This window comes from Strix aluco, chromosome 2 (genome assembly GCF_031877795.1).
Source record: "Strix aluco isolate bStrAlu1 chromosome 2, bStrAlu1.hap1, whole genome shotgun sequence".
Lineage (NCBI taxonomy): Eukaryota > Metazoa > Chordata > Aves > Strigiformes > Strigidae > Strix > Strix aluco.
In genome coordinates this window covers 79,447,402-79,519,490 of record NC_133932.1, presented here as the reverse complement: position 1 = coordinate 79,519,490, position 72,089 = coordinate 79,447,402, and the positions used below count along the sequence as shown (strand labels likewise).

General features: G+C 41.9%; 1 protein-coding gene across 1 annotated transcript; it reads left to right on the top strand.

Moving 5' to 3' along the window:
* Positions 1-18,189: 18,189 nt before the first annotated feature.
* RAP2A (RAP2A, member of RAS oncogene family) lies at positions 18,190-50,119 on the top strand. Its single transcript, XM_074815424.1, has 2 exons — positions 18,190-18,587; positions 46,082-50,119. Exons 1-2 carry the CDS (start codon positions 18,274-18,276, stop codon positions 46,317-46,319), a joined length of 552 nt encoding a protein of 183 aa, XP_074671525.1. The 5' UTR covers positions 18,190-18,273; the 3' UTR covers positions 46,320-50,119.
* The last annotated feature ends 21,970 nt before the right edge of the window (positions 50,120-72,089 follow it).

Below are 72,089 nucleotides of genomic sequence, written 5' to 3'. Positions count from 1 at the left end.
GATTCTGCCCCTCTACTCCCCTCTGGTGAGACCCCACCTGGAGTACTGTGTCCAGCTCTGGGGCCCCCAACATAAGAAGGACATGGACCTGTTGGAGTAGGTCCAGAGAAGGGCCACAAAAATGATCAGTGGGCTGGAACACTAAGGAAAGGTTGAGAGAGTTAGGGTTGTTCAGCCTGGAGAAGAGAAGGCTCCAGGGAGACTTTATTGTGGCCTTTCAGTACTTAAAGGGGGTTTATAAGAAAGATGGGGACAGACTTTTTAGTAGGGCCTGTTGTGATAGGACAAGGCGTAATGGTTTTAAACTAAAAGAGGGTAGATACAGACTAGATATAAGGAAGAAAGTTTTTACAATGAGGGTGGTGAAACACTGGAACAGGTTGCCCAGAGAAGTTGTGGACACACCATCCCTGGAAACATTGAAGGTCAGGTTGGACGGGGCTTTGAGTGACCTGATTTAATTGAAGATGTCCCTGCATGTTGCAGGGAGGTTGGACTAGATGACCATTAAAGGTCCCTTTCAACCCAAACCATTCTATGATTCTATATAGAAAGCCTATAAGGCAAATGAAACTGAATTACATCAAATTGTCAGCCAACTCTGCACTTCCTTGCTTGCAGCCACTCTATTTGCCAGATGTAGCACAGTATTTATATGGATTGCCTAAACAGTAGCAATAGTTTTCTTCTGAGCATCCTTTTCTGTGTGCACACATAACAGAAGTTTGCTTTTACCACACAAAATTCAGGCCTTTTGCATTCAGCCCCAAGCTTCCTGTGTAAGCAAATGGAGAGAGTGACTGAGGCTTTGCCAGAGGGCAACAAAATTCAACTTCTAGGCAGGATTGTCTTTTCTGGAGCCTTCCCAGCCTGGCTGCCTACAGAGATACCTAGGGTGACCCCCTCCTCTGTCGAGCTGGAACACACAGTGAGGTGCTGTGCATCCCCATTCCTGTCCCCAGAGAGCCAGGTCCTTCCTCCTCTGGCTTTCACCTGAGCTTCTCTTCTGAGCATATGTGCATGATGGAAACTCCATGCCACCTGTCAGCTCTATTTTTGTCTGAGAGTGGTTAGTCTTTTAAACCATCTTGTTCCTCTTTTCTTCCTTTCATTCTACAAAGGACTTAGGCTTTTTTACCATCACGTGGTTGAGGAGCACCTTTCAGTCCTTGCACCATTACAGTGCTTTAACAGGTCATTTAGGCCCATTAGTTGCAATGAATTGATTTCTCTTGCCAGCACAGATTGAGCATGCTGTCTGAAAGGTGAGGAGACGATTTGTAAGTGACCTGTTCTGCAGTAATCAAATACCTTTCCCCACCACTACACATGCACATTAATATGAATCCTGTACTGCTTAGAGAAATTTTGGGGGGAAATGACCTCTTGCTACTTGTGAGAAGTATTAGCCAATCCTGTTTTAATCTGTGCGCAGAGACTTTTATCGTCACCCACTTGATTCTGCTGGCCTTCCTTAGGAGACCCTTGGATCCAAATTAAGAGCCACACTGCTCTTGACCACGCAGAGAAGTTCCTTGCAAGCTTACAAAAGCTTCCATGAATCAATTTCCATGGGACTGACCAGATGGACTTCATTTTCATAACTAAAGTGGGAAACCACAACAGTCTGAGTGTTTAAAGTGTCATTTAATTATGGCTTGGCTTTGCACAGAAGGTAGAGTGGTCTAAATCTTCCTGCAAAGGATTCGACTTCCATGCAGGCAGTGCCTCACCTGCTCTGTCCAACGTTTTAAGGTCAGGGAGAAGAAGGTGGAGAGAGCAGGCTGCAATCCAGGCCGACTGCAAACAAACCCTGCTTCAGCAGCAGAAGCAGCTCTCTGATTACAATTATTTGGCCAGAGAAATTTGCCAGTCTTTCACAGTGAATGCTGTCCGTTGGAAAGGTTTTGATAAGAGCTCACATGTATGGTGGAAACCCAATGGAAAGCAGAAGGTGTAGAGCAGTAAGGGGACATCATATGGAGAGAAGCCAGTAGGGATTCCTTTTCAAGTGGAAATGAAGTGCGGCATAATTATTCTCTTATTTGCCTCTCACCTCCGCCTACATCAGATGTTCACTCTAAAAGACATTTCACCACTTCTTGGTGGAAAGAACTTTTTTTTTTGACCTGGCATTTTGGAATTTTATGTCCTTTTTTGTTTGTTTCCTCTCGCTTTGCTTTAATTTTAGCCATAATGCAGATGACCCTCTGTGATACAAGGCCAGCCTTCAGGCATTGGTGAAAGCAGCAGATACATTCCTCTTCAGGAGTAATTATCAGAGGAACTGCTTTCAAATCCAAGTTTCCTGTGCAATATAATTATTCCTATTTAAATAAAGGACTCCGGCAGTGCTACTCAGCAGCACCTCTCTATACAAAGTGAGGGTTTTTTCCTCTTCACACAGCTTTCTTTCTGCTCTTCTCACAAAATGACTCCGTTATAATCAAACGTTAGTGCATCAAAGTGTCTAAAATCAATGATCATTTTATATTCAATTGAATCCTTACTTCTTAAAAAAAATCACAATGAAACTGCTCTATTTTACTTCCCCTTATTGTTACTATTATTACCTCATGAATACTGCAGAGAGAAACAGCTGCCTCTCCTTTATTTTTGAGCTTCCTTCTAAGATGTAGCTGGATGTGGCTTCGTGCTCCAGGAGTCCGTACACTTGAGCCAATTTGCAATAAAACTGATGGCCCTGATAAGATGTGGTATTTGTAGAACTTGGATTTAGTTTGCTCAGTAATGCAAATATGTCCCAATGTGAATTTTATCTAGAAATCTGTGCTTCAGCATCGTGGTGTCAGGAACTCCCATTAACAGGGCTGGTGCCCATTGAACCAGCCAAAGTTTGTTGTAGAGCTCCTCAGCAGCAAGACCTGCAGCAGCTGGGCTTTGCTGGGATTAGAAATTTATTACTGGAGCTGGATGCACAGCTGAAAGGACTAAACTTGGGCAGGGTTACTTGAGCAGGGTATTAGGATAAGCTAGGGCATGAATTTATGAAGACTGCCTGTGTGCTCATGCTCTACAGGGGTTGTGGGTAGCTGCTTCTGCTGTGAAAAGTGTCCTGGTTGTTGCAAATGGAAGCAAGCATCTCATCTTTTTAAGCATAATGATTTCTTTCAGGATCCCAAGGTGTCTGTGGCAGTCAGCACACAGATAACCAGGCTGGCTGTGAACAAGCCACAGAAGGTCTCCTCAGGTGCCTGAGTAAAAGAAAGCAGCTTTGTCCACCAGCCAGATTAGTAGACCTACTATAGGAACATCCTACAGCCTCCTGGCAGAGCTGGAAGCAATGGGAGGGCCCAGAGGAGAGAACTCAGGGGCACAGCATAGGGGATGTCTTCATCCTGAGCAGTTCAACACATCCTTGTAGCAGAATCCTAACGGCCTCACCAGCTATCCTGTTCCTGCACATGCAAAATAATATCACTCTTCAAAACAAAACCCAAGTCCTCTAAACTTTGGTGTCAGCAGTAGCAGGACGCCTCTGAAAAGCTTGTAAGTATGAAGAAGGAAAGTCTGTGGCCTCTGCAGTAAGTCCTGTTGGCTTCTCCTTGTTGGGATTTCTTCTGCCAAATCTCTGGCGGGTGCAAGCCCTGGCTGCCCTGGAGCCATCCCCTTCTGCCATGTTTCCTTCTTGCAAAACAAAGGGGAATTGGAGAACATGCAAAGACAGAAACATAGAAATGTCTATTTCTACTACACTTGGAAACTGCCTTTGTGGGGGACCCAGAGGACCAGGTGGGTTTTACAGGGCCTGTTCAGCCAACAGCATTGAGAGGGAACCTCCTCAGCTGCAGCCCCTTGAGGAGCCCGAGGCTATTTTTACATCAGTAAAATTAAGAAGGTCAGGGGCCTGGGAGGTTGATTAGCTCCCATGGGGCACCTACAGGTGCTGGAGGTAGTTGGACATAGCTGAGGCTTGCCTGCAACATGACTGCCTGTTTCTGCCCTGAACTTCCCTGGGCTATTGATGGCATCTGCTCCGCTACTGGCAGCCAAGGTGCTGCTGAAGCTCCTGCCCTTTCAGAAGAAAGACCTGGCTGGATTTGCGTGCCTTAGGCCTTAAACCCTGCAACCGTCCCACTTACTTAATGCTAGTGACACAGGCTCACGTCTTCAGCAGTTCACCCAGCTCCAACCAACCCCCCCCAGCAAAAGCTCCTCAGCCCTTCCTGGCAAGCCTCCACACGCCTTCTCCACGCAGGCACGAGACACAGGGCTTGGCTTGCTGCATCCTTCCTGTGTTAGGAAAAGCCCAAGACCCTTTTAGAGCATTTTGTACCTGTTTAGGGGTGAACTTTGCATTTGTTTAGATGAAATGAAAATAGCTGGAGGTTTAGGATGATAGCAGCCTGCAGCTATGCCTGCTGGTACAGCAAATCTGCCGCGGGGAGGAATTGTTCTGTGCTCCGCTGCCAGGAGCATCCCTGGCACCTCACAGACCGCTGCCTTCTTCCTCTGGATAAAGATTGGAGTGGCACCTCACAGACCGCTGCCTTCTTCCTCTGGATAAAGCTTGGAGTGGCACCTTTTGCCAGTCCTCAGCTCCCAAGGTTTGGGTTCATCACTGCCTCTTTTATCTCAGGGGAAAAAATAAAATAGTTTAAAAATCCCATTCCTCAGGCATTTACACTCCTAACAAATTAGCTTGCTGCTTTTGTCCCTGTGCATCCATATACCCACTCACTGCAGATGGGCACAATTGCACAGGTAGAGCTGGTGGGGACCCACCCTTTAATTTGTTTTGCCCTCACAGGAATGAAGCATCTGTGTGGGTGCAAGGGGCTGCCGCAGTGCAAGAGCAGCATCTCGCTCCTTCAGTTTTAGCTTCTGGAGGACATGAATGTTGTTGCTGTCATCCCTCTTTTCTTCACCTACTTCCATGTCACTCCAGTGGCAAGTGAGGGGCTTGGAGGAACAAAGTTTTCTTGCCCTGATAGAGGTTTTCCAGGAGAAGGCTTTGCCTCTCACTTAGTAGTGGAAAGCTCTGCCACTGCCTCTTTTGGCTACAAAAAAAGTGCATTTTTTAGCATTGCAGTGAGGAGACAGCTTATCTTTTCATCAGTTTCCTCATCTGCAAGATGAAAATGGCAACAGCCTGGTGGGGGTTTTGCTGGGGAGAACTGCAGAGCTGCTGAAGGCTCCCTTCTCCCCTCTGCTGCTTCACGTGATGCTGCTTAAATCAAGGAGTAACACATAAGCATGGAGCCAAGACTGGACCAAAAGCATTATTTATTTTGACCCTGGCAGGTTAAAGCTCTGGTATTTATACAGTGGTTCCACAAATCCCAGAGGTCATCTTGGGTCACATAAACCAATGCAGCTTTAAGATATTGGCGTTTATGCCAATGTATAGCAGCTGAGACTCTGGATGAAGGTTTTCATGGCCATGGAAAATACTGCAGCTAAGATTGTTCTTGCCCTTTAACTTCCTTTATGTGTTGTTACATAGATGTTTCTTCCTCTAATCAAATGGCTCTGTGTAATAATATATCAGCATTAGAGACAATCCATTTCTTAGGCATTAGCTAAAATACCAAAATAAAGGAAATAAAGTACAGAGAGAGTTGTAAACAGTCTGCTTAACCAAAGCACGCTGCTTTGTCTTTTCTTTATAAATAAGGTTTTTTTCTGTGTGTGTGTGTGTGTGTGCTAACTATATTATCACCATTTTTATCTGGACAGCTATCTATAAAATTTAGAACATGAAAAAATATCATTTCCTGCTCAAACAGGCAAGAATTAACCACTCTAAAAAATTCTTGATCATGGCTGGGTTTGAGCCTGTTTACGTACACACGCATATAGGGAGAAAATACACTTACATGTAAACACACAAGTACTTAGATAATATATGCAAATTGAATTACCACTTTTTAAAATACACCACCATTTTTTTTTCCAGCACTGTTTTAATAATTTCAAAACTTTGTTTGCAAGAGTGTTTTACGAAAAGCTAGTCCTTAACTAGACATGTGGTGGCTGATTTGTACGGTTAAGACAACATTTCAGGGCCACAGTGACCAGTGACTTTTGCTGTTCATATCTCCCTCTGTGCCAAGAAAAACATAAGGTTAACTCATAGAAATGTATTTTCTCTAAAACAGGCATTGGGCATGCCAGCACAATGGTTACACGTATAACCACAGCTAACATAGATACGCACCCACCTCACCTTCAGATGAGATGGAGCTCCAGTACCCACTGAGTACCACCCTGTAGGGAGCATGGGGGACACGTTTATTCCCCCCAGACACACACATACATGCCAGGCTGCATCGCCACAGTCCCCACATGTGCAGTTAGCCCTAGTATGAACTGCAGCCATACCTACACCACAGTGCAGACATACAGGTATAGTGCTGCTCTGGATATTATCACCATCTGACACACAGCACATTTGTTTGTGTTTGATCTGGAGCTACTACTGGCTTGGTTTCTCTTCCTCCCATGTTAAACTGAAGCTATTTCTTCTTGTAAAGAATTATTTTAGAGATCTAAATGGTTATTTTCTGGTTTTTGTTCCAAACAACTTTTAAATTACTTCAGGGACACAAATTCCCTGCTGTATCCTATTAGGGACTGCAGCCGAAAAGCTATATAGAGTAACGTTTTTCAAACACCTGAATGACTTAGGGGCTCTTAAACCACCTTTGCAGGTGATCTAGGCACAAAGGCCAAGCCATGGGGTGGTACTGCAGGAGACCCCTCCACACCAGGGCTGCGTAGAAAGGAATGTCCCTTACCCTGTGCTCTCCCAGCTCAAATTTTCATTGATTTACTACCAGCTCTCATCCAATAAGCAGATCTCACTTGCTGCATGCTACACGTGTGATGATGTCTCTCCGGACCAAGGCTTTCCACGATTCCTCCCTGGATACTTACGTAGTCTCCAGGTTATCTGTCTCCTTCATATTATCTGATGCCTTCCCAGCTGACACTACTGAGAATGGCCCACTAAAATTTTTTTAACTTAAATGAATGACTGATATAAAGCAACAGATCAGCTGAGCAGCCTCCAGCAGATACTGCCTGCAGACTTGCCCCTGCTTTCAGGCATCCTTGTGTCCCATGGGGGCGAGGAGCACTGACGGGCACCTGGACCAGCAGGAAGCCCAACTGAAGAGCACCGTGCCCATGTGGCACTGGACCTCCACAAACCCACTGACTCCCTCAGCATGCCACAAGCACCACTGCATGGCTCCAGGCCCCAAAACAGCATATCTGGAGTGAGCGCAGAGTCTAAATACCATAGCCCCAGCTCTTCAGACTCTGGGTGGGTCTCCCATAGGTCTCTGTGGCCTCTGTGTATTTACACTGGAGTCTTGCATCTTTATCCAAAGACAGCGGTGAACACAATCCTGGACTTTTTCAGGATTTTCTTCTTTCCTTTGCATGGATGCAAATCAAGAATTTGATTTGTAAGCAATTGGTACCTTTGATGCAAGAGTACATTTGATGACAGAGCGATGCAAATTTTAGGAAGCAAAAGTAAATATAAGGAAGTTTTATGGCGACATGTATTATTAATTAGGCTTTTCTATTAAACAATTAGATTTTACTAACAGCTGCCTGAATGGAATGTGGCTTTTGAGGTGAATTATGTCCCACCCCATGGAAAAGCTGAGCAATCACAATTTTTACCTAAATGATGATTTTTTTTTTTCAGTTGGGGACATGATCAATGGTACAGCCAAACCTAAACAGGCAGCAAGTTTTTGCAGATATAAGCTTCTCAGAGGAAAAAAAGAAACCACTACCTAGAGAATTAGATGGAGCAGTGCAAATTATGCTACTAATTACTATTTCAAGTTTAGTGAGTATTTATGTGCCATCTATGCTAGCTGGCTCAGGTCTCTGTACTCTGCATTGCCATCACTTTTGTGATCACAGAGCAGATGCCTCTAAGTTGTATCTGACAGACACTGCTGCTGAACTTGCTAAAATCTAGTTTCTTATGTAATAACAGTAAAAATAATAAATACTTATTGGATTAGGGAACAATCCAGCAACCAGTCACTTATTGGTGTATTACATCTGTTGGAACAGATGATGCTTATTAGATCTGAGGATGATACAAAGCTGAGAAGGACCTGCAAGTACATTGAAGGACAAAATTAGAATTAAAAATTGTCTTGACAAATTGGGAAAAAATAGTATGAAAAACATGATGTAATTCAGTGAAGACAAGTGCAAGGTACTGCACTTAGGTAAGAATAACCAGCTTCACAAAATCAGGATGAGATGCAACTAGCTGAGCAAAAGTTCTTCATGAAGGAACTGGGTGGGAGAGGTTAATTACAGATCACAAGCTTAACATGAATTAACTCTACCATGGTTTTGTTGTAAAGAGAAGTTCCAGATAACACCAGTAGATACACACAGAAGCCTACCCTGCCAAGTAGCTAAGTGAGTCCTCCCTAGTTAGCTCTGGGAAGGCCTGAGCTGAGGTACTGTGTCCAGTCTGGAATGCTCTGCTTCACGAAAAGGATGCTCTAGTTAGAAAAACTCCAGTAAAGATGCAAATTCAATCAGATATCTAGACAGCATTGCCCATAGCACTTTTATCCTGGAGAAGACCAAGGGGAAAATCTGATTTTATTAAGGTTCCTAAAACTCTGCTGAAAAGGGAACATGCGGCTTTACGACCTGAGTGAACTGGACAAGGTATAACAGGGTTAAATTACAGGAAAGGAGATTCATGTTGAACCTCAAACTAACACAGTGCAGACAGCAACATGTGGGAATAGGTTGCTTAGGGCTGTCATGGCACCTCCATCGCATGAGGTTTTCAGGAAGCATCTGTGCAGACATCCATCAGGACTGACCCTGATGCACTCAAACTGCCTCACAGGACAGTGTGACCTCTGTGATCTCCTGAAACCCACCCATTAGCCTATTTTTCCTGTGGCTTTAAAGAAATTCCAGTATGTTTCAGTTGTAGCTGCTCATGGCAGTGATTTTGACATTTCTGAGTAAGATGCTTCAGTGCTGTCCCTCTGTAGGGGTGGAAGCAACCCCCTTCATGGGTGATTTCAGAAACTGAGAGCTATACCAACCAGTGAATGTTTACAGGGCTGGGATATCAGGATGTGATACAGCTGAAGAATTTGCAAATGCTGAACTTCTAATCAAAGTGTTGGTGGGGTTTTTGTACCAAGAGGTAGAAAATACCAATCACATAAATGCAATCACAATTTTAAACCAGAATAGTGCTGATTTCCTTCCTACAGTGCCTCAAACTGCAGCAATAGCCTTGCTGGCAGTGACTGAAAAAGGAAGAGCAATGGTGTGTTGGAGCCCAAAGGCTCTGTGCTAACTGAATGAGAGACTACCGGGGGATGATATGGTGAGTAGCTAGGGGGGAGAGTAGGAATTTGGTCATCTGGTTTCCCCGTCAGAGCTAACATACCACAAAAGCACAGCCTTGGGGAAGAGGCGTTTTAATGTAGTGAGGACACCACATTAAAAAGAGAAGGAAGCCAAGAAGAAGCCACATGAGGAAGAGAGATTTGCAGCAAATGTAGAACCAAGAATTATGACACCATGAAAAAAAAGACCAAGAGATAAGCCCCTTGCTGCAGTGCTGCATCAAACTCTTTCCTGAATACAAAATGTTATGCATTTTTCCTTCCATTGCTGAGTAACTGGAAAAGAGATCCAAGTGTGAGAAAAACATTGACTTGGAAGATGACAGGAGAACCAGAAAGAAGAGAGAAACTAGCAGACACTGAGCACCTTGAGAAGACTGTCATGGAGCAGTTCTGGCATTCATCAGTCATCTAATATGTCCACTATGTTCATCCCAAACCCATGAGGAAATCTTGGAATCTGTCCCAGAAAAGCTATCCTGATAAAGTTCAGCTCTGTGCAGTGGGACCAGATCTATATGAAAGCTCCTGAATAAATCTGGAAAATCTAATCTTACGGATTTGTTTGGTGTGTTCTGAGTTGCTCCCAAATCATTTTGCAAGAATCCACCTGCAATCATATTGGCCCTCACTGAAGTTTAAAGAGGAAATGCAAAGAGAAGATGGAGCTAACTCTGTATTATTTTCCTCAAACAAATGAGCTGTGGTTCTTTTTTAAAGTAGCATATGCATGCATATCTCGCTCTTGTAGGATAGGCCTCTCACTGTAACACAGCCCTGAAAGTTTGCTCAAAAGCAGTAGTCACAGGGTTGCATTCACATACAGCACTGAAGACCTAAAGAAGAGTATGGGAGTTTCGTACACCTCACAAACTCAGTTCCTTTTCGGTTTTCCCTTGCATGAATCTTTCCTCCGGGCTCAGAATGATTGCTGAGCTATTTTTACTCCATCCATGGTCACTATTGCCAAAACTTCTGATTTTATTATGAATTTATGATATTGGATATTCTTAAAGCACCAGCTACTGGAATCAAGAACATGAGACTCCTGGCTTCTGTTAAAAAAACCCAAATGTTTAATGTATGTAATGTAATTTAATGTAATGAAGCAGAAAAAAGAAGCAACAATATCTAAAGACTAAAAGGCAAATCTAATAGTAGTATAGGAACACAGATTTTTTCAGGCCTTTAATGCCTATCTTTGAAGGCCAGTGGTTAGCAACTCCTGTGTTGATAAAGATCATATATAAAACTCACAATTCTGAAGCATTTAGTTAAAACTTCCTGTTGCACTAATTAGAGGTTGGGCTCAACAAGCTCCCAGAATTGGCAACTCCAGAAGGCGGCCTTCAGGTAGAAAGAGACAAGTTACTCTACAGGTGAGACCTGCCTCCCCACACCCATGTCCCCAAATTACCTCCTATCTACTGCTGTGCATTCACTGAGGAGGGAGTGTGGGCCCATGATTTTGCTGGGCACACTTGTCCAGCTATCTGTGTATGAAGACAGGGTCAGCGTTCGCTGACAAGTTGGCTGCTGAGTCTTTATCGGGGGATCTCACATCCCCCAGGCAGTGGCCAGCCCCCTTAAAACCTACGTCTCTGTGGTCTGTGATTAAAACCTGCCTCTCTTCAGGGGCCTTTCAGGACTCTTTTGCTGTTTGATCTGGATACTCTGTGGAGCAACCAGCTTCACTGCCCAGAACAGATGATGTAAATCCAAACATCCAGAACAAATGCGTCTATGCGGACATGTACCAAAATGACCTACTCAGTTTAGGGCTTGTACTGAATTGAACTGATATAAGTTATGATTTCGTTACATGAGATGAAGATTAAATGCTGCCTCTTTTAAGAAAATGTATCTATAAGAAATAAATATGTGAAGAGTGCATTGGAAATCTTATTTTAATTTACAGTGTAACACACAGCAATTAAGGCATCTTACGATTTGATTCAGTTCTGAATATTTTGCTCAAAATAACCATGTAAAAAGAAAGTATTACTGTAACAGTAATATTAAATTTTTATTGACGCCTACGAAATCTAACACTTGTGAGATACAAGTCCCCGATGCTTATACTCTGGTTATTAAAAAGGAGGAGTTAAACTTATTTCCTTTCAAGTCTGACTCAGAAAAAAAATGGCTATGTGACTTGTGACAGATACTGCAAGACTTTTGTACCTTAATAAGAAGAGACTATCATTATCTTCACTTTCTCTTAAGTCTTGTGATTGAATTGATTTATTTTTGAACATCATAAGGAGAAAGAAACAGTCAAATGGAATAATAAATTAGCTGGTTTTAGTTTATTTTACTGTGGTTTTTTTACATCCTGAAACTGACTTCCCCTGTTTTGAACCTACATCTGAATGATAGCTATTTAACTGTATTGGCAGGTAAGTATTTCTTACAAAACTTAGATATGCCATGGAAGCTTTTCATTAAAATTAATAACACCACCAAGGTTTCCTGTTTGCTTTTATGAGAAGCAAAGAAAACCTTCTTGTGAAATGTCGTAATACATCAGCAGAAGTCCACCAAAACTCCACCAAAACCAGTAAAAATCAGGTGACGAGCTAAACCATTTCTTGGTGCTTTGGGGAATGGCTTGATCAAATTTTTCACTCTTAATAAAAGAGGGGCCAGGAGCAATTATTCGTTTTAAATTTAACCACCATCTTCAATTAAACACGATGACCTTATTACGTGACAGGGATAGCTATCTGACTGCGTAAGTAGTTAAAAAAAGTCAGCCCTACCCCTCGACAAGTGATCCCCTTCCTTTGAACGGTTAATCTGCAATGTCAGTAAAAAACATTAATGAGATGATAACAACAGAAAGCTGCCCCGATGTGCAAAACTACCAAACTGGCCATCCTCTGAAATGAACCCATGGGACCGAAGTCTTAATGCTTCTTTCTGGTTTTATCACATTAAATTATGACTGAGCAAAGACTTTGGTATGCTTATTCCTATCGTCTCCATCTCTTTCAAACTGTAAAAAACAAAAAAATCCCCAAACCCTGGGGACTGGAGCACACAATTGAAAGTGGCAGGTACAGAAATTTAATGACTATCTATTGGTGGAGCCACAGTAATTGTGTTCACATGTCTTGTCCTCTCTAGTTACAAGGTAAAACATATTAATTGAATCTCGTTCGGCTGGAATGTAATGTAGTTTGTTTTCTGTCACAACACAAAACAGTCTCTTGGGAAGCAATAGGTGGGGGTTTAGGCGTTAACTCTGTTCCTCTTTCATGGTTAAGTCCCTGGCAGCTAGCAATTATAAAACAATTTGCATTTCTAGTCTGGATTCGCTTTCTACAAATTCAGTGAGCTGGAATGGCTCAGCACAGGTGTAAGAAGGAGAAAGGTGGTGTGGGTCTGGGCATGGTTGGGGAACTAACACAGCAAGCAGGCAGGGCCTGCTTACACCCCTATGGAGTCGCAGAAAGTGCAAGAGACTATTTCTCTAAATATGCTTAAATGAATCTCTTAAATATGCTTAAATGAAGGCTATAAGCAATTTAAACTGAGGAGAAAAGACCTGCCCGTGCAACATTTCAATCAGCTGGTTTAAGATCTCCCCACTCAGCATGTTTGACTGCTGAAAATCCAAGTGCTAAATTCTCAATTTTGCCACAAATTTCCTAGCACTTACCTCAGATTTGTAAACTATTTTCCCAAAACCACTTACCAGAACTAAAGCACAGCAATGGACAATGCTGATCACCATCGCACTTACTACACTCAGTGGATCAGCTAAGCTTCAGTCCCCACGCACTCTAGTTTACCACCTTAGGGCACTAAGCCCAGGATGGTACATGGGCAATTCCCTGCGCTCAGAGAACTGCTAACCCCAACCAATGCAAACACTGATGACTGCATTTCATCACTGCAAATTTCAACTCCGACCTTATAATGAGGTCTCTGGAGAGCTGCTATCTCACCTTTGCACAGAGCACCCCTGACTGCAGTAAGGCTTAACACAGACACAAAAGTCATCTCACTCAAAGCTCACACTCGGTTTCACCACTACAAAAGAAAAGCACACCCACTATACCTTCAAAAACAAGTGCTTAGATTTCCTTAAGAACAAAACAAAAAACCCCAGCAAACCCAAACTGGCCTGCAAGCAGTGAAGTTAATGAAACCTAGCTTCCAAAACATGCTCTTCCAGTGCAGTAAATTAAATCCCACTCCACGCCCTCCACCAGGCTGCAGACAGCGCTTGCTGTCACTGGTAGGGCTCTTGGGCGATCAGAGCTGCCACCCGACCGCTGCCAAACAGGACAGAGGAGGAGGTCCAACCTCTTTTACCTTTACAGGTATGCTCAGGTGGTTCCTGCTCTCCTCTAGAAAGCTGCTGCTTTCATGAACAAAGATGCCAAACACCTACAATTTTGCAGTCAGTAAAAAAAGGGACAATATTACTGCTGGGATGAAAGAGAAATTAACAGTGTGATCACCTAAAAATGACAAGGATAGGGTAAGAAAAGTTTTTGGAGTGAAAGAAAACCTTTCACTCCAGTTAACTGCATCCTGAATTTGGTAACAACTTTATGGACAGTTCTAATAAGATAATTAATTTAGCAAGAAATATTAAAGACTAAACATAATCTCAATCTTTAACACTGGCTACACTTCCTAAAATACTGTAATGACACATGGTCAGGAGCAATCCACGTGATGACAGAACTGCACTGACAGCCTGAATGTAAAAATATGACAGTAAGCAAGGACAGGAAATCACTGTTGTTCTACTAACATGCACTTAAAAGACCACGGAAAACAAATATACACTAGAACAGTTTGTAGAGTAGACAGGCTCTATTTCACACATTCTCTTGTGCTTTGGTGTCAGGAGACCATCATCAGCTCTCAGAGGGAGGGAGCTATAGATTTCCCCATTTTTCATATTGCTCCAGTTTGCATCTTGCCACTGATGCTGTTACTACTGAAGAATTACCGCCTTTGGAATGAAAATAGATGTTAGAGGCCTTCTTCCCCTTTCATACACATAACTTAACGTGTAGTCAGAGGCTACAATAGCTAGCAAAAAAATTATGAAACAGTATGGTGGTTTCTGCATAAGATAAAAATTCAATATTTATTGAGAAACTCCAGCCTATCATAAAACAGTGTGGTTAGCCGCAGGCTGCTGAAGTTTGAAATATGATAGTTCAATATAAGACATAAAAAGACTTGAGAAGTGAGCAATAAAACTGAAGTTTCTAAATCTTAGGAAGTCGGCAAAAACCCAGCTGTACAGCACAGAGGGACGAGACGACTCCTGAGTCTCCTGTGAGAAGCTGCAAAGGAAGTCACGCTGAGAAAACATGCTGTGGCCTGAGATATTTGCCTGGCAAGCCTTGCCCAGTTCAGTCTTTTGTGGCAGGAAGTTTCTCTTCCCCCGAAATTTACTTCTTTTTTTCCCCCCTACTCTTTGGTAAAGAATAGCAAAAGCATAAGCAATGTGCATAAAAGATTGGCAGCACCTACACGGCCCCATGTTCTCCACCTCACTATAAATAACTTCACATAACTGATACTGCATTTGTTTTCAGGGCTGAGCCTCTGGCGCTTATTAGCTGAATTTTCAATGTTGTCGTTCTCTCCAGATAAACCAAAATCAGCCAAGGTTGAAGGCTAGAATAACAGGGCAATGAGAAGGTGTTCAGCCTCACAAGTGAAGTGGCTGAGAGCCTTAGGAACAGTCATCTGTTCAAGGCATCCGGCATCTCCTCCAGTTGACCATCCTGCCTTTTCTTTTCCATCCTCCACACTACACATACTGTCCTTCTATATTTCAGTTTTGTACGTGTTTCTTTAGTCCCTGCACATGTCACCCCACTATCATTATTAAGTGAAAAAGCACTTTGCTGCTCATCAAACTCAGTAATCTGTGAGACCAAACACCTGGTGTAAATCTTTCCAGTGGGAGCATTCCTGTAACCTCTTTCTGAACCGCTGTCCTCTCACTCTAATCATCATCCTCATCATGAACCAGCAGCTGACAGCTTCTTTCTGAGAAGTACTGAACATCAGGAGATTGTTCCAGTCTCAGGATGAGTAAGAAGGGAGGCCCAAATCTCCTCCCTTCAACACAGATCACTTAAACCTATTTTGTATGATTGCACATCATCTTCCTGTCCTGAACCACAACACATTTTAAAGCCTGTTAGACATGTTCATCTTTCACTGTTCTTAACAGAAGGCAAAACCTTCAGTCCTCTGAGACAGAAAACTGTGAGTTATCTAGATTATAATCAGTTTAGATCCATGCTCTTCTATCAGTATTGTTCATTAGCTTAAATGCCTATTCGCTTGAGCTTGACTCTACCTTGCCTTATTGGTTACCCACAACCCTTCTCCGCATTTGCTTTTCCTAGGTTAATATTCCCAGTGTACTCTTGTAGATAAGATTTGTTCTTTTCTGGTAACCCTCCCCTGTGTATTTCTGAACATCTTTTCCTGGACATGGTTTATCAGAACTGGACACAGTAACGTCTCACTAGTCACCCAGAAGCTTGACTGTGTGCATGCCACAGTCACTTGTTTCTTCACAACTACATTAAATTGGCAGCTTCCTTTCATTGCTGACTAATAAACCCAGGTATTTTCCCATTACTCTGCTGGAGGGCTCCCAGATTTATGCTACAAATACTTATTAATCCATACATGCAGTATCTTGCATTTTGTGCTATTACATGTTCTTGTAGGATCATTTCTATTATTTGAAGGTCTCAAGTCACCAACAGAAATGAGATTATTCATTGAAATTATTACTCAGTTGTGACTAGACTGACAAGGCTCTGTAACATTTACAAATGGATTCTAACAGTCCTGTAAAAAATTCCATGTATCTCTTTGGTATTGAATATATTTACATCACACAGATGTGTAGGGTTTTGGTTTTGCTTTGGTGGTTTTTGACTACATGGGCACTGTGAGAAGCCAGCGAATAATTTTCTTTCTTCTAGACAGACCAAAGCTATGGGCATCCTACTAAGATAAATTTGTTTTGAAGCTTTGCAGTTGAAAAAAAACCACAAAACAACAACATACAGAGGAAAAGCCAAACAGAAGGCCCAAGCAAAACACTAAAAAGCTTAGAACACTGCACATGGCAAGCATTTAACCAGAAGACTCAGATGGAGGACAAAAGTGCTCCAAAAAGCCAGAAATACATCTGCCACTCAAAATTCCCAGTTAGGTTTGGAAACATGAAAACAAGTCAACAAGGAAGCAGAACTGGACTTGTCTGGAGAGCAGGCTGACACCTTAGGCGTTATTTAAGATGAAGACATGACAATGCAAAGGGAAGAACAACACAGCAAGAAATGCAACCCCAGGAATGAGCTCCTTTTCTGACAGCTTTCAGAAAGTATCTGAATAGCAGCTCTGGCTGAACCCTAAGCCTCTCTAATGGAAATAAAGTCTTTTCTCCCTATATCAAATCATTCCAGCCAGGGGTGTTTGAGGGAAAAAAATGGGATGGTTAAGGAGTCTGTTGCACAGTAGAAAGACAAGCATACAAATGTGAGCATCTTTCCAGAGTGATACTGGTTCCCATGAGAAACCGTTAATGTCAATCATTCTCATTTTTGGTACTGTTTAGATGGAGTGTTTTTCTCAAACTGCACCACCATCTTTCCTGGCCCTCTGTCTCTATCAGAAGGGGTTGAGGAGGTAGGCACTCATTAGTAACAAACAATTAACGGCATCCCCCTTGCAAGCATACGCCAGCATGACGATCACAGCGCATTCAAAGGGAACGCTCACAGGAACGGTGCGTTAGATTTCGTGAATCCCATTTATTTCTGCACACACGAGTGAGATTAACACGGTGGCCTCGGGTCCTCCACAGACACCTTCAGCCTCCGGAGAACCGCCAGGTTTAAAACAGCAAGAACTCACCCCGCCAGAGCCCCCTCCCCCAGCAAACCGGGAAGCGGAACCGGGAGCCTGCACGGGATGTGCCCTCGGGCGGCTCAGAAAGGCCTCTCCCTCTCCCCGACTGCCGTCCACCTACCGGGACAGGGGGCAGCGCAGGGGCCGCCGCCGCCGTCTCACCCAACCGCCCTGCACCCCCCCGGTGCGACGCCAGCTCCCCCTCGGGCTACAGGCCGCTCCCGGGGCGAGCGCGCCCTCCCCACCTCCAGCGACAGCCCCGGCACCGCCGCCGCGGGCCCTGACAGCCACTTCCGGGCGCGGGGCCGCCGAGCGCCCGCCCAACCCCCGCTCGCTCCCAGCCCGCGCTCCCATTGGCTCAGCCGCCTGCCGCGTGATCGCTGCGCCGCCGCTGGTTGGCCCTCGGGGCAGCGCGTGGCGGAGCAGGCCCGAGTGGAGGGGCGGGGGCGGGCCGCTGTCTCCACGGCGACAGCGCCGGGCGGGGGGCGGGAGGGGACGGGCAGCCGCCGCCGCGAGCCGCCGAGTCGCTGCTGCCGTCGGCGTCACGTGCGGCAGCCGCGCCCGCCGGTTGGCCGGCGCCCTCCGGCGGAGGGGGGGAACGGGACGGGACGCGACGCGGGGCGGCGCCACGTGACGAGGCGCCGCCCGCCCTCCTCCCCGCTCTTTCTTCCTCCTCAGCGCGGCCCCCCCACCCCGGCCGGTTGGTTGTTGCCGTGGTGACAGGGGAAGGAGGGGGCGGGGCCGGCGCCCCACCTCAGCCGCGCCGCAGCCCGTGAGCGCGGCCCCGCCGCCGGCAGCGCCGCCCAGGAGCCGCCGCGGCCGGGAGCATCCGCCGGGCGGGCGGGCGCGGAGCGGGGGCGGCGGCGGTCAGGGCGGGGCGGCCCATGGCGGGGGGGTGAGGAGGGGCCGTCGGCAGGTGCGGGTCGGGCGGGCGGGCGGGCGGTCCGTCCGCGCTGGCGGCGGCGGGAGGATGCGCGAGTACAAGGTGGTGGTGCTGGGCTCGGGCGGGGTGGGGAAGTCGGCGCTCACGGTGCAGTTCGTGACCGGCACCTTCATCGAGAAGTACGACCCCACCATCGAGGACTTCTACCGCAAGGAGATCGAGGTGGACGCCTCCCCCTCCGTCCTGGAGATCCTGGACACGGCGGGCACCGAGCAGTTCGCCTCCATGCGGGACCTCTACATCAAGAACGGGCAGGGCTTCATCCTCGTCTACAGCCTGGTCAACCAGCAGAGCTTCCAGGACATCCGACCCATGCGCGACCAGATCATCCGCGTCAAGAGGTGACTTGCCCGGCGGCCGCTCCTCCGACGGCCGCGCCCGACGCCCACCTGCGGCCCGGCTCGCCGGGGCCTACGGGCCGCCCGGCGGCCGTCCCCCGTCCCGTGTCCTCCCCCTCGCCCCGCTCCGTCCCCCTCCTCCGCCGCGCCGGGCCGCCCCGCAGTGCCCGGATCTCCGGCCCGGGGGCTGCCCACGCCCGCTGCCCGCTCAGGTGCCTGCCCTGCCGCTTCCCTCCCTCACCCGCCCCCCTCCCTCCTTCCCCGGTGGCTCCCCTGGGCGGCAGGACCCGACCCCCCCCTCCCCCGCTCCCTCCCCGCCCCCGCCGGTGCCTCGCCCGCAGCCCGGGGCTCCCCGTGGGCGGGGGGGGCGGAGCGGGGGCAGGGGGCTCCAGCGGTTTCCGCTGCGCCTCCCCCCCCCCCTCCCCCCTCTCCCGCTTTGCCTTTACGACGCGGTAAGTTTGGGGTGCTCCTGCGTGAAATATGGCAGACAGGCTGGCCACCGGCGGGCGGGCGGCAGGCTGTGCCACGGCCGAAACCGGGGGGGCGTAAAAGCAGTTCCCCCAGTGTTGGATCGGGTCAGTCCTCGCGTGTACTTTCTTCGTGGGCGTGCCTGGGGTGTTTCCGTGCGGCACACAAGTCTTCAGAGGCGGCTAGAGATCTGCCTTCTCGGATACCTGCATAGGTATTTCCGTGAACTTCCCACTCCTCTTAAAAGTGCAGAACGCAAGCCTCTCTCTTGGTGGAGAGATGACGGCTGTGAGCGTTAGGCCTTCTGTATGCCGGTGTTGCTCTTAATTTTCCCACGGTCGCGTTGCCAGCCGCTCTGTTACGAGTGAATCCACAGTGGTGAAACACCGGTGCATACTGCCAGTTTGTTTTTATAACCACTACGTTGTTTAGATATGCGTCAATCAGTTAGATGTCAGCAGCTGAAATGCAGCCAGTCACGCTAAAATAAGGGTAGATGCACCATTTGAAATCATAGCAACCGTTTGAACCATAGCGTGGATGAGAAAATGCCGCTGGCCAGATCATCATCGCAGGCAGAGATCTGCTATTGCCGGTGGAGAGAGGTTGTAATTATGTCGCAGAACTGGTTGTAAGCTTTGGCTTGGACACCTGAAAGGGAAACCCTTGTAAATAACTTAGTTGGACCGCAGCTGTTGGATTTGCATCTTAATGTGGAGTGGAGCATAAAAGGTGATAATGGCTAATCATATGGTCAGGTATGGTCTGTTCACAGAAATACCTCCCCAAGGCCTGGGGAGGATGTATTTTGAAATTGGGGAGGAGGGTGAGTAGGGGAAAGGGGAGGGAGGAGACAAAGCACTGATATTTTTAGACTTGCAACTTTCTCATAGTAGGTGTTTCTTAATGTGTGTCCTAACTTTTTCACTGGGGATTTCTAAAGACCAATGTAATGAAGTTATTTTGAATTTATTATGGAAAATACCATTTCCATATCCTTGCAATCCTTATCATTCACACGTACCTTATAGAAGAACATTTTTTCTTGAAGTACTTAGGGTAGACTTTATTCATTAATAAATGCTTTTGGTTTTCCTGTATATTTAATCAGCGATATAAATTTATTTAGTCTCTGATTGCCTAGCTGTGGCTTTTGCAGCTTGCATTGTACCTTGCAATGGAGCATCTGCATTCAGACCCCAGCTGACAGGCTGTAGATAGGTGAAGCAGAATAGAAAGCAACTTGTACTTCCATAGTTACATTGACTCAGCACTGCTGAGAGTGGGTCTCAATGCTGCTCTTGTTTTTCTTCTGCCATCTCTTTTACTGCAAGTCTTCAACTTTTGGCTTTTGGTTAGGTACTTTGTGAAAGACACATGAGCAATGTTTTAATCCTAAATTTCACTTATGCAAAGTAATCTAAAAGCTGCTGAAATCCTGAATACTTTAGCAAGTCCTGAAAATTTTAACTGAGTTGTAGTTGAAAGGGATGTGCTATTGATTTGCAATATTAAACACATGTAGCTTCAGCAAGATCTTTCCTTGTCAACTTACTTCATCTTATATTTGTGGGTGGTGTTGTTGTTCTGTTTTGGACTTAAGTTCCCAGGCAGTTTAAGACCTAATGTGCTGTTGGCTTAAGTTTGCATCGTTTGCACCAGTTAAACTGGAAGAATGCATATTTACAGATATAATATGTATCTGTACAAGGACTTCTAAATTATAATTTACAGTTGCACAAATGCATTTAATCCATGTTGAGATACTAATAATCATAGTCCTGTTTACTTAGGGATTTTGGATGAGATGTACCCGAAAACAACAACTATATGCTTATATTGATACAAAACCTTAATGTGAAAAATCTCTGAACTTTCATTGTACCTGAAAAACAATTGGCCAGGTCTCTAACTGATAGGTATCTCTACATTTTATATGTTGTCCTTGCTATTTTTTTTTTCTTGGATGAAAGAATCCCTGCTGTGTTATTACATAATTAGAGAGTAATTTTAATTACTCTCCCAAGAAGTAGAAAAGCCAGGTGAAATTCCCTCTTCAGGTTAAGAGATGCATGCTCGAGTCTTCTACTTCCCTGGTCTAACCACCACATACCAGGCCAAACGAAGCCAAGGGAGTCCTTCACTCCACCTGATGAAGTTGAGTTACTTTATAGGAATGAATGACATCTTTATGAATGAAAGAGAGGAAACAGGTGGACCTTTACTTAACTCTGAAGCTTAGTGGTTAGAAGAGGTTGATATCACTCTTGCCAATACAGTTTCTGTTCTCATTAAATGGCTATTTAGTATTAAAAAATGCACAAATAGACTTAGAAACAGGACTGAAATCCAGGTCTCCCAGTTTGTAGAAGAGTCGCCTAATGGCAAAACTACAAAGTCAAGCTTCCTTGTGTACTGCATAGTGAGGGAGCCTTGCATCCCTTTCAATCATCATGAACAGCTTTATCAAGAGTGGAGGATGCCTCCATAGCTTTTAAACAGGCAATTAAAGTTCTTTCCTGGGAAATGGTTTACATGTAAACCATATTTTTCTTTTCGAAGTAAATAAAACATTTTTGTCTAGATCTTTCTAAGAATGAGTCAAGGCGCTTTACCTTCAGTAAAGGAGCTCTGTCAGTTCTGAGTGGATGAGTGCACCCCCAGCAGCTCTGCCTAGACACAGGATGAGGAGAAGGAAGAGGTTTCAGAAGTGGTCTTGGTACTCTGGGCCAGTTTCCCACTGTGCAGAATGCTGCCAGCGCTGGATGATGGAGCTCGGTGGTACAAAATCACAACTGTTCCTCCTCCTCCTCCAGATGCTGTGTCTTACAATAGTTTCTACCCGAGGAGTGGCTTGGCTATATCTTGTGTTGTCCAAAGCAATCGCTTCTGCAGTCAGCTCTTCATGCAGTGCATGCAACTAGCCCTGCTTATCTGGAACATGTGCATTGGTATCAGTAGGTGGGGGGCAGGAAACTGATGAAAGGGGATGTGCCCTAGGGAAGTGAAGCAGTGGACGTCTCGTTTTGCTGGTTGAAGGAGTATAATCAGAAGGTAGGAGGACAAAGGCTTTGTGCCCTAATGTAGGGTGGTGGGTTGTGCAGAATGAGGATGAAGGTATGGAGTTGGTCTCTGGGATTATGAACTTGAGAGTGCCTCCGTGCTTGTTTGAAGCTGTCGTCACTGATGATGATAGCCAAGTAAACAGTTTTGGGAGCTGCTCTTCACTGTGCCATTGTCTGCTTATCTGAAATGCATTGTTCCAGCTCCATGATCTTACTGTTTCAGGCGCCTAGTACTGATTTCTGGATCCCACTTCTGCCAGATATGTCCATTAAGCCGTTTTTGTTCTGATTCTTGCAAATGCTAAGGGTTTGTACTGTTGGGAAGATGGAGCGTACATAAGCATAATATTTGTTTCGTGGCAACTTTGAAAAGTACTTTCTTTCTGTATACAAGAAGGATAAATGGAATCAGCTGCTGCTTTACTCTTTACTGCCTCCTGGTGAGACACGACACAAAATGTCACCTGTGCATTTGTAGGTGCTGCAACTCTGGGACCTTCTTTACCTCCAAAATGGATTTGCAAGCGTGGCAATGAACTGTCTGTTATTTATGCTGTGGACGGAACTCGCTGTAGTTTCAGAGTGAGCTGTTTTCTGGAGAAACCTTTTATTTGTAAGAGCAAGGATAAACTGGGTGAGTGGGCCCTTGCCAGCGAAGGTCTGCAGTGAAGGAAGAACAGAAGCTGTTAGATGAAATGGGTTGGAAGTGGTACACCCCGGTTAGATATCAAGGTTTAGAAATGAGTAGTGAGTATGCAGATTAAGTAGTGTAATTTTTTTTTTTTGTGGAAAAAGGAGTTAGGTAACTTTTAACCCTTTTGTGTGATTAGAAAGTTCTCTGAAGAGAATCTGCTGATATTTACCATATACTGAATCTTAATTTTGGATATGACTTTGCCAATGTTTTTCTCCCATGAAGGTGTGTTTAAACCTCGTTGGGTATGTATTCTAGGTGCTTATGTAGCCTCCAATAATGTAATTTCTCAATCTGTCCTACAGGCTTTAATATATATATGTATTTAGTAGAATGCTATGAAATAGAGAAGTATTATTATTTTTATTCAAGCAGAAAACTAGAGCACAGAAATAACAACTCAAAGTTAACTCGGAGTTCTTCACTTGCAATATTTTCTCTAGATGTCTGACCAGTGCTTTAAAGACAGGACAGTTGTGTTCATGTTTTGGACACACTAACAGATTCTACTTAAAATAGTATTTTTGTGAAATGCTTATTTCAAGTAGGGAAAAAAAAAAACTTTTTATCAATCCTGTTAATCCTGTTGCTTTTTCTCTAGAAACAAAGACCAGAAAATTTATTAATTTAGATTGGCTGAAAATGCAGACTAAATGATACAGTGATATGAAATAATCACATGAAATACCACAGTGTCTCTGAGTTGAGAATGTTCTTTGTGGTGGTGTTTATCATCAGGATGAAAGTCTTCCTCCTAGTCTAGGGATTCTGTGTGGTAATTTAAAACATACAAGAGATATAATTTCAAGTATAGTTTTTCAGACTTAATCACTATTAAGTCACTAAATACATCAATTATCATTGATTCAAGATGATGATTTCACAATTAATACATTTCAATAATTACAAATTGCTCAAATGTCTAGTTTGAAAATGTTGCTTTCCAAGTACTATGAAAACTAAGTATGTTTTTTATTCAAAGACCATAGTCCTCTTTAAGCAAGGTTGAATTTATCACTTTTCTGAAATTCTATGTATTTCTCATCTTTATTTTAAGAAAATAACTTTCTAATTTTGAGAACTATTTTGAGAATTCTAACACATTCAACCACAAACATGTCTCCAGCCTTCTAGGAAGAAATACCTAAGCGTTCAGTAGAAGTGAAACTTGGAAAATTCTATTCCTTCTGAAGTACTGTATGCAAAAGCTTGACAAATGCCTAGGGACTTTCATAGATAGTAGCTGTGTAGAGATGGTAGAAATAAGAACAGACTGAAATCCTGAAGTCTTTTTAAGCAAGAGTTCTTTTCTTGCAATAATATCAGTGTAGGGGATTGATTAGAGTACTCATCTTTAAGTGAAAAAGGCAGGGCAGGTAATAAACATGGCCTCCGCTCTCTGTAGGATGCCTGGCCAAGCTGCCAGCCACTCGTGCACCCACCAGATGAAATTTAGCACTTTATTGCAAGAACAGATTAATAGATTTTAAATCCCATCAAACACTTGTACATATTTCTGAGAATGTGTAGAAACCTGGAAGGAATTCTGACATGATGCAGACGTCGACCATTGTGTTAAAATATTTAAGTACAATAGAGGAGCTATACTGGCCCCTCTTCTGTTTTTTTTTCTTTTTTTTTAAGGGACACCTATGGATAACTGTTTCTCAGGTGAGAACCTTATCAATTTACAAGAAGAAAATGCAAGTATTTTAAGCATCTGTAGAAATATAAAGAAGTGGTAAACACAAGTAGTCAGTCATATCAAATTTACCCTATGTATAACATCAAAACCTTCAGCTGTATGGCCATCTCTTGTGTCTTACTGGGGATCTGATGTGTAGACTGTCCCTTAGAAAGTGTCTGTAATAGAGTATTACGTTTACAGGTTACAGGATATTTCTGTAAATTTTATTTAGTTTTGAACTCAGATTCTTTTAGTTTCTCTTTGTGCTCTTACGCTTTTAAAATAACTTTACAGCACTTTCTGGCTCTGTAGAGTTTAGATTTTTTTTTTTTGTGACTGTACTTTTGTTTTAATTTAAAATTAACAAACTAATTCTGTCAGACAAAATTATAGGTTTCTTGATTTAACTGGGGAATTCATACATAGACAATCCTTTAAAAAAAGTCTCTGACAGCGTGCAGTTTTAAGCAATAGAAGATTATTTTGAAGTTGCTTGGCTTTTATCTTAAACTTGGATATTTCAAGGTGCTCATGCATCTTCAGAACATATTACCTTTAATGTTTTCCTGTAGAAGCTTTTGAATTAAATTCCATACTGGCAGAGTTCTCTTGACCTTTTTTTTTTTTTCCTTCCCCCCCCCCCCCCCCCCCCTCACTTTCTTGGTAATCTGAAATATTCATGCTACTTTGAGTTACTTTCTGTGGAAACCATGAAAACTTGAGACAATGCTTATAACCGGAGTCTCCTAATGTTTTGGGGGGGTTTTGGCTGCTTCCCCCTACCACTCCCCAGCTAATTGTATAGCTATTCCTTTCCAAGATTGATTTTTTTTTTTTTTTCTTTGTAAGGTAAAATGACATGATAGCTTCCATATGTGGGCACTGAAAATAAATCTTTTTATCCCCTCCTGCTTTTTTTAGGTGTTCTTTGGACTTTTATTGAAAAAGCCAGGTAGGCAAGCTCCTTTTGTTTGCATGTTTAGTTTAGATTGTGCTAGTTTAGAGTATAGCATATCTTTTTTTTGAGATGCCTCTATCACTTAGCATTATCTTTTCTTTTCAGGTCTTAATGGCTGCTGTAGCTCATGTTGTTGTAGAGGTGTGTGAATAAATATGAATAGCTACAATTGTCAAATAGTAGAACAGTATGTGGCAAGACTTCTTAAATTTGTTTTCAGTTGTGCAGTGTTGCTTGGTCGAGTGTGTGTTGTAAAAATGCTATTTAATGTGTTAAAGACCAAATATAACAGCGACTTTAATGGCTTTCATAGTTTAGTACAATAATATAGCATTAATGCTTGGGGTTGAATGTTTTCTGTCTTGCATTTCATTAAGCTTTTTTGACACAGATTTTTGCAATGAATATTTGGAAATTTTTATCAAAAAAAAAATCATTGCTCATTAAGAATTTCTGTTTTGCCTTTGAATTTCTGTTTTGCCTAGAGGACAATAATTCTTTAAATACTGTTTTTTATAGCCAACACAGTTGGCAGTAACTTTCATCTTTTCTTTCAAAATAACCATGATTCTCTAATCTTCATTTGGATAGTATGTGGATAGAAACAAATTTGTTGTTTGGTCATACATAAAACATTCTGGTTAACAGTATGTTTAGTTAAAACTCTTATGTTAACAGGCATACTTCTTGGACTGAAATTTCAAAAATAGACATTCTTTGGCGATTGAAAGCTTTTAGATGAAAATTTGAAATGTCTGAGTGGGTGGCTCTCCCAAAAATCGTTAAATCAATTCCTCTTCTAGTTTTCCCCATAATAATTCAGTGTCAGATTTTTATTTTTTGCACCCAAGAACAAACCTGGGGTTAGTGGTTATTTCATTTCAGAAATCTTTAAAGTGTTGCTCAAACATCTTTTTTTTTTTTTTCCATTTTTTTCCTCCTTGTAAATTGCGTAGGTGGTATGTGATGATAACGTTTTGATAGAGAATAGGGAAGCAATTGGGACTGCAGTGCTAAATTATCCTGGCACGTAGTGACTTGTACAAAGATTTACGTGATTGTTAAGGTAGCAAGAACTATAGCTATCTGCTTCTTCATGTTCTCTTATTCATTAGCTTCCTGCTGGTCTGGTTTTTTTTTTTTAGGGTTTTTTTCCCGGAGGTTTCCAGTACAGGAGTAGTATTCAATTTTTGCTGCACTAAAGCAAACAGTATAGTCTAGGTACAGTTTACAATGATGACTGCAACTGGAACACTTTCTTTGTCAATGGGTTGCATTTTAGCAGCTGTGTTGTCTTAAATCCTGGTCTAGACAAGAGAATTAAAGGTGTGATATGAGCACGTTATCCTTTCTTAACATTAATGGCATGGTGCTAGCTCAGTTGGTCCTGTACTCTTTAAAAATGCAATGGTGACAATATTTTAATAATTCTTGTCTTGATTAGGCCTAGACTAGGTGAAAGACCAGGTGAAGGACAAAAAAGGAGTAAGTCTTTTTAGAGTTGATTAGCTTATTTTGAAACATCGTTTGTGTCATGTAGATAGAGCTTTAGCGACTTTTAAAATATTTTTATTATGTTCTGCAAAAAGTCAGGGTAAGGAGGCAGACATTTTAAAGCATTTTAAAATATTAGAATGTAATAGCTTAGGGTAGTGGCCTGGGGCAAAATAAAATATAACTCTTACTTTATAGAATGGTTTGGTGACTTTCTGTTATTGTTCAGGTTAACAGGTAGCCACCTTAAGTAAAAGATTTAGTGTTTGAGATTCCCATGTGACTATGAACTCAACTACAATTTAATTTGAACTGGAAATGAATTGGATAAGGGGGCTCTGAACTTAAGTGCTCTGAAAGTTGTGAAGAAGAGCTTTGGTCCTGGATTTCTGATTAATTGCAAGAAAAGATGCTTTGAAGAAATAGCCACATAGATCTCCTCTGGGCTGTATGTGCACTTGCTGTGACAAGCAAGTTTTGATAGGAGAATGTTTGTACTGTTTGCCCTCTTACTCCTAATGTCTTAGAGTATAGAGGATAAGCAAGGACTGATCAACCTACTTTATCTGATTAGATCTGGTTGTGGTTTCCCACATTGCTATAAAATCTTTTTAACTGCTGTACAAAATCTTACTTGAAATGTTTTATAAATATGCAAATAATTGGAATGCTTTCTTCTTTTGAAAAAGCCATGAACTTTATAAGACCTGTCTAGAAATACATAAATTCTTTCCTCAAGAATTGCTTTTCTTTTGAAATTTCCTTACCACGTTTTCAATTTCATTTTTAGATTTTAGAAGATCCTTGTTTTTGTCAAAACAAAACAATGAATATGAAATGTTTGGGTTTTATACTGGTTTCCCCAAAAGTTATAAATGAGTGGGGAAAAAAATTGGCTGTTCTTTTTTTTTACCCACCTCTATATTTAATTGCACTTGGCCATGATGCAGAATCCTGGACGTGTAATTTTTTGAACTACATGACAGCAGTCCTTATTTGTATACTGCTATTTGTACACTGTTTTTAAGAAGATATGTTTTCAGTCTGTGGATTACTTTCTACTGCTAAAATGACTTGACATTGTAAAGGGTTTTTCCTAGTAGTAATCTTCTATCTCCAAGTTCAAAACTTGCCCTTCTGCTGCTGTAATAATTCTGCTGAAAAGCAGTCAAATGGTGGTGTTTTGTGGTTTAGGGGTTTTTTTAACTTAAGGAATTAAATTTCTTTATGAAAATAACTTGGAGGGCAGAAGATGATCACCTTGAACTATTTCTTCTGGACCATTTTATTGGATGCCTTTCATACACCCTCCCAAAAAAATCCAACTGGTCTGAGTGTTTCTCAGTCTCTGATCAAATCCAGGCTTTCCATCTCTGTGCTTAAAGAAGGCATCTGCTCTGCTAGTCTCAGAAGCAGTTAGATTCTTGGTAGCTGACATGCAGGTTACTCCCTACAATGCCTGGAAGAGAGAAGCATGAGTCACCTTCTGCTGGGTTAACACTGCAGTCCACAATCGAAATCCAAGAAGTAATTTGGAATAAATTCTCCCACTGCCTTTGTCCGCTTGGGTGTGATGTTAGGTTTGGGGAGAGGAGTTGAGGGGGTCAGTGTAGTACCACCTAAATCTGTTTGATCTGCTTGCGTTCTTTAACAGATAACCTCCTCAGTATACAGTGGGTATTTTGGGGGTAGGAGAGGTTGATTTCGTTCTTGTACCAAGTGTGCAGGATGCTCTCCAAAGGAGGGAATCCTGACACTGATCTGAACATGCAATGCACTGGAGATGCTTCCCCCCGCCCCCCAGTGTCAGCCTTCTTTTTTCTTGCATTTCGTTGAGAAATACATGAGAAATGGGTCTTGCAAAATAGCTTAGTATTTCTTTTCTGTGTCAGTTCTTTAGGAGTCTCCTTCTCTCTGAGGTGTGTAGTCTTGTTGCAGCAAACCACTCAAACTATCTCCTTATGTATGTAGAATCTCTCCTCTTGAGAGGCAGGTCCTCTCACTGATCAAAACACATTCTAAAAGAATGGGAGAAAAATGGAAGCCACTGTGTCATCATGAAGCAACAGCTGGCCTTTTCTGAAATATTGTGATCACCTGGACTAGGGGAGTCTTCTGGTCACCACTGCATAGGATACTGATTTTGCATTTTTGCAGTGACTTCTCTATCTAAAGTGAATAAGCAGTCCTGAGAAATCCCTGGGTTTCAGTCCCTAGTATCTTCAGCTTGTACACCTGATCTTTTTCTATTCTTGTTGTTCCCTTGGAATTTTTGAATTTGCCTTCATGCATTTGTATTTGCCTTTATAGTGGTGCATCTTCAACAGGAAGATTGAAGACTATTTTCTCAACCTCACTTGTAGCTTAGTGGTTGGAACAGTCTTCTGGGAGAAGCAGATGTGAGACTTGTATGTCTAAAAAAGGTATATGGTGCAGGTCTTTCACCTCTTTGATCAGTGTTGTAATGGCTGTACTGCTACATTAAGTGTGAGAAACAGCATTGTCACTACTTGCTTTTATTCCGATGGCTTTCTGTGAAAGTGGTATCTGTTGTGGTTTTTGTTGAGTATCTTACTATTGGTGTGTTACTAGATTCACAGAGGAATGTGTAGTGAATTGGACCTCTCGAGGGACGTGGCTCCTTGCATGCCTCATCTATAAATCCCAAGAGAGTTTAGGTGTGTGACCCTATTGTGGTTCCAATGTATGGCTCAGCTGGCTTGCACAGCTGTAGGCCTTCAGACAGCTACCTTGTTTTGACAAAAACTTCACATGGATGCAGCCTGTCAAGAAATTAAGTGGGTAGGCAGAAATTTTGTAGAGCGGTCTCTTAGACATGGCTCCTCCCTAAGTTCTTCTGGAGTACCAGTATATTTACCTACCTCAGTTTTTCATTCAAGCCCAGAAATATTTGCCATCAGAATGTTTTCCTCTCTTTATCTCCTGCTCTTTCACATCAATTTCATTCCTTATGTTTTGAGCAGTGAATTTCTGAATGCCTCTGTATGGATCTTGTAGGTACAGAAGGTTGAGAAGACCACAGACTTGATGATCATGTCATCCACAGCGTGGGCTTGGCAATTCTTGTACTTCAGATGTCTTCCTTCTCTAAAAAAAGAATTCTATGCACAGGTTATATTATATTGCTGATTATAGCATTATGTATGGATTAGAATCTGCTTAGGTGGCTGTGCTCATACAAAGGGATGATAGACTCTTAGGAAGAAACTGGAGATATAGATTATATCAAGATAGAGTTTTAATGTTAAATATTTAATGTGAAGACCTTTATAAATTAGTCTTCATAGTCTTTTCTGTGTTTCCCCTAATTTGGATGCCTGCAGCCTCACATAACATTAGAAGCTGCAGATGCTCAGCAGGCTATCTTCATATCATCTGCTTCTCTAGTGGTTGTTATAGGTTGACCATGTGAGAGAATTGGTAGCCGCCTTCTCCTTGATCCTCAATGATGTTCTGGAAAATTTAGGCATGATGGCACGTTCTGGAATTTCACTCAATCCAAATATTCCCAAATTTTATTAAAATTGAGGAGAAGCTAGGCTGCCTGTTGATGTGATGAATGAGTGGCTGTTTTGATGGGATTAGGTTTGAAGAATCCTCTGCTGCCTTGAAAGATAACGTTATGGATCAGATGATAATTTTGCCTGGACTGTGTGAATGGATATCTAATGGTCTTGCCTCTAGTCTGGCACTATATACATTATAGTTGTTCTATCTGGGATTGTGTAACCTCTGTTACTTACTGAAATATCACTGTCTTATAATTGTAGCTGCTGCAAATTTCTGATGAGTCTATTTACCATCTAGCAGTTTTTAGTCAAATCTCTTGTAACCCTTTTATTTCTAGTGCTCTCTGTAACCAGATTTCATAGCAACCAAAGTCAGATGTTTGCTACCCATCAGATGAGTCTGTCAGCAACTGTTGGCAAGGAATGCTGTTCCTACTACCGCTCCAAGTACCAGGTTTTACTTAAAAGTCTGGTGTTATTGTGGAAATAGTCCTGCTGTCACCAGGCCCTGTGCCTCAGATTCTGCACTGACCAGGTAATGTGAGGATTGCTAGACTTGCTCTGCATGTGTGCAAGGGTGGTTTTCAGGAACCATAGTGAGCAAATGCAGTTCTTCGACAGCCTCCCAATGGACCAGGGCTATTGTTCTTTTCAATTTTTTTGATTTACACTGTTGGTTATGTTTGTAATTGCCAAGAGTTCAACTACTGGCCAGCTGTAACAGTTTATAGACAGGACGCATAATGTGAAAGTTTAAATAAAAGCAGGGCCCTCTCTCAAGGGAAGGAAGTGACTGACACTTGCAGACAATATGAATCCTCAGTCATACTACTAAACTATAGCAGGCATGTTCAAAATACCATTATCTGTCTAAAAATTATACCACAAGAAGCTTAAGATAAGCATCATGGTAGTCCGATCTGATGATGGAAAGGTGGTTTCTACTGTCCGCTTCCTCTTCTTTCGTAACTCTTTGATTAAACAAATCCACATAAGTCGGTTTTTACCTACCAAAGTTTACAATATAACTATGTTCTGAAAAGGAAAATAAAATATACAGAAAGCTAGGGTCAGGGTGCTTGAATTTAAAATGTCCACATTGTTCTGGAACAGAAGGAAGGAGGGTGATATGCATACCATGTATTGCAGGGTTTACTGGTGTATCACTAGGCTCCATATGGACACACTGAGAGAAAAAATAGTTACAATGTTTTCACCTATGGGAAGATTGCTACCTTGTAGACTCAACATAGGAAAGAAAATAGGATTTCGAAAAAAAAAAAAAAAAAAAACACAAAACCAAAAAAATAGTTTATCCTGTATTCTTTCCATGGATTTTCAAGAACTTGGTCATTCAATATGATTGGCTGTTTATTGCAGGATATTCCTTTTTTAAATCTTGTTCTAACCCTTGTAAACTGTGTTTGTCTAAAGTATACAAAAAAGCATCCCTTTTAAATTGAGATGAGCATATTCAATGAAGGAAACAAATCACGTAAAGGTGTGAAATCACTGAACTTAGGGTATGTTGAGTTCTCCTCCAGATGGTTTTTATTAAGAAATAGTGATTGCCATCATGGTAGCTTCATCTGCCAGAGAAGGACAATGGAAAGCTCTATCTTGGATGAAAGCTGAGAATGCACACCTTGAAAGTCCCTTATTACTCTAAAATTAAGCAATTGTATTGCCTTCCTAGCTGGGATAATTGGACTGGTAATTGAAGTCTACGTTCTTCTCCCAGAGATGATCAAAACGCCTTCCTTTGAAAGACTTTCTGTCTCTCAGAAAGAAATGTGGTTAGATTAAAAGGACTGGGAACAGTCTGGGCTTCACACCCCCGCACACACCTTCATATTAATTGGAATGGCCTTTCTGCATAGAACAACTTAATGTGGAAAAAATAATTAGTGGACTATTTTCAGGAAATTCTAGTTACCAATTAGTGATTCAATGAAGAAGGTGTAATGGACACTAGGGTGTGTGGTACCTTTAAATATAGGCACTTTTATTAAAAGAAATCCAGCCTTCTCAAATACTTTCTTACTGTTATTACTGTCACTTCTGAAGGTTAACTGTACAAATTATCATCCTTGCTGTACCTCCAATGTGACAAACAGCCATTTAAATATTGGCGTAGTATTTTGTTTCTCAGAATAAAACAAAGTACATTATAGTTTAGCATCTTTCACAAAATTACCTATCTAAATGTTGCCACTTTAAAAATAATCTTACTCAGAGAAACAAAATGTACCTATATACACAAATATATGCATATATATGCAGAGGGATTTTTCAGTCTTCCAACCTGTGGGGTCAGGAGCCAGGAGAAAAACCAAAATGTGGATTTCACCAGGTTCTGCAGTCACCTTCTATTTAAAATAGGCTTTGTCCAGATATGAAAACTTTGACACTAAGTTACTTTCTGAACAGGTTTAATTAAACCACTGTAAAGCCACACTGTTGCCTACCTAATTTAAGCAATATTAAAATTGGTGGCCATGTGGGAATTTGCAATGTTTTAAAACAATTATTTAGGTTGGCCTGGCTTGTTTGGTTTTTATCCCTCTGAATAAAATATGTCAGTAAGAGACATAGCCTCTTGTTGTGAAGGTTTTCATTCTTTTTTTCTCACTCCCTCCCTCTTGCACATGCATGCACGTGTTGATTTTTCTGTTGCTTAGCTAGCAAAGCCCATCCTTTCCATCTGTTCAGCAGAGTAACCATCTCTTTGGGTGACACAGGCTATCAGCCAGCCTACAGCCACCGGCAGAATGCCAGCACGGAGGTGCTCCAGTGCCCCAGGGGTGCTGGCAGCTGGGAGCCTTGGGCTCTGACCCTGGTGTACCTGCTCCGCTGCTGACACAGCTTTGGCACCGGCCAAAGCAGGCAGGTGCCTAAAGCCCCAGAGACACAGCGGCGTGGGCAGCTGCGTGGTGAGGGAATCCCAGAGGCTAACCGTGCTTGTGCCAGCATGGCCTAATGGTGGATAGGGTTAACATGTGCAAGATAAAACAGTCTTCAAGGTGACTGAGTGCCAGAAAGTGTCTTCATAGACAATAAAATGACTGTCAGACAGGTTAGTAAAACTCTTCTGGGAGAAGAAAGCTTTTTTTAACCTAGACTAGACCCAAAGAAATTAACATCTATACAGTAGTTAAAATAGAAATAACTCAACAGCTGAAATGAGTACATCTGAGATCCTCATTCTAGCTGGCTTCATTTTAACAGTTACTGAAATATTAGATTTGAGATATACATACACACACATGTAAGGAAGAATAAAATGTTTAGATTTTACTGGTTTATGTACTGGATAATACCCTATATTTGATGTCACTTTGTAAATAAGTTCTTGCAGAGAAAGTTCTGGATACTAGAATGGGTAAAATTTAGTTTCAAGTCTTTCAATATATTCAGGATGCTGATTTAGGATGAAGTAGTCTGTTGTTGTTTTTCTTTAGTTGGTACCTGTCTTATTGTAGGAAGAATGAAGAAAGCTCTGAAGAAAATTATTTCTGAAGCTTATGCTCAGCATAAGAGAGGTTATCAGTAAATCATATTTTATATTCACTTCATAGAGGCAGTATGCTGGGAGGCAGTGTTGTATACTTGAATATAAACCAATGCTTACTCTAAAAAAGCAGACAAAAACCAAACAAATGCCACATGGCTTTGGAAGCCCTTGTTTTTGTAGTCATCTTTAGATACGGAAGTGGTTTCACTTAACTAGCTGATGTGTTCTTTTGGAATCAAATTTCTAGAATTACAAAGTTGAGTTGTTAAAGATGGAGGTCACTTCTGAAAACTGTGGAGAAGAAAACCTTGGTGCTCTATTCGTTTAAACATTCCAAATCCTTGAACTAGGCTTATGGTAGTTCGATAAATTATTTTGTAAAATAACGGCCAATTTTCTGAAGTCATGGCAGAATGTTTTTCTTTCCCAAGTTGAAAGTCAAATGTTCTGGTAGAAACTCAGCAGAACTAAAGAGGCTTTCAGAGCATCTGCTAATGAAACTAGTCAAGGTCTTCAGATTCACATCTGGTTTTTCTTTGTCGGTGACAAATTTTATTTTCGTAAAAGAGGACTTCACTGTAGTCGAAAGGATATGAAGTCATAATACTACTTCTGAAGTAAAACAGAAAATAATGGAACTTGTGCTATTGTTTCCTAAATTGGTTCACTATACCACAGTGGCCACTTGCTTAGAGTTTCTGTAAAATAGTCTTATCTTCTGAAAAATACCAAGAGTTGTAACCTAATCGTACCATTGTGAGGAAAATCTGTCTGAACAGAGCATTTTTTGCAAAGTTTTCTTCTATGCATTGTAGGATATTTTTATTAGCTTGAAGGACATAAAGCTGTGTTTTTCTTTGGTTACTAGGGCAACAAGAAGTCTCTGCTTTGTACTAGACACACGCATTCTCTTCAGGCTATGCAATATCATACAAACTCTGGTATCTACCTGCCTTAGCTTCTACAAGGCAATTGATGAGAGAGCAGAAATTTATGCTAGGTTCATTGCAAGAGGTCAAATTCTTTAAAATATAAATAAAAGCCACTATGGAATTGCAGTTTATATCCAAATGTAATGCTCAGTTCTACAGACAATCAAATTGTCGGCAGTGAATTTTGTGATCCAGGCTTGCGTATGTTTTCAGAGGCTAGATCTGGGTAGTGCTGAAAGTCAGCAGCTCTGGCTTCTCAGAGTAAGAAGGTTCTTTCCTCGACATGGAGGAGAAACTTTCTGTGCGGTTCTGACTGGATGGCACAACATGATCATTCCTGAACTCTAATCCTTTGGAAGCAGGTGATGCTACTAAGAAGGTTTTGAATTAATTGTTAGGCCTATTCTTGAAGACTGTAAAAGTGTAATTTTAATAAGCTAGAGAAAATCCTATTAGAATAGTTTAAATAAGTTTTGCAGTGGGATTTTTATCAGTGATTATAAATTGGTTAAAGGCATGTAAGAGTGTGTTCACTTTTAAATAGTGAAATAATACCTTACAGGACTATGGTCTTCTGGCCCTTTTAAAATGCATATGCATTTTACTGTTTTTGCTAGCCAAAATTTTTACTTTGTGTATCCACTAAAAAGTTTCACTTTCTATAGCTTAAATAAACAAGGATAAAGAGATTGAAGTTGTCATTAACTTATGCTTGAGCTTTAGTTAATTCTCTAAAATCTGGTTAATTCACTTTGCTTTCATAATTCTAGCATATATGTCTGTCTTGAGTCCTGTAAGTACGATTATCAGTTCCTCTACATAAATGAATAGCTATAAATATTTATATAGCTTTGGCATTTGTTTCTCAGCCCATTTTCTATGGAAACAAGCCTTATGCAACTCAGTTGTCTTCTTGTCTCATCTTTCTCCGTTACCTGTCAGTAAGTTTTGAATTCTGTGGCAAAATTTAACTAAATTAAATGGTAGGACAACTTCCGAAAGGTGTCATGGAAGGCCTGTCCTTGGACCTCCCAAGGTCCCTTCCTGCCCCAGTGGTTCTGGGGTTTGATGTCTGGAACGAATTAGAAATCTAACTAATGATTACATTCGATCTGAATTGTTGGTGGGAAAGACACCCTGTCAGTGCTCTAGTTGTGGAAGAAACTGTGGCATGTGCTCAACCCTAGTTATGGACTGGAGGATGGCGAGGGGAAGACTTTAAAGCTCTAGTTTTAACCTCTGCCTTCGAGACCAGCGTTGACTGAATCTATAAGAAACTACACCTACCATTGTCCTCATAAATTACCTCTCAGATTCTGTGCATTATAGAAGGATTAAGTGCTACTTTAGCTTTTCCAAATGGAATATTAACAATATCTTTGTCTCAAAGATTTTTCTTTAACCCAGCTACAGGCATAAGCTTTGATAGATCTGAATCAGTACAAATGTGTTCAGTTGCTTTCCTTCTCCTCACCCACCTTCTGTCAATGCCTCCTTGTGCAGTAAGTTTACAGTATATTTTGAAACATTACAGTAATTCATCTAAAGGTTTGTGTGTCAAGAGCTATGCTTCTGAGAGAAATTTCTTCTGACAAAGCATGTATTGATAGATAAATGGTAAAGCATGTTAGGGTCACTGTTAAGTTCTTTGAACACAGCAAAGTGATAAATTAAAAATACAAAACAGAATACATAGATGTATGATGTGCAAGGGACTTATATTGCTTTTAATAGGTATCTGCATTTTTCATTGCCTTTGCAAAGGGACCTATTAAATCTCACATCATCAGAATAGGCAGGCTTTTTGACCTTGTCAAAGTTTTGTACAGAGAAGGAAGGAAGAGGAGAAATCCCTCAATGTCAGCATATGTTTTTAAAATATTGTGAGCCCTTGAAGTTTCTGCTCAAGCTGGTGCAGTTGAAGTGAGATAACAACCTTGGTTTTGTCTCCCATGCTGGTGTATTTGCTCCTATGCTGAGGCACACCTGTTTCTAAAGAGTCACACCTAAGAATAAATAGGTTTATTCTTTCTGCTGGCAAGCTGGATGTTGGTGCATAATCTGCCCTAATGTGTCTGTTCTCAATACTTGTAAAGAAAACCTGAAGATTTGTGGTGTTAATTAGCCTTCTGCTGAGAATAGCTGGGATGTGGGATGTTTCCTTCAAGACGTTTGGGTTGCCTCCATTGCTAAGGATGGAAGACCTCAGAAGTGTTATATGCCATAGGCGTTCAGAGGTTAAAGCTGATAAGTGGTGTTTTCTTCAGATGAAGAACGGACGTACAGAGTTCTAGGAATTCCTAGAAATCGCACAGGAAATCTGTAACAGGGTATGAAACTGAACCAGCACGTGTGTTTTCTGCAAGGTATCAGAGGATAAAGTTTAGTTTTAAGTGGTTATGTCTGAAAAAATGGTCATTTTAAAGAATTGTCTTTTTTGAAGACTTTAAATTACAAATAAAGGATAGATACGGTAGTCTCTTTAGTTTTAGTGCCTTCCATATGTTGTACATTCGGTAGGTACTGAAAACCTTGACATATCCAGTCATGCTCATTATATTGGAATAGATGTTAATATATTAGCATATGGCTTAAAAATATTTAAGGTCAGAAAACTAATATGGTCATTGAGAATAATTTTCAGTTATGAATGCTAATTTTAAATTCTTAAATATGAAGCCTAAATTTCAATATGTTGAGCCATTCTTACAGCTATTAGCAATTTTCAAAAAATTAGATGCTCAACTTTAGCAATGGAAATTTTGAGCAAGAACTTTGTATTTAAGCAACCATACTGTGCCTCGTAATCTGTTCATAGTTTTCTCCACAACTAGACTTCTTTCAGTGCAAACTGAGTATAGAGACAGGAACTAAATTAAATAGATGCACCTGTGAGAATCTCAGATTTACAGGACATTCTGGTTTTCCTCTGCCTTTTAGAAACAAGAGAATTATTTATGATGGAAAAAGTCAGGTAAAACACTTGCCTTGCGTTTTATATGGATTTGAAACTTGTGGTTATTGCTTCTTAAACTATACCAAGGAATAGAAAATTCTTATTTGAAAATTCCAGTGTTTCTAAGTTGCTAAATGTGTCAAGTACTTCAGAATTTCAACAAGATGATGTTGATGCTTGATTGTATAAGATAAGAATTTTGATTAGCATAGAGAGGGAACTCGAGGAGTAAAATATTGTTTGGATATGCTTACAGCAAACCTGCTGCTAAGCAGGTAGATGTTATATATCACTTAGAGCCTTTTCAGCCTTGGTAATAGACTTCAGTGTTAGATACAAATTTTCATGATAGGTACTAGGGAGAGGTGTCCTGCTTAAGGTGAAAGCTAACCTCTTGTTTGAGAAAACTTTCAAGCATCTGAAGTGCCAGTAGATGAGAACTGATGTTACTACTGTCATAGGCTCCTTCGCCAGCACCTAAAGTGCTGTTTGCCTGTCACTTCCTATGCCAGAGCCTTACTTCAAGGGGAACTGATAATGCTATTGGACATAGTTTAAACATTCATGGAGTTCTGCAAACTTGCTGAGAAAAGGTCTCCCTAATGTCTTGATGATCAGGGATTTTTCTTTAAGGCTTCCTTTTAGTGAACAGTGAACTCTTCTCCCATAGGGAATGCTGACAGGCCATTGAATTTTCAGGTGTTCTTGGCGTTTTACTGTAAGTGGGTGACAGAGCTGAAGATAGGCTATATCTGCAGTGACTTGCAGAAGCAGGCTGAACACGTGGAACGAGTTTATTGTTATTCTAGTTCCCGTATGAGATTTTAGATGCAGGAAGTCCTCTATAGATAAGAATTTTGCTTTGAAGTGATTGTAAATGACCTGAGAAGTTCTTTAGTGTCCTTCATACAGAAATGGTATGCATCATCCTGTTGCCTCTGTTGCAGTAAAGGAATGTAGGTTTACTAGATGGCCTTTGAGTATGTGCCTTGGATAGTACCATCCACCGTTCTTGTCCCTTGGAATGTCTCAGCTGTAAATTGCCTAGAAATAATGTGTTTAAGTGTTTTGGTTGAAAAGTTCTTATAGTAACGGTTGGGAAGCAAATATATATAGTGCTTCATTATGTTGGCTTTTGTTGTTGTTTCTTGGGCTTTTGCTTGGAAGAGAACTATTTCCTCTAATTACTTACAAACACAGCACTAAGGGTGTGCCTGCCAAACAATTTCAGCAAAACTGGCATTAGTTGAGACTTTTCCTAGACCTTGAAACCAAACTGGAAAACATAAGCTGACTATGACAACCACAGAACTGAATTGGCTTTAAAGTTTTTTATTTAAGTTGAGGTGATTATTTCCAGAAAGTTTCATGTACAAGAACAAAGATAGTTTCTGAAGCCTCCTCAAAAGTGATATGGTGTGGTGGTTATTTATTATTCTAATACTAGTCTTCAAGTTGTTTTACAATTATTATTTAATTTGCTGTCCTATGAGTAAGTACAATTATCCTGACTTTATATACCTCCGTCTATCCATCTGAAGAGTTTGTTTCCCAAAGGCTATATAAGGAGTTCATGTCAAAGCCCAGAATAAAATGTTAGATTCCCAGTCCTGCAATTAAGCCATACACTGTTCTTTATAGCAAACGAATTCATGACTCAGCCACCTAATTGCAGTGGGACTTCCAATAAGCTCTTTAACATCTACTCATTTATAAAAATTATTTTAAGAGTCCTTTTTTTTTTTAGTTGGGAGTTGTTGCTTAAGTAATTAAATCCTTACACAATATAGCTTACAAAACTGAATATTAAATGCAATTAATTAGTAAACTGGAATGACTCCTTTGCATCAGGATGATGGAGGTTTTACAGCTGTTCTGTATGGATTTACCTGAAAAGCTGTAATAATTTTCATTAGAGAGCAAAGTGCTTAAACTTTGCAGTAACCTGCTTATTTTTAGATATCTATATCCTGACACATTCTATACCTGTATATAGGTATAGGCACATCTTCACTGGTGTGTATTTGCAGGAGTCCAAGTATATAGAAAAAAGATATAGCTCTGCAGACTGAGCCCCTGCTGTTGATTTAACTCATAATGCTAAAATTTTTAAAGCTACCGAAATACAAAGAATTAGGGTTTGGAAAAAGTGAAATGTCTTTTGTGGCTGAATTTCTTAAGACAAGGTAGTAATTGCTTTAGAAATGTGTATATATTTTTCCTGCTGCTTTGATTCAAGCTTTCAGCAAAAGGTTAAAATTGTTTGTTTTCCCCTTGATGATTCTGTAGTCTTGCTTCCTCTCATCCTGGTGTTTAAGAAGCTCAGAATCAGTTTAGGGAACACTGTGCGTCTTTTCTTATCCTCTGAAACTGATGTGAGTTTTAACTATTGAGGATTCTGCATTAAATATCCAAGAAATTGTGTGAAAGGAATAAGAAAAAGTCTTGATAGTTATACTTGGAATATGTTCTTTCTCTAGATGAGGAAACGTCTAGTTTATTTCATATTGCCTAGAATTCTTTTACTGTGTATTTTGTCAGGATTCTTACCACAAATTTTTTGTAAGTCTAAAAGGAAGAATAATTATTTTTACTGACTTTCTGATATTATTTGCCTTATCAGTGTCCCTAATATCTTTATCCCTTATATTACTTTCCTGTTTGAAATACTATCAAAAGTGCCAGAAATATATTCTTTAAAAAAAGGGGGGGGGAAGACACCCTGCATGTAGAAGGTGGTGATAAAGTTGGTTTATTACTGGAGACTCCTTTTGATGACTGGGAAGTTATCATGGATAGATACCTTTACATTTCAGTGTCCCAGTATTTAACACGTAAAGCTAGAAATCATATGTCTTTCCATAAACTTCAACAGGACTTAAGCTAGTTATAAGGAATAGTCTTTACATGTTTTTTGTCTTAATTTGTTTTTATTATTCAGAAAGTTTCCACATTTTGGTTGAACATATTTGGCTGTGATATGAAGCTCAGGCAAAAATCCTAGAAAAGATGCAACACTTCCAGAATGTGAAATTAGAAAGCAGGAAACCATTTGAACTTTTTATGTCTTCTCCTATACTGGTCCAGCCTGTTTCTCCCCCCCACCCCCACTTAGGGGTACTGGGTAATCTCTAGCACAGTTTAAGGGAATCAGATCAGTTTATTAGCCTAGGTATACATATTTTTTAAACTTCTTTTTATTCTTCATTTATTATATTTTCAGTGCACATCATCTTTATTTTTATCTTTATCCAATGACAACTCTAACCAGAAATCCAAAAGGTACCTTCTAAAAGAGATTCAGATGTGCTGCACATATTTTTCTCTCTCTGAATAAGATTGGAGATAGAAAAAATGGGAGGTAAAATATCTCTGAAGATCACTTATATACCATTCATCCTGAGGCTTTCTAAATGTTTTAAGCTGTTATTCAAAGTATACGTATTAATCTAAACAGAAACCTGGATGATATATGTGTGAGGTAAGATGAAATATAGAAACTATTTATTGCTGTGTGGTGTGTAAGGCAGTGTGGTCAGTGGTGCATAGCTGGGCCACATAAAGCATTTAAAGTCTGTGTATTTATTGATTCCACGTGGCTATGGTGTCCATCCTCAGGAAAACTGAGGGATTTACTGTGGCCTGTTGGTCTCAGAAGCTCATTAAAGATGGATAACAGGATGGTTTTAGCATTGAATAGTTATCTGGGACTGGGAAATACATGCTGGTTGTCTTTTGGAGCAATGACTGTATCTTGCCAGTAGTGATATCCTAGATATGATGGTATTTGACTCTGCATCAGTGTCTTTGATGGGGCTATAAATGACTGCAGTCGTGTTATCTCTTCAGGAGTTGCCACTGCTCAGTATCTGTCATATTGGAGCTTAAGATAGTGAGATCATTTGAACAGGGTGAAGTACCTTATTCTTTAAACGTGTTCTGCAAACACGTGTAATTGGTCTTGCAAAAATGTGTTCCTGAAGAGGTCTTGAAAAGTCAAGCCTTCCCATGCTGCATTTGAGTATATTTCTTACAGGCTCTGCTATGATGTTTGCCCTAGAATACATACTGTGCTGCATTGATACAGATGAAACTGGCAGCAGTTCTCATTTTCAGGTGGCCCTCATGCTTTTCATTAGGAATGATCAGTGCTGCTCAAAGCTTTTCAGCAGTACTGAGAAAATTGGATTTTCCTGCTCCAGGAACAAGGAGCAGAACTGTGCCGCTTCTCCAGTGCTAAGGGGATAGGCAGGGGGAGATGGGCTGCACTGAAAGGCGAGACCTCTGCCCAGCTCCCATAGTGGGCTGAGCTGCCCTCTCAGACATCCTGCAATGGCAGCAGCAGTCTTACTTTTCAGGACTCTACTAGAGGTGGTGGGGTTTTAGCCTCTTTTGCTCTTCTAAAAGTATTTGTGAGTAGGTTAAAACCTACTTGAAGCTTTTGAAAGGATTTGTGAATTCCTGGGTTGATTTTTGTGGTTGTCTGGAAGGGTTCTGTGTTGCTGCTTAGGCATTGCAAGGCAGCTCTTTTTTTTTCCTCTGTTAAGAAGCTATTTTCCTTTTGAGTCACCAAAATTCAACAGGGTGAAAAGCCTGTGAGGAAGAGATGTTCTTTTTTTCCCTTCAATTTTCCTTAGAATCATGTAATTTCACCTCATCTGAGAGATTTGCCTTTCCCTGTGCTGCCACGCACCACTTCAGCGGTGTGTGTGCCAACATCTGGCCAGTCAGAAGCCCTGCAAATAGTGAGTGGAGCCTCCAGGAGCCAGCAGAAGTCACTTCCAGCAAGATCACAGCTGTGGTAAGGAGAGCGTTGAGCCAGGGATCTCCTCCATACTCATAGAAAATAAATTTGCCCAGGATACTAACTGAGGCAGGAGATTCTGGCAGTGTTGGGAGGTAAAGGGTGGAGACCCAGCTTGAACTTCAGAGCTTGTGGAGCTTTAATTGAGAGCTAGGGCTTCCATGGTGTGTTACCAGAACTTGAAAACTGGGAAGTACAATGTGGAGACCCTTAGGGACTCTGAATGAAGACAGGCAGGGGCTGGAAGCACTGCATGGAACCACATAGTTTCTGTAAAGACCTTTTAGTTGACGTATGGCACTGTCCAACACACAGTCAATCAATCATCATCTTGGTATTTGGAGAATACAATATACAGACGCCTGCTCTGTCTCTCCCATGCTCAGCTTGGGTCTGACAGGACTGATACTGAACTAATGGGCTCATTAACCCATACTGCAGCCAGTCATTCGCTCAGTGTGCATGGACTGTTTTCCAAAGATTTGCTGTATTCTGATCTCCATTATTCTAGATAATGGATGCTGACTTTTCTATGTAGAAGGACAAATTGTGTGACGCTCTCTTTCTATGTGTGTGTATATATTATAGATAGTTTCTCTCTATATATTATAGGCAGGCATAAGTATATATATTTTATATTTTATATATATACGGATATACATACGTCACACAGAATATACATATATAAAAAAATATTTTCTCTGTAAAGTTGACTACTCAAAATTTAGGTAATACAAGGATGTCTTTTGCAAGAGCAACTTTATTTTTGCCCTGTGAGGAGGGAGGAGGTATTTGATAAGATGACATGATGAGTGTTTTGCAGAAACATTTTCTTACACAATTGAATGTTGTAAAGTGGTTATTGGGTGAATCTGGATTATAAGGTGAATAAGACTATTGACTGTAGGATTCCCATCTCATTTTAGGTGACGGTGGGTAGTGAATAGGGTAAATGCAAGAGGCAAAAGCTAGAAAAACGATACAGAAAAGTGCTTCTCTCTGTTCCACCTAATGGTTTCTCTGCAAATAAATTAAATTAGAATTTTCACATCTATCCTGTCAGCTCATCAGTTCTTCTTTTTGTTCTGAAGTATGAAACTTCACTATTTCCACTGCTCCATCTCCTAGGTACCGAGTACTCATAGTAAACAATTCCTCAGATATTTAGTTGCCCAGCTTTTCTAAGGTTCCTAGACCTTTTTAGGCACGTGAATATTTCAGTGGAACTGGCTATAAATCTGCAACATGTGGGGTTTTTTTTTCCTCATATGTTTCTCCACAAATTGGAGTGATCTTGCAGAATGAGAAGAGAGGAGATCTTCTGTTTTAATTCTGGCTCATCTACTTCTTCACTGAATGCTTATCAAGTTGTTGCTTTGAATTTCTCAGTTTTACCAGTGGGAAAAATTGAGAAGATACAGAATACCTGGAGGAGCTGGCAGAAGGCGGGGGAAGGTTTGGGGCCCTCAGATATGGAGAAATGCAGTGAAGGTGTACCTGATTCCACTTTAATTGAAGGGGTTTTAATGCTGTACAGCAAATATAATAGGACACATGCATCTGAACAATAAAGATAAAAAGAAATATTGAATTGCTGTCTTATCTGTTGAATGCCATCCATCTTATGTAATTAAAGTCTATACTATCATGTGTTTAAACGCGGGAGGACAGATTTCAAGATGCTTGTGTGTATTTTCGTACTTAATTAAAGGCAGCTTAGCTCTTGCAAGAGTTCCAAAGGTATCGGTGTGCTAAATATTGTATACCCACAGAGTGAGAAATTGATTGTATCTCTTCAGATGGTAAACAAGGGTAGGATAAATGGTGGAAGTAAGGGGAATTGTCTACAATTATTGACTACAGCCCTAGACTGTGGATTAAATGTCATTCCCATAGTTAGCAAAGAGACATAACAAAGTTTAGAATTTCAGCTGCATCTTATGACAGTTGAACCAATTTTTGATACTGCTGTGGTGGTGTAAGTGTTGCTGAGGTGGTTTGAGAAGTTACTGCCTTTTTATCCTTTCTGGCTCTGTGGGAGCCCATCGTCCCTGCAGTAGAGCCAACAGGACACATAGGTTCCCTGTTCCAGTGCAGAGTCTTGACAGCTGAGTTTCATCATGGCTGGTAGGTTAGACCAAGCTGCTGGACGTTTCCCTCAACCAGCTGAGGCACATGCACCAGCTCTGCTGTGCTGCCCTGCCTGGGAGGCGGGGAGGGCAGGTGGGAGGGATGAATGAGGAGTAATAGGTGGTTTAAGGACAGTGACATCTTCAACTGCTGCAGGTGTCAGCTATGACTGTTGTCTGTCCACAGCTCAGTCTTACTCAAGTGATTTGACACTAAGCTAATACAAAGTAGAAAAATCAGGTTTAAATTAAGAGGGAACCATCTCATTTCATAGATCTTTGTTTAGTTTAAGTGCTAAAAGCCATAATCAGTTTTCCTCTTAGTCCTTGTTGCTTTTGTGAGAAAAACAGTGTAAGAGTATTTTGGAAATAGTCCCAGTGTTTTCTTCTCTGCTATGGCAAATATGTAAATTTAAAATCTGACTGAACACTTAGTTCCATGTCTGAAGAAGGGTTTATGCATGTGAGGATGGGGCAGGGGGGAAGGCAAGCATTTTAAGTTTAAAAAAAATTTGGCAAGGATCCCCTCACAAAGAGGTTCAAAGCAATAAATTCCTTCATAGCTTATATGACCTGTTGTGCTGTCCAAGTTGATTATGAAGCAGAACTGTGATAGTATATCCTGGAACTCTTTTTCTTTTCAGCTTGTTTAACTGGCATAATGATGTGAATGCTGCAAGGGAGAGTTGTATATCTTGTATTAGCTAATACATGTTTTCATGCAACAATACTTTTGTGTTTATACAGTACTTGAAGTGGGCTACATTTCCTGAAATTTCAAACAAATTTACTGTCCCTTTGGTTTTCTCTCTTTTACTGCTAATCTGAGACTTACGTATATATTAACCAAAGATGAATGTACCCTTGAAAGGGAGAGTGATGCATCCTTATCCCTGTTCAGGGAGAAGGGGGATGTTGAAGAGAGGGTTGGACATCCATCCTGTTCTTACACCTCGAGATTGCCAACATAAAAAATACTATATTCCTAGTTTTTGTACTGTGGAAGTGTTCCTGGCAGATTTCCTGGTGGGAAAGAAAATTCAGAGGAGGAAGCATTTCCTAGAACTCTAAAAGCGCTGGGGGGAAAGAGATGTGCAACAAATCGCTAGAAGGTGAAATATGTAAAATTTTAAGATCATCCAAATGTCTCTTTCCTGTTGGGTCTGTACTGTTTGTAAATTGATGTTTACATTTAGAATGTTGCTATTTTTTAAATATAATTATTGCTGTTGTTTTTGTGTTTTGGTTTTGTTTTTTTAACTGTAGGTATGAGAAGGTGCCTGTAATTCTGGTTGGTAATAAAGTGGACCTGGAAAGTGAGAGAGAAGTATCATCGAGTGAAGGCAGAGCCTTAGCTGAAGAATGGGGCTGCCCCTTTATGGAGACCTCTGCTAAAAGTAAAACAATGGTGGATGAGCTCTTTGCGGAAATTGTTAGACAAATGAACTATGCAGCACAGCCAGACAAAGATGATCCATGCTGTTCTGCATGTAATATACAATAGCATTAAAAATGACCTAACCTGGACTTAATTTGCAGAAATTTTGTAAGGTGGTAAAACTGTCTACTTCACTTCCTGGTTTGTGGGTCACTTGAAATACATCTGTAGTGAAGTAGCAACATTAACTCAGAGCTGAGCATTGGAAGTCAATCACTGACTCTGAATATAATTGGGTTAAATGACCACATCTCACCCGTTTTTCCCTTTGAGCACCTGCAATTTTATGGCATAGCCAGTTGATCTACAGGGTCGTTCCAGTCGAGCGTACGTGTGTTGTCATGTCAGACAGCAACAACAGCAACTATTTCCGAAGAAGTTGGAAAACTTTTGGAAATGGGAAGCAAAAGCAGTGGAGAGAATATCTCTGAAGACCATTCACAACTAGCGTAAGCGCGAAAGGAGAGCCAAGTCTTTCAGTGTCTAATTACTGTGGTTCAGGACGTGCGCTATCACTTGTGGCCAAGTTTGTTCAGTCAAGTATGTTGATTTCACCAGAACTTCTGACAGTGTTAGATGAAGAGGCTACCAGAGACCTATATAGTTTGGATTTTTTTTTAAAATTGATGCTATTATTTCTACACTTTATCCCACATCTTGAAATAGAAAACATTGAATCAGTGTATGAAATGAGAGGCAAGATCTGAAAACAAATGATGGGTGAAGAAACAGTCTGGCATTGGAATGTTTTAAATCTTTCATTTTGCTGCTCAAAAATGGAGGATCACTTCAGGTTTTGGTCTGCAAAAAGCCAAACAAACCCTCTGTTTACAAAGCAGGAAGCATCTTTATTTATCACTTTACTGAACCAGGAGGAAGCAACTGTGATGAAAAAAAAATTGCTGAGCCTTACTAACAAGGAACACTTTAATAGATTAACTAGTACCATCTTGTAAGGAAAATTAAGCCATGTTGCATCCATATGTTCCCTTCTGCAGAAACCTCGTGGGACAGTATGAACATCCTGCATTTTTAAGTTTGTTAAAGACAACAATTTTTCTTGCCTTTAAGGGCTATGTTCTCTGGTGTGATCCCTAACAAACCTTTGAAAATCAAGTTTGCTATTTGATAGCTTTAATGTTGAAAACTTAAATTGAATAACCATGTGAAATCATTTGGTTCAGAGGTGAAATAGTTATGGTTGTAATTCCTTAGGTGAGTGTGGAAATGGCTCTTTAATTGCCTGACACACCATTCAAAGGTTGCCCCAATTATTGGAGTGTTAAATGGTGGGAGCAAATATTTTATTTTGAAAGGATGCTCGAGCTCTGACTTGCTAGTTTCATAGCAGTGAAGTATTTATCATTTGCATGACTAATGGCACAGAAATACCTATTCCGAAGTCTTACAATCAAAGTATAGAAGAGTTTTCAATCACAATGTTTAGATTTTAAATGCTGGAGAGATTGTCTTGAGCTGGATCTTTTATAGGTAAAATTGGCCATAAAAATACAGAGTCGCTGAGCCTGTGGTCTAAATAACACCATGCGTTTATTAGTTTTTCAATCTTGTGCAGTAACAGTGTAGTTCCTTGTGTTTAAATGAGTGAAAACAGGGGTGCTGGTGTGTGTGTGTTGAGCGTGTATGTGTGTGTGTATATGGCCCTTAGAAATGCTGTAATTGGAGTTAGGTTCGAGAGTTTTGCCTCCATCTGCAGAACTTCCTAAAAACGCTCTCATCTGCTACAAAGGAAACTTGAGAACAAAATGCTTTGCAGATTTTCATACATAAACATCCTTAACGTTTTGAATTATAGTTCAGTGGATGATAACTAAAGGAAATCATATTAATGGAAGAGAACTGGCCATCTCTGCCCTTAATCTTTCAAGATATTTCCACAACCAATGTATCAAAGGGCATTAGATGTTGCAAAACATTAAGCCTTACTAGAACACAAATGTAGCCCGTTTCCCATCTACCTTGCAGAGCTTTCGTTACTGTACTTTGTTCTCTTAGGGAGATAGGCACACCGTTTATTTCTGGCATCTGAATGCCCATTTTGGGTGCTCTGAATCGCCCTCCTAGAGGCACCTACCTCTTTCCATTGACTATATAGCAAACTTAGGCTTTTAACTTTGGTCCTCTGAGTCACACAACTTATATGCCTAAACTAGATGGTATGAATGTTCTCCTACCCCCTGCCTGCCCATTGTGTCAGCTGCCATGCTTAAGCAAGATGCGAGATGTTGAATTAATGATATTTCAATGTTTAAAACATCTAGATTGGGAAGTGGTTTATTGAGCAGTACAACTTATCTGTAAAACAGCTTGTCAGTGTGAGATCCACTGCATAAGTGCTCAAAAAAACCCCAGGAAAAAAAAAAAAACAACAAAAAAACCACCCAAACCCAAATTTGAAACTGAGTTGGAAGTGCATGTTATGCAATGTTATTTACAGAGATGTTAAAATCTTACCTCACAGATTGTTCATCAACCAAGAAAGTGGCATGAAGTACAATATGAACAGCCTAACATGAAGTTCATAATATAAAACAGATGGGCTTTTAATATAGGAAAAATTGCACAGTAAACTTTTAACAGAAAATATTAATGAAAATATCTCCCAGTCTTGTTTCTTCATTACACTCTTACATTTTCAAAAACATAGGCTGTATGTAAGCTACCACACAACGTGGCGGGGGGGAAAAGCGTAAGTGTTGTTTTTCATTGTATAGTTCTGAGGAAGTAGTTATGCACTATTTGTATTTCCACTAATGTGAATATAGTGGAGCTTGAATCAATGACAGTTGCACTTGACAGAGGTTTTTTCAAATTATAGGGATAGCAGAAAGGGAGGTGAGTGAGCCACGCGCAGCTGTGTGGCCACCCTGCGGGAGTCATTGGTCTTGGGTTGCTGTTTCATTTGTACCCTGATAGGATTACCAATTATAGTATTTGAAAGTTTCTTATAACATGCCTTAAAATATTATGATTTGTTCCAAAGACCCATTTTTCCTTTGGCTGTTGTTGTAGAGCTTTGTACTTTTCTACAAAGACAGCATTTCTCCAGTTTTGTTGGTTTTTTTTAAACGTTGCAACTTTTATTCTTTTAAGCTATGATAGTGAGAGCAACTGTTTCCTCTTTCCCTTAAAAATACACACAAAAACTAGTCAAAACAAACAAACCAGAATCAGATCAAGAGTATTAAACATAATTACACGGGGTTTTGATTTGGTTTGGTTTTTCTGTTGTGTCTGTCCCCCCGCCTGCCCCTTCAGAGCATCAGCAAAATTTTGGTGACATTTTCTGTTCTGGTTCTAGCCTCTCCCTAACCCCAGTGCTACAGTTGCCATTACTTTTCTGTGGGAAAACTACTGGTATTTGCTTTCCTGTATAGAATGTTGCCTAAAGATGTCAGCCATTTGGTTGGGGGGTTTTGTGCATGTTTGTTTTTTATTTTTATTTTTTTTACCAGTGTGCTGTCAAAGCACTGGTTAGGCTTTAATTGTGAAACTCCGCAACAAAAGCAAATGTTTGACAACTGCAGGAGGCTTTTATCTGCATTGTTGTGCATCTGTTAATTCTTGATCAGGGTTTGAAGGAAGACTGAAGGTGGGTTCTGGAATCAGGCTTAACGCTGTTGATTTGGAGTTTCCTAGGGGTGAGTTAATGTATTTCACAGTTAATTGTTGAGCTCTAATACAACTGGCAACTTAAAATGGGGCAACAGTTTGTTTTGTAACAATGTCAGTTGTTTAAACCTTGATGTTTGAAATAAAACAAGAATTGTACATAGAACTCAATGCAAACTCAGCAGTTGTATTTGGAGTTAAATTATTTTAACAAATAAATTTATTTAATGAAATCTCCCTTGCATGTCCTGTATTGTCCATTTTGATTTAATCAAAAAGTTCATCCAAAGCTGACAAGGGCTACCCAGTAATTTCAAACAACACTGTCAACTATTTGCAGTTCAACTAAGTATCAGCTAAGAGCCAAAATGCTCTTCTGGTACAAACTAAATAGCAGTAAGTATAAAGCAAATATGCTTTAACTTTTACAGATGGATGCGTGTTGTGATTTAAGTTGTAAGCTTGATAAAGAACCATAGCAAAGGGTTTTCTTAGAGGGATATATATTGACAACAATCAGTAAGACTCAGTATTTTATAGGGTATGGCTCTTGCTATGGCAAGAGAATAGTGCTTATTGAACATCATTTTATTATCTTTTATGAACTTGGTCAATATGAGATATGGTTAATATGCAGAACTACTTTTATAACATTAAGATTGCAAAGGGTTAAGAAAAAGATTGTTTGTTATATCAGCTGTTCAATTGATGAGTGTTTTGCAGGCTTTTAGCACCATACAAAAGGAGTTAGTGTTAGAAAGAACTTCAAATACAATCAGAGTTGCAGAGATTTATAAATGAATGGTTGAGCTAATGCTAACAGGATTATTCTAGCTAATTAGCACTGATCAGCAGTTACATTTTAGTCATGCCAGTATCACTAAAATACCCTGTTTTCAGTAATGATGGGTGCTTGGTGGTCTCTTGTTTTCATGTCATGCATGCCACATGAGGAACAAGAAGCCTGAGGCTGGCACATCTTAAAAGCTCCTAGTTCTATGGATAATAGAGAAGGCTGACACATACTGCTAACTTTATGGTTTTGATTTGCCCATTCATTCTGTGAACCAGTTCCAGGGGAACCTTTGCTGATGGGTTCTTGCAGTCCCGTTGATTTAGTAATATCCTTTTTTTTTGCCTGAGAAGGTACCTGTACAGGGACAACAGGAATTCATTGGGCTGTTCTGAACAGTTCGGAGAGGGGGAAAAAAAAGCCAATATGCAACATTCTTTTCAAATAATTGAACAACTAGAAAACTCTGACTATTGTACTCTTAAATGCTTTCTCTGGGCCCTTTTTTTTTTTTTTTTTGTAGCTACTGGAGGAAACTCGCTAACTCTGAGAAAGCTTTGTAAAATATTTTGATGGGAATATCTTGCTATCAATCCTCCATGGGTATCGGTCTTACCAGATCACCAGTCTTTGGTCACTACTTCTGTTGCTTGACCAGGCAGTCACTGGACTACATCTTCTATCCCAACTGAGAGCAGGAGAATTATTCTGAAATTACTGACAGCTGGTTCTATTGTTCTGTCTGGCTCCCCCAAGTGTACTCGGTATGTAGTCATGTCTTCCTTTTGCAGGCACCAACTTGATCATTCTCTTTTAACGAACATAAATTTCCAGCTTCTACTGGCTCTGTTTAGAGGCACTAGCACCCTAGTCAGTTGTCTTACGCATAGTTCCTGTTTTGCCATAAAACCTACAGAAAGACATTTTCTGTGCTAATTGCAGTCATGGAATTTGCAGACATTTTGAGCTGCAGGTTTCTCATCTTTCTTCATAGGGAGGTCAGTTAATGCCTGTGTGAATATATCTGGATTTTGACTGGTTGTTACTTTTTTGGGCTTTGGTTGTCTGATGGTTGACACAACATGTTTTTCTTACATCCTCACATTGGAGGTAAAACGTACGGAGTTAGTATAACATTTTAAATGTCTTTATTTTTTTTGCCTCGGCTCCTATGATTACACTCATTATGTGGTCTTTTAATACTTTCATTTAAAAATGGCACTTTTACTTGAGAAGTGACCATAAAAGCACTATCTCAATGGTTGAGCTACCTAGCTGTATTCAGAGTTGTCTGTGCAACCTTTACTAGATTTTGTGCCTATTTGCCTAGGAAAACCAACCCAGCTTGGAAGCAGGAGCTGGTGTTGCCGTAGCTCTCTGAGGCACAGACCAAGCAGAGCCCACACCGATGTTCAGACAGTGGGTTGTATTAACAGGCTGGATTGCAAGCGGGTGAAAGGAAAAGCCATGTTGCTCTGAACCAGCCACCATACGATACTGGAATTGCTAACAGCAAATCTTCATCCCCCTCAGCTGGAACTGTTTTTCTGTGCACTTTCAAGCTTGCACATTTTGGCTTGACTTGAATATGAAGTAGTTTGGGGAGCACTGAGAATTTATTTCAAACTTTTCACGGTGCAGTGACCACATGTGTAGGCAACTGGATGATATGCCTGCCTGCTGCTCTTAGGAGTGTTTGCAGGGTCAGACAGCCACATAGGAATCTCACTGAAGAATGGGAAAGTGAGATGGTTAGCTGGCATGAGCGGAGGGGAATGGGGATGCATCTAGGTAATGTGGTGAGAATATAAAACTGAAAGTTGTTCAAGAAAAATATGTAGGTAGACTGAGAGTGTGTTACGTTGAATGGGAGAAATACAGTGTTTATCACAGACCAAGACTGAGTACTCCTGGACAGAAACAGTTATTAGCAGAAGTTAGTAGATAAATCAGAGAACTGGATCTTTAAGAGCAGCCTTCTATGAGACATTTCTTTCAGTTGAAAGAAGTATAAAGCTGCTTCTTGAAATGTTTAAGGGAAAGATTCTGATTACTTGGGGCTTTTTTCTTCTTTTAGAATCCTTGTACAGTTTAATAACCAAAAGATATTGTCCCCAAACGTCATCCCCAAGTACTTGAGAGATGGAACCTTTGCTTTCCAGTTGTACAACACAGTTTAGAAAATTAAAGCATACTTTCATCCTACAGCTGAGAATATATTCTCTATTACAGCTGTTTTGGTTATTACATTGGCTTCTTTTTACTATTTGCTCCCTGTTCTTGCAGATAGAACAGATAATTGAACTGAATAAAGGTTGCCTGGCACTTTCCAGTAGGAGACAAGGTGATCAGGTTTTTTTATTGCTTTCCAAACTATCTAATAGAGCTCCAGTTTTCTCAGGGTGATTTGTCTGTCCCCGATTTGGGGGTGGTTGGTTGTTCTCTTTTTTAATGGTTCAGCTGTTCCTAAGGATAAAACAAAGGAAGATGCATCATTCTGCATATGCTGAATTCTTGAAAACATTTTCTTAAGACCTGGCACCTTTCTGGTTTGAACCACTGGGAAATTGCCCTAAAAAAACACCATCTCAGGAATGAGTCTAAACTTGGCCAAGTTATAAGCCTCTGAAAAAAAATGGTTTACCCAGTATGAAGAAGGATAGAAGTCTGCATCCAGTCTCGTCAGCTGCCACGGGATACGCTTTTGGCCCTTTGTAGCTCATATATAGTAACTGCTGGGTGCAAGGCACAGTCCTTGTGCATATATGTACATGCTGGGTAGGAGCTGAGAAACAGTGGGAGAGAGTAGGATGAGACTATTCAGCAGGGAGGATTTCCAACTGTAGATCTTAAACTATCTTGTTCAAGAAATAGAAATCAGCCTTGCTGACAGTGAAGTCCTCTAGGAGCAGGTTCAGAGGTGGACTTCATTAATGCCAGTGGTAGAGGACTGGTCTGAACGCATGAACATCATAACCTGCCTGACAGCTTATGACCAATGCAGTGACACAAGAAAGCTTTCCAAAAGTGTTAGTGTAATTTTACTTTGAAGTCTTTTTCTCTCTTTAAGTAAGGCAATAATAAATTAACCTTTACAGTATTTGCTGTGTGAGATTTTAATTACAGGAACGTAAGTAATTGATTAATCCAAAGAAGATAGGATTCTGCAAAGCAAAATAGATGACATGTAAGTGTCCTGTTGATAGAAAGTAAATTGATGAGGAGTCTCAATGCAATATGAATTAACATACTTCTCAAATTCTCTGTCAAGCCTCAAGAATTGTATCTGGTGCTGCTGTAACAGGGTAGGATTATTCTCAGACCTCTGTATTTCTCTGACTGCTCTTTAGCTAAAGTTTACATTTGTCCTGTGTGGCTCTATTGTAAATTTTTTGGGGGAAGGTGACCCTTAAAGTGAGTCAGATGCTGTATTGATTTCATATTTAGCTTTGTGCTTTAAGATGGAGTGAGATAACCAAAAACCTTCTAGTTCTGCCTAATTTTTCAGGGAAAGACATGGCTTTGAAGATTCAAGGCTTTTCAGAAGTCTTCATAAGAGTTGTCCTTAAAGTCACCTCTTTAATAAAGTGAACTCAAGTACCCTTTCTTGATGAAGGTGGTATTTGTGGTTTTTTCTGGGAATGTGCTTATTCAAACAGTCAGAGACTATGAAGTGTGGGTGTGCATTTACAGTGTGTTGCCTACTGGTTCCCCTTTTCAACCAGGGAATGCATGCATGATAGTTTACTGAGATAATCCCTAATCTCGGCATTTAAAGTGAGAGTTAACCCATCAGGTGGACATCCTTAATCCAGGAAGACAACAGCCACCTGAAGACAAGCTATATGAGATGACAGTAGGGAAGGGGCTCTCATCTCTGCTTCAGATCTAAAGCAAAATACTCATTTTATGGGTCACTTCTCATGGTTACAAGAAATCTGAAGAATAATAAACATTGTTTTCTCCCCATCAGGAGAAGGCAGCCCCAGTTTCAGAGCTCTTTAATTTGTCCAGAAACATACATTGATAAAAACTTTGTTTGTCAGTGTGGAGGAAGGATAGTGACAGAGAAGATTTACTGCTGATCAAAGTACATGGCTCTTCACCCTAGGCAAGTCACCTCTGCCCCTCTGCCATTGGGTGAACATCCTGTTCTCATGTTCATCTTTTTTCTACGTGGAAAAAGACTTGTTTCATGTGGGACAAGAAAGATTCTTCCCTCTCTTCCTTTTTTTTTTTTTTAATCTTGTCTTGTCTTTGCACATAGCAGCCACTCTGTGTTCTTGAATCAATAGTTCATGGCAGAAGCCACTTAACCCCTGCTCTTGGGAGATGTTCTGACTCAGAAATGTACAGACCCTATGTATCACTAGAATTAGAAACCTAGTTTGCTTGTTTATAAATGGCAGAGTTTTACAAGAAATTTTGAAGACCACACTTCTTAGAAGTTTGTAATGCTGCTGCCTCATTAAAATTTTTCATTTGTTCCAAGTTTTGGCATGTTTGTCTAAAGATTAAAGAAAATAAATGAATAAAAAATACCAAACAGTACAAACCTAGAAAATAATACAAGCCCAATTCAGCTTTCCTCATCTTGGTAACTCCAACAAAAAAAAGTTTCAGCTACTATTTGTCACTTTATGTGTCCAGAATCTTATAAATACAAATAAAAAGAGGGAGAAGGGAAGACTTGGAGGGTGGGGAAGGGTTCTGACTGCACACTAAGTTTGGATGGTAATATTAAAATAATCTATAGAGATCTCTGATCAAGTATAAAAAGATGACGATGGAAGCAGGCGATCACTCTGGACCCAATGCTAGTAATGATAAGAAAAGTTCAAGAAAAAAGAAAGTTCACTCATTTCTACCTGTACAAGTCTCCCTGTAAGGAAGCACTCAAATGAACAGTGTCTGCCACATCATATCATACTGGGTGATGAGCAGCACGCTCCAGCAATGATGCTGTGAGCACTGAGAAAGCTGGGCTAGCATTGCAGCAGCTGCTAGATTCACCTTCTTTACCCTGTAGACCACAGCTGGGACTTAGGTAACACAGAGTTACTTTAACTGATGATGTCATTGCTCCTAAATCTATGTTTTTCTTAAAAACAACCCTCAGGTGCTGTCCCATCACAGAGGAAGGGTGGGGTGCCATCCTCATCTTCAAGGCAATGGTCAGGAACTTCCGTACAACCAGAGCATGCTGAATGGTTGCTCTGCCTCGAGAAGTCACCATAGAGGATGTTTCCAGATGAGCTGGGCGAGTTGGGTTGCTGTGACTTCAGAGGTCACTGCTCTGCCATCCTGTGAGATGGTTATGGCCTGTACTTCCTCCTGTCCAGCTGCATGTTGGTATGGCCCTAAATGTCTCTGCTACTGGATTTCTTCTGAATTGAAAGTCTTAACCAGTGCTGTTTTCTGTCATGTCATCTGATCTGTGCAGTAATTGACTGATCCAAAGATCACCCTTTGCTCTGTGTAAGAAATAATCTTTGAGATCAGCCCTCTTAGACTAATTAAGCAGGGATCCCCTCTAATCCCCTTAGAGCAGACCTCCCATTGCACTGGCTTTCTGTGGACAGACTCCGTAAAAGCTCTGGTCATTGCCTGATTGATGAAGCAACTGTCTGAGATAAACATGCTGCCAAAGGTATATCGTCAGGGTAATTCAGCATCCATGCTGTCAGATTGGTTAGGATGTTTGGCTGCATTAATTTTGCAGAGTTGCACCAAGAGCAAAGTAGCTTGATGCCCCAGAGTGCGATGTCCTGCTTGTGTTGGTTTCTAGAGCTATGAAATGCCCACAGTGCTGCACTGCGGGTGCGTTGCTAGCTGGCTTTCTCCAGGATGTGCTTCCTGCACGCCACCCTGACAACAGCCTTAACAAAACCCCTGTGCCACTACCTGTGGTCGAGCTGCAGACCATGCCACAGGGTGGCTTGGGCCCTGGCCCTTAGCATACCTGCCCTGTGTCCAAGCCACAACTGAAGTGTCTTGGTGCTGGAAATGATATGGTGCAGACCCACGGGAACCTCTCCAGAGAGGCACATCAAGTGAGATGCAGATGTCAGGTCTCTATTCAGAGATGTTCAGGACGTGCAAAGAGGACTTGGCCACCTGCAACTCACTGAAGGACATGAGAGGTGATAGGACACCTCACATCAGGGTAGCACATAGGACGTTTTCCCTCTCTGAATGTCTCTCTACCAGCACATCTGAGATTCTTCAAAGGACAGGGTATTTTTTACTTGTCCACCTCTCAATAAGCACAGCTTACTGCTGTCACTGGCAAAACACCTAATATTGCCTATTCTAATACTGACTAAAGCAACTAGCTGAGAGCATGGGGCAGGAGTTTTTCCTGTAGTTAACTGAACAGTCATGGAGACTGGAGGGTTTCTGACGCTCCTATAGAAGAGCCAAATTAAAATCTAGTCAAACTTGGCAAGGATCCTCATCTAGTGATTACAGTACAGCAGTGTTTAAAATGTTCTGCCAGGACTGGCTAGATGCTGATGTCAAAAGCAGGCTTTTGAAGGCCTATCTTAAAAGTCTGTAGAAAATAAAATACCTTGGTAATATCTGTTGAACATTTCTAAGAAGGTAACCGTTTATACTCATTTAAAGCAAAATCAGTTTCCAGCTAAGACTGATTTTTCTGACTTCTTTCTTCTGCACAGCTATAGTAAAAAGACTTTGGAAAAGGTGAGCACTTGCTTTTCTGTCAGCTGAGTACCTCAAAGATGAGTTAAACTCTGGACCCCAGGGGCAAAGTATCTCCAATGACTTGTCCTCCCCAGCTTTTTCTTGTTGCATCAGGGAAACACCTTTGCACACATGTCATGTTCAAGTCTGGTAATAAGAAATCCTTTCTTCTGCTGATACCTGAAAGACCCTTTACTGGTAGTTTATCTGGACACGCATGTAACTTTTATCATCAGTCTCTTGATGGGCTAACAATTTCTTGTGGTGGAATTTGTTAAAAAAACCCATGATTTTTTGGCTTCTCTTTGTTGAGTTTATAGTCTACATTTATATCGTGCTCTCAGGCAATGAACTTTAACCTTTTGAGTAAAACGGATGCGTTACATCCTCATTTCATGCTTACGGAAAGGAAATTGTAGAGACAGTTATTCACCCAAGGGAGTGCTCCATGGCAAAATGGGTCTCCAAACTCATGTCTCTGAGTGAAATTCCCTCCTGTAGTAACAATATATGACAATAAAAAAAAAAAAAACTATGAAAGTAAATGAACTTGAAAACCCATTGGGTTTGGAACCACCCTGCTTCTAAGTGCATCAACACATACAGAGTGTAAGACAACAGGGGAGGAAGGGAAGTTTGTATTATTTTTGTTTGCTATAAAAACTCAGAACTTCAATCTTTCTTCTTCCCTTGTTTGAAAAATCCCAATGAAGTAAGAAGCAGCTCTGCAAGTCTTGTACTTATAAAAATGGTCTGGGTAAGCATAAGCTCTACTCCAGTCCTTTTAGTGCTGTATGTGTCAAAAGAGACAAAAAGCATTTCAAGCACTCAGATGGGGAATCTCCTGGAAAGGGACAGCCTGAATAGAGCTGGACTTTGCAATGCCAGGGAAACAGGATGTCAGGCTTAGTAAATTGTCTAGAATTATTTTTAAAGGGCTGTTATAAACTGCAAAGGGTACATTTGTCTGTAACAGCACATTTCTGCTCACAACCTTAGTGGTCAGAGGGAATATAAGATGCTTTTTGGGGAGGTGAAGTCTTCATGTTCTGGCTTGGTGGATGGAAAAGAAGGAAGCAAGGAGGGAACTCACCTCTTGCACACATCTTGCTTCTCAATGCTGAATGCTTTTCCTGATCCTTAAGTGGTGGGGAAGAAAGAAAAAATGGAGCAATGCTTTGTGAACCTGATCTCAGAGGCTACCTATTTAAAAGCAAGCTCGCCAGTCTGTTTGGCAGCATAGTGATGAATAGCAAGCTGCTCTGGGGACTCTCCAGCCTTTACCCAGGGAGGCAGATCTTCCTACAGCCAATTATTTAAGCAATGAGCATCGTGCACTCTGGCTTATGAGTGCACAGGGTAGCCTGAATGGACTGAGGAAAGAGCGATTCCACAAACAGACTTTGGTTGTCATGCAAAACCCAGGAGAAAGATGGAAAAAAGTTTTTAGTAATAGTAACTGCTTTTACTGATAGAGAAATCTGCAGCTGGAGAGGGAGCAATAAGAAAATGGCTACGGGAGAGAAGTCAGTGTGTGAACTTCCCACACACAAACAATTGCAGTCAAACAAAATCCACCAAAAAAACCCTCTAAATGCTCCTCCTTTCCTAAAGATGAAAGCAAAAGTGATAGCTGAAATACCAGTTCTCACCATCAAAATTGCCCACATCTGAGAGCTGCTCTGACGGGTCCTTGTGAGGTGATCCGAGTTTCCACTGGCACATAACTATAGGGAAACACTGCTGAAAACAATTTTTCCAAAAAAACATTTTCAGGCTGAGGCCAGCTGACATCTCCTAGTAAAATCAGTTTGCCTGAAATGGCCACTAAGGAAAAAAATTTAAAAAGAAATTTAATCTTGTTTCAGATCTGTGCACCTTTGAATTGGGCAAAGAGGAGGAAGGCACGCGCAGAAGTGTCGTTTTAGATGAGGCCGTGAAAGAGTTTGGATGTTGTTAAGCCAGGCCTGGTGAGACAAGGCCAACCCTCCTGAGGAAGGATTTGGCCCCGAGCTGAGCCGAGAAGATAAAGGGGAAGAAACACCAGAGGAGCTGCAAGGTCCTGGTTGGCCAGTGTGGGCGAGCACCGTGGCAGAGCCAGAACAGGTACGGAGGCCTCCAGCCACCTCTACTGGCAGCAGGTCCAGCCATGGTGCAGAACCTCCTCCCCAGGACTGCCTGTTTGCTGGGCCATGACCACGGGAGCCCCTTCTCCCAGGTGTTGGAAAAGGACTGGTGGTCAAGCTCTGCTCCTCCATCCACACCAGCACTCGGCCCTTTTGTGGGATGCACACTAATGTGCCACCTTGTGATCAGGGAGACTCTTGTACCTGCAGCCTGAGCAAGTGACCCGGTCATTATGCAAAGCATACTAATATGTCCTCACTTTCTTCTTCAGTGAAGAGAGACCTTCGCTTTTCAGGCAAGAGTGGGTACAAGCTCCTCTGAGGCCACATGCAAAACCTGCGCTCACCACCTATCACACAAGCAATAATTATTAGAAACTGAAAGCAGCAAAACATGGCCTCCCTGTTTGACCTCTTTCAAACGGAGTCAGCAGGAGTGTCCTTAAGTGAGTGACAGGAGCTGGGCTTTGTATTTCATTGCACTCATTCTCTCCTCATATTTTCAAACTAAAAGCAGCTTTCATCGAAGCCCTCACAGACTGTTATTCTGTCTTGTTTAGACAGGTGATAAGTTTTAATGACAACATGCTTTCTCCTTTCTCCATCCAATGGCTTTTGAATGAGTGGTTCCAGCCCAGGAGATGCTTTTAATGTTTGCTGTGAGCAGTGCCAGTGCTAATTGAGATTCACAGCACTGAGGCAGAGTTGATGGGATGCAAGGTCGTGGGGTGTATCTATTCCCTGATTGAGCATGGCTTTTGGAAGCAACTTCCTTTTGCCAGCACTTGACATGAATTTGAAATTCACTTCCAGTGCCTGTTCTCCAGGCATTTGAAATTCACTGTTTTGTGAACCCTCCTGCTGGTTGTTGTACTGGGTAGCAAATGGGCCGAATGCCTTTGCAGGCTGCCCTCCTCTCTGTGAGCCTCTTCTGTGGCCACGGGATGGGAAGTATGGAGCATCTCCCACCTGGAGCTACGCTGGACAATCATGAACACAGACCAAGTGATGGCCAAGTGTTTAAGGCTGGCTGTCAGACTGTTTGCCCAGCTGTAAGCACAGGTGTACTACTGCTAGTGCCTCAACTGAATGTCATCCTATTTACACTGCAGAAATCTGCTTAGGTGTTTTAACTTCTCACTAGTCCCCGCCCTGCTCTGTGCTGTGCCCTGCCAGGGCCCTCTTCAGCGCTAACAACTCTGGGACTTGGTCAGTTTTTGCTGACTACCTAACAGAAGAGATTGCTGGCACTGTCAAACCTGCCATTCCTACTTGCTTAGTAAAGGTACTCAAGGCACTGAAATGGTAAGAGCAGACAAAAGATGTGTCTGATTATCAACTGAAACAGGCAGGAGACAAAGGAGGAGGGAAAAATGATTCAATTTAATGTAGTGAGAGGTGAGGAATTGGGTATACTTCGAAACTGGCAACAGTGATTAATAGAGCTGTTAATGACCTAGAACAGCAGTGCGGGGGCAGAATGGGCTGGTAGCAAAATATACACTTAGCTTCATAAATACTGGGGAAGACTGGGGGACTTTGGTGCTAACTGGGAAAAAAAGACACATAGCACAATGGTGGGTGGAAATCCTTTCCAAGATGCACATGGAAAGGGATAATTTGAAAGTTCTCATCATATATGGACTGTATGTCCTAGACTAATTCAAGTCACTTTAATCCAGGCATCATTGCACTTCATTGCGTTCAATAACCTTGTCTCAAAAAAGACAGCAAATCTGAAAGTTGACAAAATACTGAGCATCTTTATAAATATATTGAAATACTGTATAGCACTATTAGTATGCCATTTCACAGCATACATCAGAAACAGTAAAGTGAGCCAGAGACAAGAACAAGAAGGATTAGTGATACACAAAACTTCTGCAGTCAGCAGTGAAAAAATGAGAATTGTTTGAGTTAGAGATGAGACTAAGCAGTGAAGATGTGGCGGTCGGTGAGTCATACAGCGAATGTAGATCCAGCAGAGTCCGCCTTCTTGTAGCAAGACCAAAAGGGAAAACACCTGAAGGCAGCATAAATACAAAGGAGTGGAGTTTATTGCACATGATAACCACAGTCAAGAAATTGATAATGCTGAAATGAATACAACACTTAAATGGATAGTGATGGGGAGGAATAAAAGCACACTACCATCCATAATACTCCAGAGCTGCCCAAACCAATGTCTTGAGGTTTCATTAGCCGCTGTTGGAAACCGGGAAAAAGTTAAAGTGTATCAAATGCTCTGCCTTGAGTGGGATGGTCCAGTGGAGTCAGTCAACTGTACTTTATATGCTGATACCAGAAATAGCACCTGACCCTTCCTGGTGACCTCCTTACCCAATGACAGCAACAGCGCACGTATGGTATGAATGTGATGAACAGAACCTGAAGGACAGTGAAAGTCCTTCCAGAAGCACTAAAACATGCTGGATCTGGATCCTTTAAGGAAAAGCAACTTGTTTTCAGAGGCAGTACGGCTGAGAGCCCTAGCTCATTCTGGAAACACGGTTGCTGCTTTGCATTTAATCCTGCCATTATTAATGATCGAAATACTCTGCCAGCTGGTGGGTATCTGACAACCTGCACATCTGAGTCAGATCTCTGTGTAGCACCCGCTCTGAGCTGGCTCCAGTGCTGAAGCCATCTCCTTGTTGGAAACCTCCACTGAGGAGCCAGCCAGAGGACAGACTGCAGGTCCGCTGACTGAAAGAGAAGTTTCTTGTGAACAAGTGGCGCAGTGCTGGCTGCGTGCGCCGTGCCTGTCCTCGCACAGCCCTTGCAGCCAGGCAGCGTCCTTGGCGATGCTCAGGTGGGGGGTCACTGGCAGCAAGAGCCAAGCCAGAAGGCAGAGGTTTCCCGGGCACCCCAACACAAACGCCTCACCACTGTGGAGGTCTTGAGTAATGGCGCATCGTGAACGGCCCGAGATGCTTGTGCCCTGGCAGCTGCATCACTGCGTGCATGTCCTGCCTGCAGCGCCTCCCTCCTGCCGCCGTGTTTCCCTGAGTGTCAGAGTCAGAGGAGAATGGGACTGCAAAGCACACACCAGTGCAAAAAAAGACATAGAAAACCAATGGCAAACCCTTAAATTACAGAGATGTTTGGAGTCCATGGGTCTGGCTTGCTCAACAAGAGGCATATTTTTCACTATAAGAAACCACCATGTAACGTTAGCTGCATAAAGGGGGAAGGGAGAGGGAATGGGATGTCCAGCATCATGAAAATCAGGTAGATTTTTCTGGGGTGCACATCCCTCATCTAGTAGTGTTAAAGCTGGTGGGAAATTGGTGACCGTCTCCTCTGTGTAGCAACAAGTCATAGAGCAAGAAAGAGTAAAATAATGTATTAAAACTCATCTAAAAGAATTAAAGTATTTGCACACATGAAACTGAAAAGCTCACTGCCAGCCCATTCTGTAAGCTTATCTCTGACAAGAGCAGCAAAACACATCTAAGTTTTAAACACAACTTCTTGGTAAAGAGACACTGTGCCTGGCTGGGACTTGTTCTAATGTATGCCATATGCGAAAGGCAACGCTGACCTTGCGTGCCAAAATAAGAGCCTCATTTGAGCCTCGCGTTATGATGCTGTGCTTACAGGCAAATAAAGGTAATTTGTCTGGATTGTTACTATTTGCTTTACCAGCTGTCCCTCCAAGTGCTGGAGCAGATAATCTGAATGACCTGGTAACAGTTCAGTTGCAAAGTCATTTTTACACAGTTGTCTGCAATTAACAGCGAGCAAAGATCAGCCTTGCTGGATGAAGGTGGGCTGACCATCATCTCAAATGTCCCCCTGGGAAGTTGTCTGTGGCTATGCAAGGGAGAAGGGCCTTATGGTGTGAGCGGAGAGCAGTGTAAGGAACATGTGTCTCTGCAGGGAGGGTGTTGGCAGCATCTGGCCCATTCCCAGTGGTCCCACCAGTGCCAAATGGTGGGCAAATACAGGCAGGCACAGCCCTCTTTGTAGGATGGGGAGCTTTGCAGTGAATTCCTGATATCAGTAATTTAAGCACTACAACCCTAAGTGATGCTGCAGGAGGACACTGGCTAGGATAACAGTTGATGCCGACTGGTTGCTCAGGGCAAAAACACTCCAGAGAAGTGTTTCAGCCCAAACCATAAATCAGAGGCTGATGCTGCCTCAGTTTTCACTACAAGGCTTCATGAGTCCTTCAGTGTGTTCTGCTGCCAGAGAATGAGCAGGAGGTCAAGGAAGGCAGCCTGACCCAACTTTAGCACATCACCAGAATAACCCACAAATTTACCGCCTGTGAGCTGCTCTTCCCCCTGCAGCATACAGTGACATTTACCGAGGTGCAGGGACTGGGCTGGCAGTACCCAGCACAGTATGGCCTCATACCAGCCAGAATTAAGAGGAGGCAGTGTGGTGGTGCCTTTGTGAAGCAGCAGCTTTGGTGATTGCATTTTTTTAACTCACATTCCCACCACGTTCCACTCAATGCTGGACAAGATGATGCATTAAAAATAGCACTGTGTACAGAAACAGGCAAAACAGCAGGATTAGCCACACACGTTGCTTTTGCTCCTGCAAGGACAGGATTGTCGTATTCAATGTACTGGTAGAAAAACTGGGTTTAGCACGAACACCCTGGCCTCCTCCCTTTGGACCCATTCTGTCTCCTTCCATTCTTATCCCCAAAATACTTTAAAAAGATGCTTAAGAAGTCATTTTTCAAGAAGAGGAAATTAATTCTGAATGAAAAAAGCACACCCTTGCTTGTGCTATTCAGGCACAACAGGGTGACTTAACTACTGTTCCAGCAACTTGTGTAGTTAGAGCAAAACCTAATTATTTCCTTCTACCTCTAACTCCAGCTTCATGTCTTAGAGTTAAAATAGACAAAATGAGCCACTTTTCAGGAGATAACTTTGTACCACTGGAAAAATGGGTCTGGCAGTCTCCCCAAAACCCTCATCATTTTTATTAGAACGTTCATGTTTGTTTTCACTTTCCCCTTTGTTAAACGTTTTAGGCAACTCAAATGAAGCCCTTGCCATCAAACCAGCCTTTTAGCAGTAATGACATAAATTACATTGTTCTCCTGGGCTTGCAGCACCCAGCTATTAAATCTAACCATGGGAGCTTGGCAAATCTTTTCATACATGAGGCAGCTGTTTCCTTTCTCCCCTGCCTCCACCCTCCACCCCCCTTTTTTGCCTTGCATGAGAGCGATGTGTGCTCTGAGGGACGTACTGCACCCAAACCCCTTTGCCTAAGGCCCTCTGTGCAGAGTTGTGGGTCTTCCTGAAATACTCCATGCCCATGTGGCTGGCTCTTTGTCCCAGCCCGTCGCAATCCTCCTGAAGCACAAGCTCAGGTGTCCTGAGTGGTTTCGTGGCCCAGAGCTGGCTGAAGCACCATGACTTACACAGCCGCCTCCATCATCTGGGGGCAAATCCTGGCTCCTGCCATCACAGCACCTCGTCTCGGTGTGGCACGGCTCCAAGATCGGCCATGTTGCTGCTTGGAACATGCTGCCAAGAGTCTGCACTCGGTTAAACAATCCCGAGCATTTCTTTGTTTTCTTCAGCATCTGCTGAAAGCATTTTGACTTGTGTTTGCTTGCCATGGTTATCTACCCAGGCTGGGCTACCCTGGGAAAGCCATCAGCTTGCAGAAGATGTAGCTGTGCATATCCCTCTTCAAAGGGCACTTATTTTCATCCTCAAATTGCCCTGCCATCAATGGCAATTTTCATGCTGTGTGCAGTTATTCAATGACAATACTCTAATGCAGGCTAAAAGACTGTTAATTTGCAATCAGTGCTGTTTAACGTACACATGAAAATGGTAACACACCAGTCACGTACTTCCCCTCGGGACAGATGTCTCCCACGGGGATGCATGACACATGGTCCTGGTCAGCACCCAGTGCAGCAGCAGGAGTTGGATAGTGCACAGGCCACTCCTGGCTATCCTTGTCCCCATGTGGCCTCAGGACAACCTGCCAGATGGATGAACATGCCTGGGGACACCAAGCTGCTCCCCACTGCCATTCTTCCCTGGTGCTGCTGCTGCATTCTTGCCAGGTGGTGAGGAAATGGATGGTTTGCACCCATCATGGGAAGCCCCATGCTCCCAGCCAGCATCACATTTGCAGGCTCAGTGATGGAAACAAGGATCTCTGTGATCGGTTTGGGCCTCTTTGCAATGAAAAAAAAAAAAACTTGGATCCCAAGCCTATTTTTCTTTAGGAAGTTCTGGCACAAGCAGAGAGTCCTCTCCTGATGAACTTTTTTTCTGTGCAACAGCAATCAAAATAAAAAGAACAGCATTTAAATAGGATTTGTTAGTAGATAAACAAGGTTAAACAGGTTAAGTTGTGGAAATAATCTGTGTTCATATCTTGGAGCAAATAGATGCCTGAATGTCTGTATCAGGGATAAATGTTCCTGTGAGACTTATTTGCTGGTGCTGCAGTGCAGAAAGACAGGCACTGCAACCCTTTGCCTCAACAAGCAAAACCTACCAGTGCCCAGAATGGAGGGAAATGGTTTTTGTCCCAAGTTTCAAAAAGCTGATTTTGAAACTGAGGTCAGAGGCTTAGCTGGACAAAAAGAGAAACAGCACTAAGCCATTCTACCCTGGCTAACAGAGGGAGGGACAGGACCACATGATTACACAGATGCCATCCCCAACCCAACACATGTTCTTTCCCCAAATACTGAACAGAATGAGTAATAGACAGGAAATAGTGACTATTTCCCAGCTGCTGTATCTGCCACCCAACCGTTGTGCTGACCTGCCCCAGCTGTGACACAACATGTGGGGCACAAGAGGAGCTGTCACTGGTCTCCCTCTAGCTCTAGCACAAGAGGCATGAGGTGGGGAGTGGAGCTGGGCAACCACTGGCAACAGCTTCTCTAGCCCAAGAAAGGATGGAGAAAGTGTTTGTGGGGGTGGGTAGCTATTAGCTTTGACTGGGTCTGTGATCGACCTTGCAGAAAAGCCTCCACCTGTTTACAAAGTGCCTGGGTTTACAGGTATAGTCCTTCAGAAAACCCTTGGAGATGATGAACGTTTTATCAGTCATCAAAGGTGGGATTCAGCTCCAGAGGGTGGACTCCTAAATTTATTCCTCTCACCTTCCAGTGGACACCTAAATCTTGTCATCTGAACCATTCTTCAGGCTCCATTAATCACAGTGGGGAATAGGTACCTGGTTCATCTTTAGTCACCTATATTTAGACATGCATGTTTAGGTGACCACTTTTGAGGGGGAATCATACCGCAGATGTTCATTTATTGCCCCTTGACGGGCAACCTCATAAGCGACCTCGTAAAGGATTGTGTGAGTGCACCCACTCTGTTTCAGTGCAACATCCCCAGGGATTTTAGCATAATGAAGGGATGCCACAGTGACGTAACAAGTGTTCATATGCCTTGTGATGGGGTCCTGCTATCGTGGTGACAACCCCAGCAAGTGGGACAGTCAGCTACCAGGGGCTATGACTACTTAAACAGCTCAATCTATGTCTGCAAAAGCCTTTTGGCCTGAAAGCTTGTTTTCACATCATGACACCAATTGGGTTTACGCCTACTGTCCTTGGATCACTTCTTTCCTGCCAGGGTTATTCCTGGCCAACCCAAGAGGTGTAACTGTCCGTGCCATCCCAACAAGAGTCAGTGGCACTGCTATCTCAACACTTCCAGCCACAGCCAGGAGCTAGGGCAGATGGGTTAAGATGCTGTGTCCTGTGCATCTACACCTGACTTGATAGCCTTAAACCATAAAAGCCACAGGTACCTACAGTGGTGGATAATACACAGCAGTTTGCTCGCAGGATTAAGTAAACAATCTTCAAGTTCAGCAAATAACTGCTAAAGAAGTAAACTCCAATAAAAGCTAAATGAAAATGAATTAATGCAATTAATCTACTTTTCTGCTTAATTAGGTGCACCAAATAATCAACAAATTATTATAAGTTATTGATAATAATGTTGAAAAGGAATAGTTGCACTTTCTCAGGGATCCAGGACAAAGAAAGCTCATGGTAACAGAGCATGAACTGAACATCACCACATTCTTGCTGCAACAGTAGATGTTTCCAGGATCAGGACTCCTCTTGGCAAAGGGACTTCACCTGCATGCCTAAGTTATCAGTCTGGTGGGATAAATGCTGGCAAGCCTAGAAACAGAAGAGTTTTCAAAAAAAATCAGGTCGAGACTTAGGCAAGTCATGTGCTTGGTTTTACTACAGAGACAGAGAAAAGTAATTTAAAAGCAGAAATGTCAATGGACAAAGGAATGAGAAAAGGAAGGACAGAGGGAAAATCCTGCTGTTGAAAAAACTTTCATGTACCCAGAAACACAGAGCATGAAGGACTGGGCCTGCTACAGGTAGGACTGTGGACAAGAACAGGAACGGGAAGACACAACCACTGTATTTGCACACTCCTTATGGGGCTGGTCAGCAAGCGAACAGAGGGATGAACATGTGGATATTGTACAGACAACAGTGGAGCAGCAGCAATGACCACAACAAGTATATAGAAGATAATAGATGGATAGATAGATGGATGGATAGATAGATATAGATAAAGATAGATAGATAGATAGATAGATAGATAGATAGATATAGATAGATAGATAGATAGATAGATAGATAGATAGACAGACAGACAGACAGACAGACAGACTGAAAGAACAAGTGACCAATCTGTAAGCAAAGGAAGCAAAGAAACCAAAGTAAGAAAAGGAGTGTGGTATTATCTGCTAATTTTGCAAGAGATGACTAAGGATCTAGGGGCTGTGAAAGGAGCTCAGTGTGCTTTGCTGCACATTCCTCGTACTGGATTTAGAAGTGGGAGAAAGCTTTGCAGTTTTATCGGAAACAGGTGCTCTTGGGAATCACATCATTGCAAAGACTTAAATTTCACAGTTACTAACTGGAAAATAGTCCTACTCATACTCAGCAGCCCCAGGTATTCTTGGATGGAACAGCTCACTTGTCATTGAGCCAATCAAGGGTGATGTTACCTTAGCCTATTTTGTTAGCTATACAGCTGGTTATAGAGAAATTCATTGTAGAAGACAACCTTGGACCAAGTGGACATGAGCAGATTTGGCTTAAGTTAATGGAAAGATGAGAAAAGTAAACTATAACAAGATAATGTGGAAAAAGGAGCTTTGACTTTCTATGGTCATGGCTGTTGTATCTTGCTGTGTATCTTGCTCCTGCTGTGTGCCACCTCTCCCATTGTATTGATGCAGGTGTTTGTATGGTTGCATCATGGCCTGGACCAGGGAGACACCATGGTGAAGAGGAGTGCTGAGCAGAAAGTGAGAAGCTGGTGAGGTTGGCTCGGCTGTGGCAGGCAGGAGGGGCTGAGGCATCCCTGCCACCACTGCTGTCCCTCTGTGCTCCATCCTTGCCAACCCACCAGAGGCCACCAGGATATGGTATCCCAGGGAAGGGAAGGGGCATGGAAAGAATCCAGGCTTAACAGGACACGTTATAGCTGTTTCTTGTGAGTGGAGATCAAGAAAGAAAAAAAGGAAAGGGATCTCACACATTTGAGATCAGACTGTCTATGGCTAATGTGAGAAATAACCCTGGTTGGGTCTGGTTAGACCTTGCAAAGAAACAAAAAGAAATAGCAGACACCTTTGTAGCAGTTACACCCTCCTAGAAGTGTTTAACAATGTGAAAAAGCTACATATAACCAGGGCAAGAAATAGTGGCCTACTCTTGCAGCAAGGGAGGGATCAGACAGAAACTAAGGTTATCAGATTGCTTAACCCAAGTTGAAATCAGCACCTTAACCTTTCAATTAAGGGGCTTGAAAGAAGATGCTAATAAGCAAATTTTCTCAAAGACTAACAAAATGTTGTGTGGGAGCTTGAGTGCTTGGGACCAGAGTCATTGCCTTTGCCTGCTGGTGGGGTGGGGTGGGGTTGCCACAGTGACAGTGGCCCCTGGTTCTGTGGGAAGCCCTATCTGGGCTCAGCAGCTTCATCGCCATCCATCTGGGCCCGGGCCAGGCAGCTGGGAACTCATCAGAGCCTTTCGTTCCGGACTTTGCACATCCCTGCAAGCAAGCAAACAAAACTGCTTCAGAGCCACTCAATTCCTCCTGTTGATTTACCCTCCTAAATGAAATTATCTGTGAGATCCTGACATTCAGCTTCCTGCTCAGGTTAAAAGGAGTAACAGTTTATTTAGGTCTCAAAAAATAAGAGACTAGCTTGCCTCTGCAATTCAATAAGAATAATTATCTAGACTGCAGGGTCAGAGCCAGGATGACTAATGGAAATGTTAAGAGAAATGGAAATTACTCCGCTATGGATTGAAGCTAAACTCAGAGTTTAATATATTCGAGCTAGAAAGACCAGATAATCTCCATCCCCAGTGCTGAGGGAACTGGCCCATGAAATTGCCAGTCTGATAGTAAGGATTTCTGATCTATCAAATCAGAGACAGATATCATAACATGGGAATCCAGGTAGTGTGAGAAATGGGAGAGAGTGATCCAAGCTGTTTACACACTCATTAATCCAACCTCATTAGTTTACAACCCTGTAAAACAAATTTTGAGTGAACAAATAATTGAAGACATGGCAGAAAGTGAGGCTAAAATGTAGCATAGACCAAGCAAAGGTCAGCCAGATAGCAGTATTACTGTCTCAGTGTCCACAGACCTGTGGCATAGCTACAGGTTACTTGTTGTAAACGTGAGAGCAAATTTGTTGCCTGTCCCTGGACTCCTAAGCCTTGGTGGCAAGGCAGGAGGGTGGTGGTGGCAGCACACACTTTGCTCCAGGGAGGCAGCCCAGCATTGCCAGAGACTAGTAAGCGAGGGGCACAAAAGAGGTCACTTTGACCACCTTTACTGTGGTCCAAGTATGTCACCATGTGCAAATGAGCAATGCCCTTATTCCAGTAAATCTGGGCTTGGAGAAAACAGCATCCAAAAAAATGCAGCAGTTTGGCCAGAAAGTCCATGGGTATTTTGAGCTAGTGGTTGAACACAAAGGCACTACTTCAAACTTTGTAAAAACAAACATCACAAAGGTAATTGAGCAAAAAAAGAGCAAAGGTACTTGAAACCTGGACCTGCATTTGTAGCAAACAGGCAACTGTACAGTCTCAAGCTCATGGAGGAAGGGCTGAGCCCTGCTCTATGGTCAGGGACCTTTATTTTTGGTGCTCAGTAACTCAACTTTGAACAGCTTTGTTGATATACCCAGTCTTGGAGTTTGCCAGCATGAAAAATCTATAGATTTTATATGCAAGCCTAGCATAAATTTTAGGAACTGTTTCCTTCTTTCCACTGTAAAGAGTCATTTTTCTTTTTTCTTTTTTAAAGGCCACTGACAAACAACATTTAAGGAGACTTATTGTTTTAACATGGAAATTTTGCTTGACTCATCTTTTGTGGCTGTATAAACGCTTCACCTGATTGGTCTTCTGTGAGACTGATGGCACTGCAAGGCCACACAGACCTCGGTGCTGGGAGGTGGCAGTCAGGAGTGAGGGGAGGAGGTGAAATACTGTCAACCTGCACTGTCCTTGCGAGGTGCCTGCTGCCCGGACCTCCCAGCTCCCACATCCCACCAGTGCTGCACAGAGTGCCAGGAGTAATTTGGGGTTTGGGTTTTTTTTGTCATTGCCCAAGACAGTCTCAGACTGGACAGAAGATTTTCCAAGTCTTATAAATATTCACAAGAAAGTCTTGGCTGAAAATGGTATTTACAGCCTGACGTAGATGTACAGAGACTATTGGTATGTCACAGTGTTTCTGGGGGACTGATCCTCCTGACTGTCCCACATCTCACTGCACGTTACTGCTGAAATACTTTGGCCCTTGTTCAACAAAGTGCAGACCAAAATGAACTGTGTGATCTTCCGCTGCTATGTTAGTCAATTATTTCTGTGCTCCACGGCTCCATCCTAGCCCTGCCATAATTCCCCCATGGACAGCCGTACTGTAGCAAATAGGTATGTAGACAATTAAGGGTTTAGTCCTGCATTAATTCTACTAATAAAGACAAGTTAGGTCTTTATTAGTAGATCAAGGAAAAAGAAGTAGAATAAAACTAGGAAGTATTTCTGTGGCTGTTTCCCCGAATCCCCTTTTTTCTGGACCAACTCATGATCTCAGAACAAAAAAAAACCCCAACCCTGTGCAGACATCTCCATCTCCATAAACACACACAGCCGTTCCTCGTGTAGATCTGGGCAGCTGGAAGGAGGCTCTCGGAGGGATTGCTTTCATGTATCGCCTCACTTCCTTTCCTTGCTCCAGACACAGCATTTCTCAGACTCACTGCCCTCCTTCTTCAAGGCTTTTTGTGCTTTTGCTAATTTAATTTAACAACAGAGCGCCTGTTACACTGAAGCTCAAGAAGCTCAGGGGAGTATTGCACGTGCTTGCCAGAACTGCTTGCCGAAGCCAGGGGACTGCTTGTCAAGGTGCCTGTGTTATAAGGACATTTCTATTAGCTTTTGACCTTTAAAAACTGTCTCCCAGCACCATGCCTGGCCAGCCCCAGCATCCCAGAGAGCAGCAAGCCCAGTGTTTACTTCCCTTGCCTCTGCAAGAGCAGCCG

What these genes read in the sequence shown, in the direction of transcription:
- RAP2A (XM_074815424.1), top strand. Translation starts at nt 18,274, where the DNA reads ATGCGCGAGTACAAGGTGGTGGTGCTGGGCTCGGGCGGGGTGGGGAAG. An exon ending in CAGATCATCCGCGTCAAGAG is followed by an intron (nt 18,588 to 46,081) that starts GTGACTTGCCCG and finishes TTTTAACTGTAG; the next exon opens with GTATGAGAAGGTGCCTGTAA.